This window comes from Ochotona princeps, chromosome 5 (assembly GCF_030435755.1).
Source record: "Ochotona princeps isolate mOchPri1 chromosome 5, mOchPri1.hap1, whole genome shotgun sequence".
Taxonomy (NCBI): domain Eukaryota; kingdom Metazoa; phylum Chordata; class Mammalia; order Lagomorpha; family Ochotonidae; genus Ochotona; species Ochotona princeps.
Window position 1 is genome coordinate 8,545,743 of NC_080836.1, and position 58,755 is coordinate 8,604,497.

The window sequence follows — 58,755 nt, forward strand, 5'->3', positions numbered from 1 at the left end:
CTCAGAAATCACGGAGCATGGGGCCTGAGGGTGCCAGAGTTTGGCCAGCACCCTCTCCTAAGCTCCTTTTCACTTGTGTCATGGTGGCCCAACCCGATTGGGCTCCCTAACCCTAACAATGTACCCTTAACACAACCCACTAACCTGCTAACATCTAAGCACTACCCTCACCCTAACCTTAACTCAACCCTAACCCTGTACCCCACTCTCAGTTCTTACCTGAGCCATCCATCTGCTCTGCCAGGCATGTCTGCCCTGAACCTCTCACTGCCTTGCTGACCACCGCTGTATCCCATCCTCCTTCTTGCATGAAAGTGAGGATCTGTCCCACCCATCTCCGTTAACACGAGGACACACAGACAAACCGTAACCAATCTTTTTTATGGGGGCATTCACACGTCCACCAAATGGAAACATGAGCCGGCAGCTGGGAGCCCCTCACCCTCTTGGACCAGGCTGGGTTCATAGCTCCTTCTCTAGCTCTCCCCGCCTTTGCACCCTCACAGCAAGCAAACCCCAGAGAGCCCAGCCTGACACCTGTACACACTTACAGTGCTAACAGCTATATCCATAGGGAAGCTCTCTCTGTAACTACCTTTATCACAGCCATAAAACACCCACTGGCTGGAACCCCTCCATGCTGTTGAATACACAGTGTTGAAGTCTCCCCAGTTCTCTGTTTATCTTTCCACATATTGGAAGAATCCATCTTCTTGCCTTCATTTTTACAGTACTCTTTCCAATGTCTCTTGACAAGTAGTGGATTGGACGCTGCTGAGTCAAAGTGAGCCAAGCATCGCACTTGGCTAACATGTTCCATAAATCCCTCTTACTCTGCAACAGCTCTCCTTTGCTTTTTTTTTTTCTTGCCATTGATTCGTTGAAAAACCCGAGCTATCTACTCCATTGCTTTCGTCATCCAGATCCTGAGCTTGAATAGATTCAAAACAGCAGGAGCGACTCCGCTGACCCTGCTGCAGCACCTGTCTTGCCCCCCGGCAGGATCCCAGCACCCACTGGTGTCCCACACCGGAAGCAGGAGCAGATCCAAGCGCAGTCCCCTGGGGCCGGAGCTGCTCCCTGCATGTCACTGTCACACCATCGCCACATCGGAGCGTTCTGAGCCCGGCCACGGTCAGTCTGCTCCATCTGTATTCTGGATTGTTCTGACCTGTCCCTCTCTGCCCTGAATTCTACTTCAGTCCAGTTCAACGGCACTGCCTCCAGCCAGGCTGCCTCAGGCAGGGTGGGGAGGGTCCGCAGGTCCACCTGTCACTCTCCTGGGACAGCAGCAGGAACGTGGCGTCCCTACCCTGCTCTTGTGATGTTGTTGCTCCCCTGCTGCTGGAGGGTCCACACTGACCCCGAGGGTCGCAGTGAACGCCCCTGGAGTCACAGGTCACTGATGTCACTTTAGTCATCGTTTCCAGTGATTCTTGATTTCAGTCTCAAATGCAATCCAAGCTCATTTACTTTGTACAGTCAGCACATCATCCAACACTTGGGCTGTGACCAGGACATAATTTCTTTTTTTTTTTTTTCTTTTTTTTTTTTTTTAAAGATTTATTCATTTTATTACAGCCAGATATATACAGAGGAGAGACAGAGAGGAAGATCCTCCGTCCGATGACTCACTCCCCAAGTGAGCCCCAACGGGCCGATGCGCGCCGATCCGAAGCCAGGAACCTGGAACCTCCTCAGGGTCTCCCACGCGGGTGCAGTGTCCCAATGCATTGGGCCGTCCTCAACTGCTTTCCCAGGCCACAAGCAGGGAGCTGGATGGGAAGTGGAGCTGCCGGGATTAGAACCGGCGCCCATATGGGATCCCGGGGCCTTCAAGGCGAGGACTTTAGCTGCTAGGCCACGCCGCCGGGCCCGACCAGGACATAATTTCAACTAAAAAAAAAAAGGTTATTTAGGGGCCCAATGTGATAGGCTAGAGGCTAAATCCTCGCCTTGCATGCACTGGGATCTCATATGGGCACTGGTTTGTGTCCCGGCTGCTCCACTTTCCATCCGACTCCCTACCTGTGGCCTGGCAAAGCAGTAGAGGACGGCCCAAAGCCTCGGAACCCTGAACCCATGTGGGAGACCCAGAAGAAGCTCCTGGCTCCTGGCTTCAGATTGGCTTGGCTTTGGCTGTTGCAGCCACACTGAGAATGAAGCAGTGGATGGAAGATCTTTCTCTCTGTATCTCCTTTTCTGTATATCTGCCTTGCCAATAAAAAAATAAGTCTTTTTTTTTAAAGATATTACTATTTTCCATTTGAAAGGCAGGGTTACAGAGAGATTTTCCATTTGCCGGTTCACTCCCCAGGGGACCACAACAGCCATCACTGGCACAGGCCAAGCCAAGAGCCAGGCCTGGGTGACACGGTCTCCCACACGGGTGGCAGGAGCCCAAGCAGTAGGGCCATCCCCTGATGCTTTCCCAGGCGCATTGGCAGCAAGCTGGATTGGAGCAAAGCAGCCAGGACAAGACCCAGCACCCAAAGGCTGTGGTTTCATTTGCCATGTCACAATACCAGCCTCTGTAACTTCATCTTTGATTTTACAGAATCCCCACGAGAGCACTCCAGCATCAGAGCACACCATTGTGCTACAGGTTAACCAAAACGGTGTTTGACATGGATATTATTTCTATTCTACTGAAGGGCTGTTTCGCAGAATGCCTTTCAAAAGGAAGAAGAAAGCTGCGTGGAATAGATGAGTAGCAAAGCAATTTGTGGCTAAGAATTAGACAGTGAAGTGTCGGGGGTGTGACAGCCAGAGAATGTGATAGAATCCCAGTCTCCTTCTTAGTGGCCAATAGGCGACATGGAAAGCAGCAGAACTGACCGTACCTGCACCTGCCTGAGAGCCACTCCTCCCCTCCCTACCTCACAAGTACTAGCAGGTGCAGCTCGCTTCCAATTTGGACGCTGGCAGTAGCAGCAGAAGGCACAAACACTACTCTAGCCATGGCCTGCGTGGTTTGTAATCTACTTTTCCTCGAGAGAAAATTGTCTTGAAGCTACACTGTCTTCCACGGTGCGTGCTTCGGCCCTTTCTGTCCACAAAGCGTTACGGAGGTTTGTACTTCCCGTTCTTGGACCTCTCCTTGCATTGCAATCGCATTCCTGAAGCTGGCGCTGCTTGGTTTCCGCAAGAGTCTGATGTTCCTGTGGTGTTCCGACTCAGCAGCAACACCCCGCTGGCCCTGGGAGCTGCCATCAGAAACACAAGCAATGGTTTGGAGAGAAAAAGGAGGATGGTAGCCCTTCTCGCCTGGGTATGGGATCTCGAATTGCTGCTTCAGATAAAACGCCGTCTCTTGCAGATTGCGGTACCCAGAGGCCTTCTCCCCGTTCGGATCGGAAGCAAGCAGAAGTCGCTTGCCATCATTGTCTCCAACCACCTCTTGCACAGACATGTAGATCCCACCAGCCATCGACTGTTGAGCACAGCACTGCCTCTGACACACGAAAACAGGGCCAGCTGTCCTCCAAGGACAACTTCTGGAGCTTTCAAGGCAAACCAGCCACCTTCCATCCCAGACAGCGTGGCGAGGATGGGGTGGCCCCTCCGTGGGGCTTGTGGGAGCACGTCCTGGGTATGGAGCTGGCTGGCTCTGCTCCCTCAGCCCAGGCAACAGATCCCAGGTCATTTCCTGTTGACAAAACGCACGTGGATGGGCTCCCCTGGTGCCAGCAGCCCGTGCGTCTTGGCGTGAACAGCTGTGGTGCGAGGCGATGTTTTGATCTCGAAGTGCTGAAGCAGCTGAGCAAGAAAGAGGGAGAGAGAGAGAGAGAGAGAGAAAGAGAGAGAAGGATTCAGTGTCAGGATGGCAGGGCGTTCGCAGGGCTCCCTGCAGCAGCAGAGGCCGCAGGAATACACATGGCCAGTGTGGTAGCCCCTGGAGAGCCCGCCCCTGTGACACGGCACTGGGTCCTTGCAGGACAACAGGTTTTATTCACCATTTCCATTGGCTAGCTCAGGGTGCACTGTTATGGCCCAGCAGGTTAAACTGCATGCCACCTGGGGTGCCTTACAGAGTCCTGGGGACGCTGCTTCTGATCCAGCTCCCTACTGGGAGATGGCTGCTCACCCACGTGGGAGCCCCAGAGGGAGCTGCTGGCCTCAGCCTGACCCGGGCCTGACTGCTGTGGCCCTTTGGAGTATTAAGCAGTAGATGGACGGAAGATATGTGTGTGTGTGTGTGTGTGTGTGTGTGTGTCTATCTGTCTCAGTCCCCTTTCTCTGTCATTCTGCCTTCCAAATAAATATATAAATACATTTTTAAAAAGTAGACCTAAGCTAGCATTTAGGTAATCACCACGTGCTTCCCTCTGCTTTGGCCTCTCTCTGGCATTCCCCATGTGAGGGCAGCAGACCCTGGGGTCCCCTCCTACCCCCTTGGAGAGCTCCCACCCCGAGTCTTCAGGCCCCAGCTTCTCCACCCTCTGCCCACAAAATGCCAGGAGGAGAGAAATGGGCCAAGTGACCCTGGCGTTGCCAATGCCAGGGGTGGCATCTTAACAAAACCAAGGAGATTTCATGCAGAGCTGAGCCTTTCATAAAGCTCTTGGTGCTGGGCCCCTAACACCCACCCCACAGCCACATGCCCTACCTGGATCATGAGCAGGTGGATCTCCAGCTCCGCGATCCTCCGCCCGATGCAGCTGCGGACGCCATAACCGAAGGGGATGGATCCGAAGTTGTCCACTCTGCCCAGGCCGCCCTCCCGCAGCCAGCGCTCCGGACGGAACTCCCGGGCCCGGGGGAAGTTTTCCTCCTCATAGGACGTGGCATAGTGGCAGAGGGCCAGCTGTGTCTGAGGGGGCCAGCGGACCACAGGGAAGGGGAGAGACGGGCTGGCAGGGGACCACACACCGAGGTCGCAGCCCCAGCCAGCACCGCTCCTTCCACACATGGCCATTGAAGGCCCAGGACACAGCTCCACATCCCACCCCAAACATCACAGCAGCTACCAAGAAGGGGGCTTGTATCCTTCAGACCCTCCACGCAGGTAAATCACCAGGAACAACCCCTAGGGACCTCCACTCAGGAACAAGGACTTGACCAAGGCTCCTGCAGAGCCCTGACTTGGCCGCTCCGGACCCGCCCAGCCCCACCCCCGGGGCCACCACACTCACGCCTTTGGGAATCAGATACCCGCCAATCACCAGGTCTTCTTGGGTTACCCGGCCATTTCCCGGTAGCACCGGAAACAGTCTGGAGTGGGGGGACAACAGGGACAGGAACACAGCCGTGATTTTAGAGAAAAATGAATCTCAAAGATCACGGCTGGGTTCCTGATGTTAATATTGTGCCGAAAGGGCAGCAGCCAGAGCTTACACAACACGCCAGCTGCGCATGCACTGTCACAAGATGAGCTGTCTTTTGGAATTCCACCCACCCCATTCCCATCCCACCTGCTCCACTTCCGATCCAGCTCCCTGCTAGTGTACCTGGGAAATCAACAGAGGATGGCCCAAGTGCCTGAGTTTCTACCATCCATGTGGGAGACCCGGATGGAGCTCCAGGCTCCTGGCCTCAGTATGACCCAGGCCCAGCCACTGCAGCTATTTGAGGAGAAAACCAGTGGATGGAAGGCTTCTTTCTCCCTGTCTCTCCCCCTCTCTGCAACTCAGCTTTTTAAACAAACAAGATAAACCTTCCTAAAACAAATCAGAGAATTAGAGAGGGAAGGGACAGTGTCCAGCGGCGCGAGCTCTGCTCACCTGAGGGTCTCCTTAAGCAGCGCCCTGACCAGCGGAACCTTGGGGACATCCGCAGCCATCGGCACGTGCCTTTCTCCCAAGTTCCGGACGATCTGCTGGTATATGGTCTGCTGCACCTCCGGGTGCCTCGCCAGCAGGTACACCGCCCAAGACAGGGTGAAGGACGTCTGGCAAGACAAAGCAGCAGGCACGGGGGTGGGCTGAGCGCCATGGGGGGGCAACCCCAGTGTCGGGGGTGAACCCGCACAGGTGCAGAGCCGGACAAGCCCCAGGACTCTCTCTGTCACTCGTGCCAGGAAAAGGCTGTGGAGACCAAAGGGATGTCACACCAACTCTAGCGTCTGCTTGCTTTGGGAACAGACTTTCTGAATCACTTCCAGGGAGCCGGCAAGATACAGAGGACAATGACAGTACCACGTGGCATCTCACGGGACAGCCTTTGCGGGGGTCACCTGAGGCTGCCCTCAGGGCCCTAGACTCCTGTAACCTCCCACCATTCCCCATGCCCTGGCCACACTAACCCAAAAACCTGGGAGTGGCTGCGGATTAGCGGTCTGTCCAGTTTCTGGGTGTTTACCAAGTGAAGTCAGTGGCCCAGAGAGAGACAGACCGCTCCAATCACTGGTTCACTTCCCAGATGCCCGCAATGCTAGAGTTGTGCCAGGTCAAAGCCAGGAGCTGGAAGCTCCACCTAGGTCTTCCACATGGGCAGTGGGGACCTTGAGCGACAGCCTGCTTCCTCCCGGGCTCAGGAGTTAGGGGGTAGGGTGTGGGACATCCAAGTGGCCCCCTGGTTACTATGCCAACTAACATAGTAGCATCACTAGCAGCATCACTGTCCTGCACCACTTCTCACGCTGAGGAATGGCATTTCCGTCACTGAAAGTTAAGCCCACCTTGTCCTTCCAGAACCCCAGATTTCCATAGGGAGCAGTCTCTACTGAAACATATAACATATGAGGAGTCTTTAGACTGTTCATGAGGCACATGTGTTATGAAGAAACTTTGCACTCCAACATGTTGGAGCCACGACAGGGACCAGCACTGTGGCACAACTGATGAAACAGCCACTTGTAACGCTGGCATCCTATGTTGCAGTACTGGTCCAAATCCCACCTACCCTTCCTGGGAAGAGTAGGAGAAGATGGACAAAGCACTCGGACCCCTGCCATCTAAGTGGGAGCCAGGATGGAGTTCTGGGCTCCTGACTTCAGCCTGGCCAAGATCTGACTGTAGGGACCACCCGGGGAGCAAAGCAGCAGGTGGAAGATCTCTCACGGTCATTCTGCTTTGCAAAGTGTTAAATAAATCTTTTGTCTTAAAAAAAAAAAGGCTCTTTGCACCACAAGGAAGTTTAACTTGATTCCACAATGTGCACACTCTTCCTTATACAGAGACGGTGTGGCTGGTTCCTATCGGGGACAGAAGGCTCCTGTTGAGCTCACACTCATGGGGACCACCAACGTGGGTCAGCCACATGCTTGCCTGCTGTTGGATGCCACTTCGTGAATAAGTTTCACTGTCATTTCACTGGCTGAAAGAAGCGGATACAAAGCACACAGTCTACAGTTCCGTTTATCAGTTTTTTTTTCTTAAGATTTATGTATTCTTGGGCCCGGCGGCGTGGCCTAGCGGCTAAAGTTCTCACTTTGAACGCCCCGGGATCCCATATGGGCACCGGTTCTAATCCCGGCTGCTCCACTTCCCATCCAGCTCCCTGCTTGTGGCCTGGGAAAGCAGTCGAGGACGGCCCAATGCATTGGGACCCTGCACCCGTGTGGGAGACCCGGAAGAGGTTCCTGGTTCCCGGCATCGGATCGGCGTGCACCGGCCGTTGGGGCTCACTTGGGGAGTGAATCATTGGATGGAAGATCTTCCTCTCTGTCTCTCCTCCTCTCTGTATATCTGACTTTGTAATAAAATAAATCTTTAAAAAAAAAAATTTATGTATTCTTATTGGAAATGCAGATTTACAGAGAGAAGGATTTTCCATCTCCTGGTTCACTCCTCAAAAAGCCACAACAGCCGGAGCCGAGTCGATCCAAAGCTAGGAGCCAGGAGCTTCTTCTGGGTCTCCATGCTGGTGCAGAGCCCCAAGGCTTTTGGCCATAATCCACTGCTTGCTTCAACAGGCCACAAGCAGGGAGCTGGATGGGAAGTGGAGACACGAACCACTGCCCACAGGGGTCCTGACACTGGAGGCAGAGGGCTAGTCAACTGAGCCACTGTGCCGGACCCATTCACCAATGTTGTAGGAGTTTTAGCAGTGACCACATCCATCAATAGTCTGTATTAAATTGCCTAGCTCAACTGAAACTGGTTTCTTGCATATGTGTTAGACTGCCATAAAGTTAATTTTATTTCATTTTATTTTTCAATGGACTGTGGTGCTGTAACAATTTGTCTCGCTGTTCAGGTCCTTCTCAACTCCACCTCATTGCGATGCTCCTAGTTACCACCAGGGGGCAGGAGGCCCGCGTGACACAGCGGCTGGGAAGACCATTTCAGGCTGGTCCACTGCTTCAAGCAAATTCACACCACCCTGCACACTCACGTGGCTAAGATTTCCATTGACAGCACTATGTAGTTTGTTCTTAATCTATATTTTATGTTTGATTGTTGTAAAGATCCATAAGAAAGAGGAGTTTATCATATTGTTTTTTGCCTTTTCACATTTACGTGACTTAATATATACATATGAAATTTGGATGGAGCTTCTGGCTCCTGGCTTCAGCCTGGCCCAGCCACAGCCATTGCTGTCATTTGGGAAGTGAGCTACTGAATGGAAGATATTCTCTCTCTCCATCTCTCTGTCATTCAAAGAAAATAAATAACCTTTTTCTTGAAGAGGAGGTGTGTGCTCCATTTAAAGCCAGAAAGCCCTGGCGTCAAAAAAAATTTCGGAGTTCTCACACATGGGTACTGAGATCTCCCTACTGCTAAGTGAAGCCGTGAACCTCACCCCGGGGAAAGCCACCCATGCAGAAGGAGAGCAGGAGACCTCTGCCGTCCGTCCATCCATGCCTGGCCATCCATTCACACCCCTGCCGTCCATCCACACCCCTGCCGTCCATCCGCACCTCTGCCATCCATCCATACCCCTGCTGTCCATTCATCCACACTCGGCCATCCATCCACATCCTGCCATCTGTCCGTACCCCTGCCATCCGTTCACACCCTGCTAACCGTTCATTGTCCACACCCCTGCCATCCGTCTGCACTCTTGCCTTCCGGGCCACTCCACCCAGCACTTGCCCAGGTCCCTGTACAAGGTCCACGCAGCTGATGTCCCTTTCAGCATTTGCAGAGAGCACCAGCCTGCTCCAGCCTGCCCCCTCCACTTCCTCCCAGAAAACAGAACCCGCTCTGCACCATACCACACACACGCTCAGGGGTGACAGAATGCATCACCTGGCATAGGTTTTTGGAAGGAACTTGGCTGTGCACCCCTTGGCCCACAGCACCACACCCTCAGCCAAGTACCATCTGACAGCAGGTGAGCATGCGCCTGCCTCCACCCTCTGCGTCCACCAGGCAATCGCAAACACACACACAGGTGTAAAGGGGCCAAGCCACGTGCTTCCCTGAAGGAAACACAAGACAGTCGCTTTTGAGGTCCAGGCCACACAGAACATGCACAATCGATCAATGCACATGCGGTCATCCCGAGTTCCCTTGCAACTCCTAAGATAGTGTAAATACTAGGTCAGCAATAACGAGGAGGAGATCTGTACACAGCCAGGCGTCAGCATGGTAACGTAGCAAGCTAAGCCTCTGCGTGCAGTGCCAGCATCCCACGGAGCACCAGTTTGTGTCCTGGTTGCTCCACTTCCAATCTAGCATCCTGCTTATGAACTGGGAAAGCAGTGAAGGATGGTACAGATGGGAGATGCTTAAGTGCCGGGCTCCTGGCCCAGCCCTGGCTGCTCTGGCCATTTCAGGGAGTGAACCAGTACATGGGAAGAGCTCTTTCTCTCTCTCTCTCCCTTTCTCCCTCTCTCTCTGTGTGACTCTCTTTCAAACAAATAAATAGTAAGCCAAAAGTAGCCAACAGTCCCCATGGGGGTGGGAGGACGGGAGCCCTTTGGCCCCCCGACTCACCGTATCGACGCCGGCCAGCAGCATCTCGGTCACATTGGCGTAGATCTCCTCGAGCGTCAGCGCCTGGCTGAGGACCAGGTAGGTGAGGAGGCCCCCTCGCACCTGCTCGCCCCGCTCCACCTGGCACTGGATGCTCCTCAGCCTCCTGTCGACGTGGATCTGGCCTGGCGGAGAGACACGTGAGTGGAGAACCACGTTCTCATTCTTGAGGTCCCCCCGCGTCCTTCCAGGGAGTGGACTGAGACACAGCCAGTGGAAGAGTCCAAGGAAACCCAGATGGATGGCCTGCTGCACTTGACCTTCACACACAGACATGCTCACGCCATGTGATGAAAAATTAAACTCCTCCGGCTCAATGGCACAACTGGCTAATCCTCCCCGCTTCAAGTGCCAGTATCCTATATAAGCCAGCAGCTCCACTTCCCATCTAACTCCCTGCTTGTGGCCTGGGAAAGCAGCAGAGGACAGCCCAAAGTTGTGGCACCCTGCACTTGTGTGGGAGACACGGAAGCTCCTGGCTCCTGGCTTCAGATCAGCTCAGCTCTGGCCATTGAGACCATTTGGGGAGAGAACCAGTGGATAGAAGATCTCTCTGTCTCTCCTCTCTATAAATCTGCCTTTCCAATAAAAATAAATTGATCTTTTAAAAAGCAATGAATGAATAGATCTCTTTTTTTAAGTTAAAGTCAAGCTAAGCATATCTCCCTTTTTTGAAATCCTTGGCAAGATATTTGCAGATGTTGCCTGTACCAACCCAATAACCAAAACCAATATTTCTATCATGCGGGGAACAAGGGTACACTCTGTATTTTTTTCCCCTACAAAGTTTCCAGAAAAGAAAATTGAATCAAGAAGCAAGGAGGCTGGTGCTGTGGCACACCAAGTTAAGGCACCGCTTTTGATGCCAGCATTCCGAACAGGTCCCAACTCCTCTGTTTCCACTCTAGCTCCCTGCCAACAGTCTGAAAAAAAGTGGCAGAAGATAATCCAAGTGCTTGGGCCCCTTCCACCCACATGGGAGACTTGAAGAAACCCTTGGCCCCTGGGTGCCGGCCTGGCTCAGCCCTGGACACTGCAGCCATTTGAGGAGTGAGCCAGCACTGTGGCTCACATACCTCCTGGGACACTGGTATCCTACACGTGCGTCAGTTTGTGTTCTGGCTGTCCCACTTCCAACCCAGCTCCCTGTTAACGGCTTAGGAAAAACTGGGAAGATGACCCAAGTGCTGGGGCTCCTGCCTGCATGGGGGAGACCTGGATGGAGCGCCTGGCTTTGACATGGCCCAGGCCAACCCAGCTGCAGCCACCTGGGACTGATCCAGTGAATGCAAGATCTCTCTCTCTCTGTAATTCTTTCAAATAGAAAGAAAGAAAGAAAGAAAGAAAGAAAGAAAGGAAGAAAGAAAGAAAGAAAGATCGGAAACATTATTTGTTGTCACAGATCACGTGCTTTTGGCTAGTCTGAGAAACACATCAGAAAACTATGAGCCCACCGGGCAGCGGGGTCCCTGGGAGTACAGGTGGGACGGACGCATGGGAGTTGGAGGCGGTGCACACAGGGGACGGGGCCTGCCTTCGGCCATCTCTTACTGAATTTGAAGAGTCCATCCCAGGACCTGCAGAACTCCTGCCAGGGCTTGGGCACGAGGGGCCGGAGCCAGCGGGGGATGGCACCCGCATACATGGAGGTCTTGAACATGCTGAACATGAGTTCCAGCGCCTGGATGTACTCCACCGTTGTCTGCGGGACCTGGCGCTCCAGGCAGCCCAGCCGGCTCTCGAAGAGGATGGTGGCCACCCCTGCGCAGGAAAGAGGGGTGAGGACCCCAGCTTCACTTACAGTTGCCAGTAGCAACAGGCTGCACCTTGCTGGAACAGCAGTAGGGGCTCTCAGGGCTATCACCACGGCCTTTCTCTGCAGCCTGGCATACAGGGCAGCCAGCACTGGGGACTCGGGAAGCAAAATCCCCAACACGGTCCTGTCCGCCCCTCCCCACACTTGCGACTCCACCTCACCTTCCATGGAGTACCGGAAGAAAAGGTCATTGACATTGGCTACAGTTTCCCCATCGTCCGCCTGGCTCCTGAGCGCATAGATCCTCTGGATTAAGTCAGCAATCACTTGGTTGACTTCTCCAGAGAACACAGCCACGTCTTTAGGCTTCAGGATTCTCTGTCTCAATACTCTCCTCATCTTGAGCCACTGCTCGCCTTCCCTGCAGGAACAAGGGGAGTCCCAAGTGACCTGAGACACCTCAGAAAGATCTCCCAGCCGCAGAGAAGGAACGGGATCCACATTCCAGATGGATCCAAAGAGAGCAAAGACCCTCGCTTGGGCAGACGAATCCATGTATGGAATGCTGGAGCCTGGAGAGCTTAAGCCCTGACCCCGGGTGCATTCTCTATGTGGGGCAGGGTTGTGGGTGGGGTGTACCTCCGGGAATCAGTCAGTAGAGGCAGTAAGATTCCCCCTGGAAGCCCTTGAAACAACATTACAATAAATGCACAAGCCAGCTGGTTGCCAATGGAACCCTAAACTGCAGGGCACCCGGCCAGAGCCCCTGCGGCCACACCAAAATCTCCTCCCCAGCCTGGCAGCTGGCCCACAGCCTCCCCGGACACTCAGAGGTGTCAGGGAGCCTGTTCAAGTCCAGCCTGCGGAGAGTAGAGAGGTCACCATGCAGGCATCTAGCACCTGTGCTCCCAGGCCCTCACCTGCCCCACGCAGGCACCTCCAGCTACAAGCATTGCTCTCAAAGGGCACCTGCTCCTCACTCGGCCAGTGGGACCCTGACAGCCTGATGAGGCTGCTACTTTCAGGCAGCCACACCGAGGGGCCACTTGGCACCACGACACACACATTTCTCCCCAAACCCCGCGTACTCACGCTGAGATGAGCCCGGTGGCTCTGCCCCGCAGGTCTCGGTATTCCTGCCAGGACTCCATGTTGGCTCTCTGGGGCGCGATCCCCTCCGCCCGCAGCACCTGAGCCACCATGTCTCGGTCTGCAACAGATACTACAAACTGAGGACCAAAGTGAGACTTGAAGATTTTTCCATATTCCCATGTGTGCTGCTGCTGCAATATCATGGAGAAAGCGAAAAAAGGAGAAAGACACAGAGGTGACACACCTTGAACTTGACTGGTCCCAGGTCGGGGAGGAGCAGAAATGGGGAGGGTGGGTGGGGTGGGGCAGAGAGGGGGGAGCCTGACTTTGCATGGGGTCCATTTTCATGACGTTGGGATCAGTGTAAGGTCTTAAGACACGACACCAAAAGCATAGGAACAACAGAATAGTTCATCAGACGCCTTCAAAATTTAAAACTTTTGTGCTTCAAGCAACACTCTTGAGAAAGTGAAAAAGGTATTTCTCCGGGAAGAAAGAAAACATTTGCAAAGCATGAATCTGTTAAGAGACTGGGATCCAAGATGTGCAAGACAATCCTTGCAATTCAATAGTAGAAAAGCAAATAAGTCAACTAACAACTGAACATTTCTCTCCAGATGATGCCCAAGATGATGCCCAAGTGCACAAATCAGACACACGAGTCGGCAGCTCACACCTACTAGGAGGGTCATGATCCAAACAGCGTGAAAAAGTGATGACCAGGACACCCTGGCAGGATCTCCACGAGAGCCTGAGCTGCCAGTTCCACTTGCGAATGGAGACACCTGCCTTACACAAAAACCTGCACACAGATGTTCCCAGCAACATAGTGCACATCAGCTGAGGAATAGAGAGGCAAAATGTGGCAGATCCACACACTGTATATCATTCATATCCACAAAGAAATTAGGTACTTGCACAGCTATAGCACAGCCACACTTCAATAACATTATAGCAAGTCCAAGGAAGCAGCCACAATAAGCCACTCTACAGAGACCAAAAAAAAAAAAAGTAAATATTTGCTTGTCAGGGAATAGAGGAGCTGGGGGACAAAGCTTTCCCAGCTGAAAGGTACAACTGAGGGGATTAAGATGCTTTAAAACTGGTTGATTCTACACTTCAAATGAGTAAGCTGTACAGTAAGTGAATGATATCTCAATGACACTGTACAAAGACAGAAACCACAATAAATATAAATGGATTAAAAAAACCAAGGTGATGGGATGAGCAACTCCAACACAGCTTAGACATGACTCAGAAAAACAATGAGGGCTCTTCCTGGCACCTGCCGATCTTTCTTACTCGGATTCTGATTGGCATCTGCCAATCCTTTGCACTCCAACTCAGTCAGCAAACTGGCAGGCCAGAGAAATTGCTGCCTCTCCACTCCTCCACCCTGAGGTGGAAGCTGGACCTGGATCAAATCCACCTGCCCATCAGATAAAAACATTCAGATTCCACTGGGATGAGCCAGTCTCCAGAGGTCACTTCTGTCCAGTGAATGAGTGACCCCAAAGAGGTCAGATCTCTGAAGGAAACCACTAAAACGGTGACCAGAAAATGAGTCACTTCTCAGATAAGTCTTGCTACTGAAGGAGCTGACCAGCATAAGAAGCTGGTGCTGGACATCACACGGAGGGCCCACAGCACCTCCTGGGGGTGGACGCAGTGCAGTGTGGTCACCCACAGCTTTCAAAGCTGACTTAGACACACAATGCACACAGATCATGGAACTGGAGTACCAGCCCATCACTTACTGGCTGGGTGACCTGCAAAATGGAGAGATAACATCTCCCAGACAGGGACTCACAACTGTGCTCTGTTACTGCTTTCCACACCTTCACAGCCCTAATCTCCTGAGATAACCCCCCTCCCCCCCCCCCCCCCGCCAACCATCCAGGAGACGAGGGAGCTGAGGCCCACAGAAGTGACCAGCCCAGTCCCCACATGCAGCTGCAGAGTGTAAGCCACCTGCAGTCACCCGTGGCCCACTTACACAGTGTGCAGGAACCCTGGTCACGTCCACTCTGCCACCGAGACCACAAGCAAGCCACCTGGCTAACATTTTAGGTCTCTACCATAAACTGAAAAAAGTGAGTGCTGTGATTACAGGGCAAGCCAAGCCAGAGAATTACAGACTAAGTGTCCCTTATCCAAAAGGCTTGGGACCAGAGCCTGGATTTTTTTTTTAATATCTGCACATACATAATGAGCTTCTTTAAGGAAGACACTCAGCTCTCTAGGCTGAGATTCACCTTAGCTCCTATCTCGGCCTTACACAACAGCCTGCAAAGAAGTTTATACAACATGTTTACTGAGCTTGCATTTTCACCCTGATCCGTCCTACGAGGCCAGGTGTAGAATTTTTCACTTGTGGCATCATGTCGGTACTCAGTGTCTGGATTTCAGGTTTCTGGATTAGGCCTGGTCAATCTGTCATGCCTTTCCCCTGAATTGTACCTCACCCAGAGAGCAGAGGGAGGGAGTCTCACCACAGACTATATCCACCCCAGGGTACTGGGATAGGCCAGGGCGACCACATGCCCCCTGGGGACCTCACAGTGCTGCCTGGGAGGGCTCCAACAGAGCTGTCCCAAGACTAGAGGAGAGGTGAGCCCACAAAGAGGAAGCAGCTGGGGTCCTGGGTGCCACGTAAAGCACCCCATGAGTAAGCCCCAGGCCGTGGGTGTGGCGGGAACAAGTCTGAGCACCCAGCACCCGGAGCATTAGTTCAGAACACTGACTGAAGGCGAACCAGATGGAAAGAAGACACGGAGTGGAGCTGAGACCGGGCCTTGCCTGCAGTCTACCTGGCCAGGGAACTGTGCCCACAGAGCCCGAGTCTGCAGCGCAAGAAACAGATGCAAAATAAAGTTCAGTTCTGAGGAATGGATAACAGGAGACTCACCAAGAAGCATGCTAATAAAGCAGCTTCACCTTATCTGGGACGTTCGGTTGGCATCCCAGGAGGGCAGGCAGGTCGGGGGTGGGAGGGAAGAGGGGGAGATGGCGAAGTAACGACCCGCGGGGGGGCTCCCAAGGGGATGAAAACTGCTCTTGGTTGACTACTGGGAGCCAGATCGCTGCTTCTCCAAGCTGGGTAGGAGTGGCCAGGCCCACGAAGGGGCTCCCACTGCCCAAGGTCTCAGCGGACCGCTGAGTTCTGCACTTAGAGCAGAGTGAGTGATCGCACGGGAGGGCCCCAAGCTGCTCCGCGGCTCCCGCGACACCCTCCCTGCTTCTCCCATCGCAGACTGCACCCGAACGCCAAGAGAAGACCCCTCCCCGGTGTCACGTCCCGGCTCCCCCAAGGGACTCCCCCCCCCGACCTGGTCCCTCCTCTTCCTCCTCCTGCGCAGCCCACCCCCCACCCCCGCGCCCGGGGCCCCCAGCGCTACCTGGATCTCGTGGATGCGGCTGAAGCCGTCCCGGCAGAAGAACTCCACCAGGTTGGCGAGCGTGCGCGGCCCCGGCATGGCGGCGAGGCTGCGGGGCCCCTCGGGCCGCCCGGCTCCTTTGTCCCGGGCCCGCACCCCCACCGGCGGCGGCCGAGCGCGCAGCAGCCCAGGCCGCCCTGGCGCCGGCCGCACGCGGGCTCCGAGGATGGGCGCCAGCAGAGCCATGGGCGCGGGCGTGGCGGCGGCGCTACCGCCGGGCGCTCATGCCGCCCGGCCCGGGAGAGAGACTCCCTCCACCCCCGAGGCTGAAGGAGAGCCCGCGCGCGCGGCTGGACTGCCAGCGAAGGCGGCGGTTCGCTCTTCGCGCCGCGCGAGCGCCTGCGAGACCGCAAAGTTAGAAGTCCTCCCCACTTGCAACCGGCGCCAAAAACAACAAGACCAGACAAACCACGCGGAGTCGGCTGCGACTGGAAACTCGACTGCTTTCCCCGGGCACGGCCGCGGAAGGTGGGGGGAAGGCGGTGCGCCCCGCGGGCTTCGGCCCTGGGAACAGCCCTTTGGCGGTCGCGAGTCGCACTGCTAGTTTCAGACCCCAAAAGGACAGGGCTCTGAGTGCACCTCGATTTCCCAGAAGGGTGCGCGGAGTGGCCGATGGCAGGCTCCGGGGGTGCTTCGCTGGAAGAGGGCCCGCCCTGCGTCCCCGAGCCGCTGGCCCCGGCGCCCAGAAGTGAGCACCGGTGTGCGCGCAGGTGCGCAGAGAGAGGCGCACGTCCAGCTCCGGGCTGCGCAGAGGAAGCCGAGGGAGACCGGCCGAGCGCCTTCGAAAACCCTAACACTTAAGGATGTTCTGCAGTGGAAAGCAACGAAGAAAACTTAAAGAAAAAAAAATTATTCATTTGAAATACAGAAATCTTCCATCCGCTGGTTCACTCCCCAAGGGGCCACCACAGCCAGAGCTAAGCAGATCTGAAACCAGGAACTTGGAGCCTATCCTGGGTCTTCCACTTGGGTTGCAGGGGCCCAAGCACTTTGGCCATCCTCTGCTGCTTTGCTAGGTGCATTAGCAGGGAACTCTTTGGAAGTGGGTCAGCCAGGCATCAAAACAGAACACCGATGAGATCAATTAAAGAAACACTACAGGAAACAGTGGAAACAAGGAAAGAGTAAAAGAGGTGTGGCCTTGTGGCATAGTGAGCTAAGCATGCCCTGCTGCCTGAGGAGCTGGGAGGTGGGGATGGGGCAAGTTCTCCTCTGCCAGGTGGCCGGGATGGGGCGGCTCTCAGCGGTGCTGGGACAAAGCCCAGCACTTGCAAGGATTCCAGCAAGAGCTGAAGGGCCAGCTCCCAGCAGAGCCCCTGGCACACGAGGCCACCTTCTCCCCGCAGCTGGACCTCCAAGCCATGGCTGTGCCTGCGCTGGCCTGGGGTCAGCCGTGCATTTCCCAGATGCCCTTGCCGCCCGAGGTCCTTAGAGACTGTGAGCTGGAGGTGCAGGACTGCCTGTTCCTAGCTGCCTGGGCACCCCTGAGGGTACGGAGTGCAGAAGTCTCCAGCTCCCCATGGCTGGGCATGCTGGACACTGGGCACCAGCAGAGACCCTAGCGCCAGCACAGGCGGCTTGACCTCCAGCACCCGGGCTCTTGGTGATGCCGCGTTGTTCTCCAGGCCTGGGCTGCAGCTACTTCCTGCAGGTGCTCACCTGGGGGGTAGGGATGAGATGTCACCTCCATGTCCACCTCGCTCGAACACCTGTGTAACGGATGCCGGAGTGGTCCCCCTGGGCGAGAAGCGGGGAATGCGGTTTCCGTTTGCCGGGCCCACCGAGGCTCCCAGCGCCAGGATGAGGCTTCAGCTGCCACACTCGGGATGTTTTTCACACGTTGGACACACTCACTGCTTCCTGCTCACTGGGTCCGCTCAGCGAGAAGCAGCCAGCAGGATGGGCGTGGTGGCTTGCGGCTGTCAGGACTGAGTGCCCCCAGAGAGGACAGCCGTGAGGCCAGACGGGGCAGGAGCTTCACGCTCAGAAACGCCTCCTTCCTCGCTGGGTTCCCACTGACACGACAGCCGCAACACACCGAGTTCAAGCCGGAGCCACCGTTCACTGGTGCCAAGGATCCATATGTGCCCTACCTCCTACCGCAGCTTCCTCCCTTCCTGAGCTTGCAAGGGAAAAAAACAAAGTAGATCTTATAAAAAGATCTTGCATCTGCAGACTCGGAGAAGGAACCAGACTGGTGAGTGACGCTACACAGACCAACTGCGTGCATTCACTCATCGCACGTGCTGAGCAGAGGCCGGAGCTGGGCACAGCAGTGAAGGTGCCACGGGGCTGCCCACGGACCCTGTGAGATGCCTGGGCTGGAGGCCTGGCTCCACTGCTCACTCCAGCTCAGGCTGAGATGCCCCCGGGTGGCCCCTGCCGCCCGTGTGGGAGGCCCAGATGAGTTCTGGGCTTCTGGCTTTGACCTAATCTCTCTTTCCTTTTAATATGAAATGGGAATAAACACACTTTTAAAATATGTTTTGAGAGCAGATGTTGTAATGTAGAGGGCTAAACTGTCCTTTGGGACACTTACACACACACACACACACACACCCCTGCCAAGTGCCTGGTCCCCGTGTCCAGCCTCTAGGTAATGTATCCTGGGAAACAGCAGCTGATGGCTCATGTACGTGGGTCCCTGTTGCCCACATGGAAAACCTGGATGGAGTTCTGGGCTCCTGGCTTCAGCCTGGCCCAGCCTAACACTGAAGCCATCTGGGGAGTGAGCCAGCAGAGAGATCTGTCGTAACTGTGCTTTTCAGACAGATAAATAAATTTTTAAAAAATAAAAGAAATCTTAAAAAAAAAAAAAACAGGATGGGGCTGCATGGTGGTATAACACACTAATCTTCCACTTGCCATGCTGGGATCCCATATGGGCACCAGTTCGAGTCCTGGTTGCTCCATCTCCCATCCAGCTCCCTGCTTGTGGCCTGGGAAAGCAGTCGAGGACGGCCCAAAGCCTTGGGCCCCTGCACTCATGTGGGAGGTATGTAAGAAGCCCCTGGCTCCTGGTCCATCTCTGGCTTGTAGTTGCAATTTGGGGAGTGAACCAGTGAGGTGGAAGATTCATTCTCTCTCTCTCTCTCTCTGTTTCTTTCTAATTCTGCCTTCCAAGTAAAAATAAATATTTTTTTAAAGAATAGGGTAATAGTGTACACTGATTCATTTTGTTCTCCTCCCCTAAGCAAGAAAAACAGAGGGAAGCCTCTGGTGCCAGGAGCCACGGCAGCGCCGTTAATACCCACCGGGACCCAAGCCAGGGCTCCAGATGTTGGCAGTGCCCATGGAAACACTGAGTTGCTTGTGTCCAGCACAGAAGGGAAATGGGTCACTGCTACATGAACTGAGTCAGCACCCTACGTGGTAGCCTACAGCTGTAAGCGTCCCTAAGCCTTCCCAGAACTGCAGCTCCACAGCTCACAGGGCAGTTTCCAGGACACAGAACAAGAATGCACAGCCATGAAGCAAACAGCAAGGCTTCTCAAAGCACACGAGGCTTCCAGTGGCTCACGGGACATGTCTGGGGGGCCAGCACTTAACAGGCTAAGCCTCAGCCTGCTGAGCACTGCACCCCTCGTGCACAGCCAAGGCACTGCTTTGTAGCTGTTTAACTTCTTAAAAAGTTGTATTTACTTCTGTATTTAAAGAGTAGAGAGAGAGACCTACTGTCCACTGGTTCACTCCCTAAGCATCTGCATTGGCCAGGGCTGGGCCAGTCCAAAGCCAGGAGACAGGAGCTTCTGCCAGGTCTCCCGTGGGGGTGCAGGGACCCAAGCATTTGGGCCATCCTCTGCTACTTTAGGGAGCTGGGGCAGACGTGAAGCAATGGGACTTGAACCACTGCAGGCAGCAGGTTAGCCCTGTGTGATCTCTCTGAATAATTTCATGGTTGACATTTTAACAACTTTCTGAGTGCCCTGGGCCCTTCTGCATCCCACTTCTGCCCCCATCCCACAACTCCCCTGTGACCTGGGCAAACCCTATTCCTCCCTCATTTGTGAAAAAACAAGTTAGAGTCTTGCTGGAACAACTCAAGTTAGGAGAGGCAAAGTTAATGGTCATGCCAAGTTGGGCGGGGCACACGCTGCACCTGCTCAGCGTAAGACATGACCAACTTCTGCGGCCATAAGCAGATACGCACTTGCCGGAATCTGACATCTCCAACCACTGAACAATGCGACAAAGAAGGGGAAGTTGCAGTGGATTCTGAATGAAGGTGTGCACAGGGTCCTATGTGCTCACCACGCTCCCCCATTCCCTCACTAGCTGCGTGGCCCCATGCTCAGCAGGGGACTGGCTGCCAGGGACATCCGACCCATACGTAGTCAGCATCCTCCTGGGGACTTGTGCCAGGGTGATCAGTGATCAGTGAGAACTGCAATCCAGAGGACCCTGCCACACCCAGAGCCCTCACCCCGGGCTTATCCTGTGGTGCCTCCAGGAGTTCAGCCACACTTCCATCCAAGTCTCTGGCACGGATCTGGGTAAATGCAGCCCCACAGATTGAGTTCTGAACAATCAACTTTGGCCGTTGAATGCTTGGGGCCTTGCATGATCCACAGGAAGGGTTCTGACCCTATGCAGCTGGACGTGGCCTGTCGCTGTCCCGCAGCGATGGACTTGGTGCACGGAGCTGATAATAACACACGTGGACCCTGACTGATGGTCAAAAGCCGTAGTTTATTAGTGGCATCAAACTTTATACACTGAGGGCCATACAGGATAAGGGAGGAAGTATTGAGCTCATCAACAAAACCATCAATGCTTTTGTTTGGAACTCTTTTGTCTTGTATATTCTACCAGGTGTTCTCATATACATACTGTCCACTCAACTGTTCTTATGCAAATGATATCTCATCAGGTATATTCTCCTCCAAATATCCAAACAGCTGTAATCCTGTGCTCACTGACCTTCTACGGTCACAATGTCCTCCTACAGTGGCCCTGCCGGTTGTCCTCCCAGGGACAATGTGAGGCTGCCTGAGGGCCAGGATCTGTTTAAGTTGACGCAGTAGCTCTTCAGCCTGAGCTTAGAGGAACCAGCCTTGGGAGGGGCTGGGACTGTGTCTGACTCACACGGAGCTGGCATGCAGAGATTCTCAAAAATATTTAAGAGCGATTTTTTGCTTCAGTCAGCAAAGTAAAACAAGCCAGGCTCCCTCCACCTAGAGCAAATAAATCACAGAGCGCCTGCTTGCTAAGTGGAAAATTTTCTACGCCGGCTTGGACTTTGGCCAAATCTCTTCCTGGTGCTTAACACTCACTTGTGACTTTACGGTCCTCCCCAACTTAAGTGTGGGCGTGCTCTCCCTGGCTACCCCACCACAGAAACATCCTCCCAGCTCTGCAGGTTGGAGGCGTGGGCTTGGTTTGGATGCCAGTGTGGCTGGGTTTGGGAGAGGGAACGCTGCCAAGCAGCCACTGCCGCCCGCCCTCTGCCTGTGTCCTCGTGTGGGGGGCTGGCAAGCAAGCTGAGGTTTCACCCCCCATCTAATCACCCCCAAAGGCCCCGCCTGCCAATGTCGAGGCCACCTTGGGGTTTAGGGTTTCCCTGAGTGTGAATTTTCTCAGGACACAGACGCTCCAGCTGTGACAGACATGATGTGGGTTTTGCCAGGTGCAGCCAGGAGCCAAGAGGACTCCTGCCCCAACCCCAGGCCTGGGGAGCCCGGCTGGCCAGCTCCCAGCTGCCCCAGGGGGATCCACACGGCTCCCATGCCGTAGCCAGCAGGACACAGGCTGTATAGAGAGCAACATATTTTGGTGGATCAAATTAATTCCTTTGAGACAGACAGGGAATAAAGTCCTCCATAGGTTAAGTAACTTATACATTTCCCACTTAATGGTTTCTATGTTGCTTAACCATTCATTCAGGGCTTGCTACTTTAAGAACATCATCTCAGGAAGTTATAGCATGGGATGTGATTTCATTTCTTTTTACTTTTTAAAGATTTATTTACTTTTTTAAAAAAGGATTTATTTATTTTTATTGCAAAGGCATATATACAGAGAGGAGGAGAGACAGAGAGGAAGATCTTCCATCTGATGATTCACTCCTCAAGTAACCGCAACAGCTAGAGCTGAGCCGATCTAAAACTGGGAGCTTCTTCCGGGTCTCCCATGTGGGTGCAGGGTCCCAAGGCTTTGAGCCGTCCTCAACTGCTTTCCCAGGCCACAAGCAGAGAGCTGGATGGGAAGTGGAGTAGCTAGGATACAAACTGGTACCTGTATGGGATCTCAGACGTGCAAGGCAGGGACTTTAGCCACTAGGCTACTGTGCCGGGCCCTGAGATTTCATTTCTAAATAAACTATGAAGCATTGTTGAAAGAAGTACACGACCTGGATCCCTGTGGGGAGGGGAGCTCGGGAGGCCTCCAGGACCATCCCATCCTGGAGGTTATTTTTTTTTTAACCCGCCCAGGTGCTGTAGCAGGCTGTGTGCTGCCCTGTGGGTGGGCCTTCAAGATCCCCTGCTTGGAGGCTCTTTGAACCCAGCGCAGATATGTAGAGCTGAGCACACTGGATCCCTGGGGGGAGGGAAGGTCAGCAGGCCTCCTGGACCACCCCATCTTGGAGGTTAGGTTTTTTTGACCTGCAGGGGTGTCTATAGCTGGGTGGCCCAGGTGCCAAAGGTGCTGAATGAAGCCCCTCAGGCTGCCCGGGGGCATACCCTCACGGTTAGAGGGTACAGGGGGATGATGGGATCACACAGGTGGCACTCTGAGATGACCTGCGGTTTTCATGCCCAGGTTAGGAATTACACCTGAGGGACTTCCACGGCTAAGTCCATGGCATGTGTATACACGTAGGGAACCGACACCAAAGTAGTTTGGAGGGCAGAACAAGAGTGAGAGAAGTGGGTCTGAGAGCAGAATCTGTGGGAGCACTGTGGGCTCACCCCTGTGGAACCGCAATCGCTGCTGGCTCGCCCAAGAACTGCAGATGGGGTCAGGCCTTGCTGGGGAGCTAAGGGGGCGCCTCAGCTGGGTTGGGGTTCCCACTGGTGAGGCCAAGAGTAGGATTGAGGGCAGCAGGCATGGCTGTACATGGCTAGACTGCACTGGCACGGGTGTGCACTGGGTCAGTGGACAGATTGGGCTTGACTCCTGTTCCCACTGGTAACTCATGAGAGCCAGTTTGGGTGTAGAACAAGCCAGCCTAGGTCTTGACTCCCGCTGAACTACGTGAAAACTGTGTCTGGGCACAGATCAGGTATCACTGGGCTGCAACACCCAACAGCAAAAACCAGAATGGGTGTGGCCAGGTGAGCAAGGCCACTGTTCTTGTCAGGACAGGTGGACAACGTCAACCTGGGCCAATGAGCCACTGGTATGTGCAACAACTGCCACTGGGAGGAGACTCAATGGAGGAGCTTGGGAAACTCCTTCATTGGGACGCAGTCCCTGCAGGTGAGCGCGAGAAGCAAGGCAAGGAACAGCCCAGACCATGCCAGGTTACAGTACCCACAGGCATACATGTGGGTCAGGTCTGGGGACAGGCCAGTCTGGGCCAGCACATAACACCCACTGGCAGATCTGAGAACCAGGGCAGGGGACAGGAGGAGCCAGATCAGGCCGCAACACCAGCCAGTTCACGTTAGGACCAGGACAGCAATCAGACTGGGCTGGGATAGGCTGTAGCACCCACAGCAGGAACTGGAACAGGGGGCAGACTAGACTGTGCCAGGCTGTGCAGTAAGACTGCGGATGCTGAAGTGAGGCGAGTCATGCCAGCCTGGGCCCAGCGGGGACCGGGTACATGAATCCCATGGATATCTGACAGGGCTCGGGTAGTTTGGCTCAGGTTATGGGACTCCCCTGTGTGGTGGGGGATGGCTTCCTGAGCCCTGGGCACAGGGGAACCAGTGGGGTGTGGGTTGATTGGCCCATATCCTGGGGTCTGCTTTCCAGGTGGGTGTTGGTTTAGTAAACCCCGGGGGGTTGGGGATCTGGCGGGACTTGGGTCTCCTGGCCCAGGTCCCAGGGCCCACCTCCTAGGTGGGTGCCAGGTTCATGAACCCCAGGAGTAGGGTATTCAGCGGGGCTTGGGTCTCCTGTCTTGGGCCCTGTGCCCCATCTACTAGGTGGATGTCGGGTCCATGAGCCCCAGGGGTGGAGGATCTGGTGATGCTTGGGGCACCTGGCCTGGGTCCTTAGACTTGGAAGAACATGTCCTACTTAATGAAAAAGGTGGAGCAGTAGACACAGGCCCTGTTGTAAAAGGAGAATATGGCAGCACATTTGGTGCTGTAGCATAAGAACAGAACTAACTGGACAACTACCCCAAACAAACGATGACAGCAAAAAATCTAGGTAAACCAACGGACATTGGAAGAGTGACATCATCCTCAGATCAGCGAAATTCACAGCATTTCAGAACTATCCAAACCACTTGGACAGAACCCTCGGAATATGTGCACATTGAGACTCTGGGTTGATGAGGTGGCGGTTTCTCATCCCTGGGCACTGGGATGTGTGGGAAGTTGTGAGTGGTTTCCCCCTTTGTCTTTCCCCTTCCCCCAGGAACAAGAAGAAATAGCAAATTTGGAAGCAATGAATTCACCCAATTTTCCCTAAACCTCAATCCTTCCCACCCTGACATCATTATTGGAAAGGCATCGCGTCTACATGCATTGGGAGACGCAGTATGATTCCAATAGCAGTACTCACTACATTGATCTACTGACTCAACATAAATCCGAGCGGATATCCAGCTGCGCTTTCTTCAGAAATTGACAACCTGATTCTAAAACCTACATGGGATCCAGAATAGACAAAACGGCCCTGGAACTAAACAAGGTTGAAGGACTCGTGCGTGTTCATTTCAAACCTCACCTCACAGCTACAATAATCAAGATAACGTGTTGGGCAGTAGGTTAACCACATTGCTATGATGCTGGCATCCCCTGTGAATGCTGGTTTGATTCCTGGCTGCTCCATTTCTGGTCCAGCTCCCTGCTAGTGTAGCAAGGAAAGCACTTGGGAGGATAACCCAAGTGCTTGGGCCTGGGCACCCAGAGGGCCTTCCTGGTTTCTGGCTTTGGCCTAGAAGTGAGTTGGTATATGGGTAATCTCTGTCTACAACTCTACCTTTCAAATAAACAAAATAATTTTTTTTAAAAGGCCCCAGTGCTGCAAGGACTTTGGCACTTTTGTTGAATTTCACCTCCAGGCCTTCCATCAGCATCTTGTTTGGCATTCATAATGTTCACTTACCTTTTCAGCATCTGCTAATCTGCAGTAATGCCACTCCTGTCAATCCTAAAATGGGCCATTTGTATCTTGCCTCTTTTATCTGTTCATAGCTAAATGTTTATCAATTTATTAAGAAGTTCAGTTTTTAGTCTCACTGGATTTCTATCTTGCTTCTTTTTGATCACCTTTTCTCTTCACTTGCTGTTTGTGTTCTCTGTCAAGCTACAGAACTGAAGTCATTGAGATCCGTCATCTAACAGAGCTTAAGACTATACATTTCTCTTTAAATATCACACTGGTTGCATCTCTCAAAAATTTTTTTTAAGATTTATTTATTTTTATGGAAAGTCAGATATACAGAGAGGAGGAGAGACAGAGAGGAAGATCTTCTGTCCGATGATTCACCCCCAAGTGACTGCAACAGCCGGTGCTGAGCCAAACCAAACCCAGGAGCCAGGAACTTTCTCCAGGTCTCCCATGCAGGTGCAGGGTCCCAAGGCTTTGGGCCTTCCTGGACTGCTTTCCCAGGCCACAAGCAGGGAGCTGGATGGGAAGTGGGGCCACCAAGATTAGAGCCAGTGTCCATTTGGGATCCCAGCGCATTCAAGGCGAGGACTTTAGCTGCTAGGCCACTGCACAGGGCCCACATCTCTCAAATGTTGACATACAGGTTGTGTTCTGTGTGATCGCGTCACATGTGGCCACATGGGAGAGGCTCAGGGAAACACATGTGTGATTCTCAGGATTTTAGAAACAGAGGGCATTGCCCACCAGGCAGAGACAGGGGCCCACAAGAGGCCACTTCTGGGAGGTCAGTAGATAGAAGCAGGAACAAGCGAGACAGCCTAGGAGAGCATACAGTTTCCTTGGAAACAGTAAGGCAGGCCAGGAGAAACGTGTCAGGATTGGCTGCTTTGAAAAGTATCACCAGGCTGTCAGCTGTAGATGACCCCAGCTGGCTGACATCTGGCCCTGGCATGGAATTTTTGTGTGTGTGTACAAACATATATCTTATTTATTTATTAATTTGAAAAGCAGAGTTTACAGAGAGGCAGAGAGAGATCTTCCATCCACTGGTTCACTCCCCCTAATGGGCACGATGGCCAGGGATGGGCCAGGCTAAAGCCAGGAGCCAGGAGCTTCTTCCAGGTCTCCCACATGGTGCAGGTACCCAAGCACTTGCTTCATCTTCCACTGCTTTCCCAAGTACATTTGCAGGGAGCTGGATCTAAAGTGGAGAAGCCAGGACTTGAACCAGTGCCCTTACAGGATGCTGGTATTTCCACAGGCAACAGTTTAATGCACTGTGTCACAACAAAGGTGCCTCTGGCATGATTAAGGCAGGGGAATTCTACTTCCCGGGTGCTTTGGGTAAACATACACATTGCTGTGTGGATCAAAAGTTGGGTCCTTGACTAGATTCAGGAGGAGCAGTCTGGTGTCAATCAACAGGAGTTTAAGGGGCCAAAACTTAAAAGATACAGATAATTTTTTAAAAATTAACAATTTAGTTCAATCAATCCAAAATATTCCCTAATTTTTCCTTTCCCTTTGCTAACTTCTGTACCAGTGCTCCCCAGACAAACAGAACCAAGAGGCCAGATATCCAGATGTACGATGGGGTTGGTCACGTGCCTACGGAGGCCTATCAGCCAGCAGGACAATTCCAGTCCAAGGCCAAAGGCCTGGGAATCAAGGAAACCCACGGCCCATGCCCAGGCTTGAGTCAGAAGGCTGGAGTGTGGATGTTGGGTGATGGGGGAGCCATGTGCTCTCCCTGCATCTCACTGCTCTGTGCCTGCCCAGGGGACAGGCTGATGCCCACCCACAAGGTTAGGGTGGAGACCCAGTGCGCAGACTCCTATGCTAAATAGGACAGCATGCATGGCAGCCACTTTGGGTTCTCTTCTCCAATGGATGTGTGAATTACCTTTCAGTGAAACTAAAGTAGAGATGGGAAAGCAAAATTTACTAAAGTCTATGAAAAGTGCATTCCAAGAGAGGAATGGGCCAACGAGACATGGCTTGGGCTTTTATTTAGGGCTGCAGACCACAATGCTAATTGTATTGCAACGATCGTGTAATGAAGCAGGGTCCATTGCAGGTCAATCTCCCACTGCACATGTGCTACAAACTGCAAACTGGGCAGGCTGCAGGCTCCCTGGTCCCTCCCTGGGGTAAATACCCTCTGCTTGACAAAACAGACTGGGTTCCCCTTAACCCAGTCATGCACAAGGATGGCCACTGTGCTTCCCAAGTGTTAGGGGTCTCCTGGAGATGTTTTGAATGACTTCTAGTTTAATTTCACTACGATCATGGGACACAGGTTATGTGGCTTCAATACTTTAAAACTTACAGGTTCTTGTTGTATATGCTGTTCCATTGGTTCAATCTTGGCCAATGAGCTGTATTTGAATTCTTTCTCATTGGGTAAAGCTGGCTGACGGAAGTGTTTAAGTCTTGAGTGATTTGCTTATTCTAGGAATCCACAGAAAAACCTGGAATCAGTGAGTTTAGAATGGCTGCAGAACATAATACATAAAAATCCATTACACTTCGTAATGTATTATCAATAAACACTTGGAAATTTAAGGGATGAGAGGGAATTCATTACATGGCATTAAATAACAGATCCAGACTTGCACAAGGCACCTGGACGGAAAGGCCAGGATGGGGTACAGTACAGCTCTGTGGACTCTGTGTTCTGGGGACCCTTTCCTGCCCCGAGGCTCAGGCACAGGGTTCCTGTCACAGAGAGGCGATGACAGGAAGTGGGATGAACGGGGGTCATGGCTGCATGGGTGAGTCACATCATGATTTACTCTGTGTGCAATCTATTCTCAGAAAAGGCTGCAGACAGACAGTAGGCCTGGGGCCTTTTTTAAGGTTTAGTTTTATTTGAAAGGCAGATTTACTGAGAGCAGACAGAGAGATCTTCCATCTGCTGGTTCACTCCTCCAATGTCTGCAATGGCTGGAGCTGGACCGATCTCAAGCCAGGAGCCAGAAACTTCTTCTGGGTATCGCACGTGGGTGCAGAGGCCCAAGGACTTGGTGCATCCTCCGCTTCTTTCCCAGGCTATAAGCAGGGAGCTGGATCAGAAGTGGAGCAGCCAGCATAAGAACCGACACCCATAGAGGATGACAGCACTTAGAGGTGCCACCATGCTGACCAAATCCTTTATTTTTTTTTTTTAATGTTTACTTATCTTTCAGTTGGAAATGCAGACATACAAAGTGAAGGAGATACAGAAAGATCAGAGTTGCTTATCTTTTAAGATGGATTTATGGGAAATGTAGAGTGATTTAGATAGAGACCTTCACCTGCTGGTTCACTCCCTAAATGACCGCCAATGTCTTGGCCAAAAGCCAGGAACTCTACCTGGGTGGCAGGGACACAGGCCCTTGAGCTGGCATCTGCTGCTTTCCAGGCACATCAGCAGGAAGCTGGATTGTAAGCAAGTAGCCAGAACTCAAACTGGTACTTGGAAGCAGGGATGTGGGTGTCCCAGGTAGCAGGCTAACCTGCTACGCGATGAGACCAACCCAGGAAGAGAGTCTCAGCCAGTGCTGGGCTCATAAGCACTTGCTTCCATGGATAAGCAACGGAACCACAGTGTCGGAAACACAGAACGGGCCTGGGCAGACCTGTTGGGCTTGTGGGGTGACGGCATGAGGGCAAGTCTTGCACAGGGAGGGAGGAATTTGCAGTAAGGGGGATGGGTTCCTTTAAATGGCCCTGTTTTGTAGACAAGGGGCCAGAAGTGTGTGGCACTGAACACTGGGGTGGCTGCCCTCCAGGTGGAACAGCCAGGGCCCACGGGGAGCTCAGGGAAGGGGGCTCCTGCAGGTGTTGGCGCAGCCTTGGGCATGGCTCTCAAGACCGGGTCCTCCTAGCAGAGACTCACTGCCACTTCCTGGGTGTGCTGTGCCATCAATCGCCAACCAGACTGGCAGCTTGTCCCCAGCAGCCAGCTCAGAGGAGGAGGACATGGCCAGGGTGGCTCTTGCTGTCTCCTGCAGAGAAGCTCTGGCCTCTCCGGGCAGGGTGTATGGCTGCCTCTCAGGCCAGGAGTCAGTGTGGCAACAGAGGACCCAGGCAGTGGGACACTGCAGCCAAGTGGTGGCCAGGGCCATCTGGAGCCCACGGAAGTGACAATATGCCATTGCAACAAGCCACTCCTCAGAGTACACATTTCCTCAGGTCTGGGCCTCGGGCATACTCCGCTTTTAAGGAGCAATCTCCCTTCGTCCATCTTGTCCTCAACAGAAAAACCCCTCAAACCAAATCTGAAAGTCAAGAGTAACAGAAAGAGAGAATGAGATCTTCCACCTGCTGGTTCACTTCTCAAATGGCTGTAACTGCCAGCGATGACCTGGCCAGGTCTCCCATGTGGGTGCAGGGACCCACTTTGGTCCTCTTCCACTGCTTTCCCAGACACATTACCAGTGGAGCAGCTGGGATTCGAACTCATACTCAAGTGCAATGCTGGAATCACAAGTGGTGGCTGAACTCACTGTGCCACAACACTGGCCCCAGTCCCAAAGCATCTTGAAGTGTGGAGGAGGGATGGGCATTGAGTCTAGTGGTGAGGACCCCGCAGTCTGTATCAGGTGCCTGGGCAGTTCTCAGCCTTGGCTCCTGACACCAACAGCCTGCCAGTGCAGACCTGGGGGGCAGCAGTGATGGCTCAAGTGACTGGGTTCCTGCCACCCACACGGGAGCCCTGCCTGTTGTCCCAGGTCATGCAGCCAGACAGCCCAGGTTGTGTCCAGCTCCAGCTCCCTGCTGATGTCTCCTCTGGGGATAGAGTGACAACAAAAAAACCCTGGGTTCCTGCCACCTATAGGAGAGATACATCAGCCCAGTCCCAGGACACTGTGTACCTCTGGGAACTCTTAGCAAAAGAGAAAGGAAAAAGGAGGGGTGGGACAGAGTGACCAGCCAGGAACACTGTTGCTGGACACAGGGTCAGCCACCTGTCAGTGTCTACACCGTGTTGGGAGCAGGAATTGGGGGAGGACCCTCCAGCGCCCGGAGCAAAGCAGCTTCTGAAGGAAGGATGCTCTTGGGGCTGCTGGATACCGCGCAAGGCATGGTGTCTTCCACAGAGCAGGCTGTGAAGGCTAGACGCTTGGCCTGAACTGGGCAGCACTGAGTGGGCACAGGGCACTGCAGCACGCCTGGGCTGAACCGCTGGGCGGCCCCTCAGGATCTCAGGCCTGTCCCATCTAAGCTCTTCCACCTTGGGGCATGTCTGCCCAGAAGCTCCGGGTGAGTGTTACCAGGACACAAGCCAGGCCAGAGACGTGAGTGGAAAAAAACTGTTTATGCTTCCGCAGGACACGGAGATAAATATCCCTCACATACCACATATCTGTACATACGCCAGAGTCCCTGCCACTGCTTTAACCCCAAAGGCTCGGGCCGCGCTGCATCACTTCCGGAAACGCTTGAAGAGTGGGTGCACGTGCTTGGTGGTGGCTTTGCTGCGCGAGGAGTGGTACTCCATGTAAACGGTGTCATCAGCCCCGGACATAGAGCTCATGCTGCCGACACGGCGAGACGCCTGTGGGAAGGGCAGTGATCAGCAGTGTCTGGGAAACCCCTGGGGACTCAACAGGTTCCGTGACCCACAGCCACGCTGCCTGCCCACGAGTGCCAAGCACCAGTATGACCTCCTCTAGCCTCATCTGCCAGAGGGGCTGTGGCTCATGGGGAAGAGGAGGTTGTCTCAGATCCCTGCTCTGTGGGACACAGGACAAAGATAAAAGATAGCCTTGGTGTGACCATATGCGACTCTGCCTCTCTGACACTCAGCAATTTCCAGAAAGTCCTGGGCAGCACCCGGCGCCTGCACCTCAGGCAGCTCAGCCATCCCAGGGAGTTCCTGTCCCTCCGTGGTCATTGTGCAGGCACCTCAGTAAAGTCCTGGGGAGCACTCGGGCCCTCCCCAGGAGATCAGGGTGGACAGTTAGGTGCTCCTCAAGGTCACACTGCTGAGCCCAGAGCATGGCCAGGGCCCCTTACACAGGGACAGCTGAAATGAAGCCTTCCTCAGCCTCTGAGCAGGGGCCTACCCGTCACCCCAGGACTTGTCAGAGCAGGAGGCCACCCTGGGTGTCACTGGGGACCAGGCCTCCAGGCTGAAGGGACAACAGCCCCTCGCTGGGCGCCCGTGTCTTATTTCCTGCTCTGCCAGGCTCCCCAGCCTCCATTTGGGTGCACATGTGAGTGGGAAAAGCCTGCCCCCAGGAGCTTGCCACTGGGGCCTCCTCACTCACCTGGCTGGACTTGGTTCCGAACTCTCCCGCCACCACCTCCTCCTCGGCGTCCAGGTCACTGGCAGCCAGGACCTTCTGTAAGAGCTGCTGCTGCTCCTCCTTGGTGGAAAATGCCAACTCCTCTTCTTCCATGCCCGCCAGCTTCGTGATCACCTGTGAAGCCCAAGCCAACAGGTGTCCCCTTCCTGTGTCCCTCAGCCCCCGCAGGCGGGCGGGCGGGAGGGTGGCCAACAGTGCCAGGGCAGCTGCGCAAGGCACCCTGCTCCAGTATGCAGACCCTGATGGTCATGCACAGCCAAGCAGGAGTCCTGGGGCTCTCAAGGCCCCCACCTTGCACCAGGCAAAGGCAGCAGGTACTGGAGGGCACCTAGGGCTGGCAGCATCTGCATGCCAGAATGCATCGACCAGGTATTCTCCAAAAGGGCATGGGGGCAGCATGCTGGGGACTGGGCTTTCATTGCGGCGGGATAACTCACTGTCAGACCTGCCTCCCTGCAGAAAGTTGGGCTGATGGCGCTCGGCACCCTGCCCCTGCCGCTCAGCTGCCTTCCTTTGAATGTTAGGGAAGGGACAACTCCCAGAGGAAGGTCTGATGGGAGACCAGCCCAGCTTTACATGGTGCGTATCCTTCAAGGCAAGCTCAGAGCCCAGGTGTCCTGGCCTCCACCCGCATGAGAGGCTTTAACTGTGTCTCAGTGTAGGGCTAGCCACAGAGATACAAAGGCAGCACCGGGCAAGGCAGCAGCCTACAGAGGGTCACAAACTCCAGGGCCTGGGAGCCCGTGTGTCCCATGAGGCTTCCAGTGAACCAGGTCAGTGTTGATGGTTCCCACTCCTGGGCACCAAAAGAGACCCGGTCCTAGCTTGACCAACCTTGAAGCTATATCCTTGGTCCACCAGGAACCTCTGCCGCTTGGTCGAATACGCCATTTCCTGTGTGTCCTGAGACACCAGCGAGTAGAAGAAAGCATTGTACTCCTCTGCGACCATACCTGTGGGGGGAGGAGAGAGGAATCAGGGCAGCAGCGGCAGCCACAAGGGCCAAGAGCCCCAAGCTACAGGGCCCAGCACTGCCGGGGGGGGGGCAGTCACGAGTGCCAGGAGCCTCGAGATGCAGGGGTGAGCGCTGAAATGGGCTGTTCTATGGGCAATGGCTCATCATCACCCTGCATGCTAAGCACACAGTAAAGGCAGAAAAGGGACAATCTCAGAATGAGAATGTATTTGCCAAGTCGCCGTTCAAGGCAGAGCCTGAATCGAGTACCATGATTCAGCAACGAGACCAATAACTAAAACAGGCAGAGCGCATGAGCAGACATTTCTCCAGATGACAGCCAGTGGCCAGGGAGCTCCCAGGACACTCAGCACCATGTCATCAGGCAGACACACAGACCCACACGGAAGTCAATGTGGACCAACATGCACCGGGAGCCCTCAAGTACTTAGCCAGCCCAGGCGGGCAGGGGGTCTCCAGGCAAACTCACTCAAGCAAAACCATGAGAACCACAAACAAATCCATACAGGGGTTTGCATTATTCTAAGAGCAAGAAGTACAAACAATCTAACTGTTCACCAACAAATGAAGGGGTAAAATGTGGTAGGTCCATGCAGTGGTCTGTTACAGGTGTTGAGCCTGCCAGCTCTGATGCTGTGTCCCGCGGCAGGGTGCCCGGCTCCGTGCCCGAGGCTGACCTCTCCTGTTAGGCCTTCTGATGCATGCCCTGAGGGGTGTGGCACCTATCCTTCCTGCCATCCACACTCCCAGCATCCGGGTTCAGCCCTGGCCCGGCTCCAGCCTTCACAGGCACTGGGGAGTGAACCAGCAGACAGGCGCTCTTTCTCTTTGTCCTTCCCTCAAATAAATAAGAAAAGCATGCCAGTGAGATACTGACACAAAACGGAGAGTCCTTCTGAAGACATGATGCTGGACAGAGCAGTCGGTCACAGATGGCCTCCCCTCAGGACAGGTCCAGAGCAGGCAGGCAGCCACAAAAGCGGGTGGCAGGCCCCTTGGCCTGCGGGCGGGAGCAAGGGAAGCTGGGCACGACTGCTGATGGGCAGGATTCCTCTCTGGGGCTGACGGGAAGATCCTGATGCTTGGGATAATGGCTCCACTTCGTGAACATTCTAAAAGCCACTGAGTTGCACACCTGAAGCAAAGCAGGTGTATACTGTATACTACTCAATTTTATCTCAACAAAACTGCTGGGGGAAAAAACCTCCGTAATAGGGAGAGTTATTACAGAAACCAGGGCAGAGCATACGAGTCCTTCAGGAAAACCTGAACCCTTTGCGTCCCAGCTCAGATGTCAGGACACGAGGCAGGTGCACACTGCGGTTAGATCCAGCTGCTTCCCAGAGCCAACAGCAGCAAAGGAAGGGACTAGGCAACTGATCTCAAAGACATCTGAGTAAGAAAATGTAATTGTCACCACATTCAAGAGTTTCCCAGATTTGTTTCTTTCATAAAGGCTAAGGAATAAGCAGAGAATCACTCTGCGAGTGGTTTCTAACAGCAGCAGGATGCTGTGGTCCACACAGCTCACCTTTCCAACAGCCCTGTGAGGCTGATAACACGGTCATCCCCACTTCAACGTGAAAATTGAGGTTTAGAGGAACAAACAACTTGTCTGAGGCCACGCAGCTGATCGGTACCCAAGCCCTGCTCCACTTCACAGACAGCCTTGCCACTGCCTCCTGGACATGCCCGAGTAAGGTGGGGTCCACTAACCTCGCCATTTCCAACCACCCACAATCCAGATGTCTCAGATAAGCCTGCATCCGTGGCCTATCACCCCCGGCATCGACATCAGTCGCTGTCCTTGGAGTACCCCACAATGGCACTTGAGACCCTGTTACCACAGTTACCGGGTGCAGGAAGCCTGACTCTCCTCAGCCCAACCCTTATGGGCCCTGCTGCCCTCCTCAGCCCAAGCCTTGGGGGCCCTGCTGCCCGCCTGCCAGTTCTACCAAGGGAGCCACAGCAGAGAGATGCTGTTACTTGTCTTGTTGCCCAGGCTACTCCTGTCAAACTTCCCTTCCTCCTGACCCCACCTCTGCGGGTGGCTCCTAGCCACCTGCTTCCACAGGTAGCCCTCCCATGTCTATACCATCAAGCTCCGCCCCTTCCTCCCAGCACCACCTTCCAGCTGAGAGCACAGTCAAGGGAGACACTCACGTGTGAACTCCCCACGCGTGAGACACACAGAGGGCTGGGGGCTCCCATCTTCTCTCCTGAGTCTCCTCAGTCAGGCCCACCCAGGCTCAGCCCTCTTCCTCACCCAGAGGATTGGCCGGCTCGGCTCACCCGCAGCCAGCTGCCTTTTACCTTTTTTAGCTCGGAGCACCCTCCCAAGCCTCTGGGCCTCCTGCCGCCTGGAGCCCCCATGGGAGGAAATCTGGATGAGGACGTTGGCTTCTGGCAGGTCAAACGATGTGTCACCCACCTACAGAAAGCACAAAGCAGTGAGTGTGGACAGGCGTTCACACAGGACACAGCTGGCCCAGGCCTGAAGGTGGCCTGGCCTGCAGGTGCAGTTACAGCCCCGCCTCCTGTCCTGGCCCGGGGCCTTTTGCTGCAGGCCAGGTGCAGTTACAGCCCCGCCTCCTGTCCTGGCCCGGGGCCTTTTGCTGCAGGCCAAGGGTAGGCACGGGGCCTCAGGAGGACCTGGAGTTCTCTGGGCCACCCGGAAGCAGACCTGGTACCACTGACCCAGCACTTCTTGTCTCAGCGAAGTCCACCATGCTGGTGGGTAGGGCTGCACATAGAAACAGGTGTGCACAGAGTACTCCACTGTCCGACGTGATGGCAGAGAGCAGCAGTGGCCCCTGTGGGACAAGTGGACTCTGGCAGTGGCCAGTGCTCAGCGACCCTGCCAGGGAGGGAGTGTCTGGCTCTAGCTGCCTGGCTGTCTCAGTTCAGGGCTATCTCAATCTGGAGACTGATCTCAAGCTCCAGGCCCACCACCACTGCAGGCAGGGCAGTGCCACCCTAAGCCAGGTCTGCAACAGTGTGTGCTGATGCTGCCACCCACTCCTGGGCACCTCTGGGGCTGGGGTGGACACGGCCAGTGCCACGTAGACAATCTCAGACCAATGTCTACTCTTGTTAACTTCTGATCTTTTAAGAAAGAAAATACAATTTAAAATTCTTCAATCTCTAAAATAAGTGGGGAAAACCCAAGCCAGCAAAGAGCCTTAACAGACACACAAATCCTAAATCAGCTGCTTCTACTACACAGCGGCAGATCCTCACCCCCACCCCCAAAGACAGGTAGGTGGCAATACCAATACAGCCGGGCAGAGGAATCTACAAATCTGAACACACTGTCCGGCCCCCAGGCCTCCCCTAACCTGTGTGCCACACAGACCTTGGATATGAAGATGGTGTTGATTTTGGGATTGTGCTTGAAGTTCTGCAGAATCTGCATCCTTTCCCCCTGGGAGGTGGGTCCATAAATATAAGGCCTGAGAAAGAGTGAGACCAGGTTAGGACAGTCACAGTCCTGCGGCAGAGGGGAGCAGTGCTCGGCAAGGCTCTCTCAAAATGCCCTCGGCCACCCCGCACACCAGACGCCACGAAGTCACAGGCCAGGGACCATGGCCGCAGCTCCTCCCCTTTGCAGGATCCCCTCCTGTACTACGTCTTCTCTTTCAACTGCACTGTTCCCTGTGACATGCTTGTATCCATACAAGGAGAACTGCCAGCCTTCAGGAAGACCAACGGGAGCAGTGCAGAACACACTGCCCCCTCCCTTGTCCAAGCTGAAGGCTAACATGCAGTGGTCTCCAGGTAGTAGTGGGCAGGAAGTGGACAGGAACCCTCAGCCTATCACCTATCTGCACGGCTCCCGCCAACACAGCACAGACTCCCTGTCTGGCGCACAACAACCACACCATGGCCCTTGGGAAGGCCATAGCCCTATCTCCTGCCCTGGCACGTGCTAGGCTTGGTGTCCCCGGCTAGCCAGCGTAACGGCAATGATGCACACAGGACAGGTGCCAGGCTTGGCATGATGCTAAGTAAGTAAATTCCTTCCGTACCCTCAGTATGCCTCAGGAGTGTAAGACGGGGCTGGCGTCAGGGCTGAGCATGCTCAGCTGCTGCCTCTGATCCAGAACCTGCATCAGAGCAGTGGTCCCAGTCCCGGCTGCTCATGGAGCTGAGTAAGCAGTGGAGCGCAGCCCAGGGACTTGGGAGACCTGGAGGAATTCCTGGCTCTCAGCTTCGGCCTGACAGATCCTGGCTTACCCTGGCTGCTGTGCTTATCTGGGGGAATGAAATAGCAGGTACAAGATCTTTCTCTCTACTCCACCCCCTTCACTGTACCTTTCAAATAAATAGACAAACCGTAAAAAAAGAAAAGAAACAAAATCTGTGAAATAGCAGGTTTCATGTTTCCCAGTTTGCTCCTAGGGAACTAAGGCCCAGATCTCCAGGGCACAGACTCTGTGTGGGATGAGCCCACCACCTAGAGTTCTGGGGCAGAGAGCACACATTCCCCCCATTACCACCGCCTCGCGCTCCATCCAGGGCGTAGAACTCAAGGGCACAGAGCTTGCCTGGGGCTGCCCACCACCTATACCCACTGAGGCCTTAGGCAGTGTCAGTGAGGGGCCCAGGACTGCTGTTTTTCTTGCTCCTCAAAGTTACCCAGGCTGACTGGCTCTGGGCAGCCCAGCTGTGGGCTGCCCTTTTTGGTACTAGGCATCCAGAACACCACACAACTCACCATTTTCTACAAGCAGCATGCTATCACTCAGTAGAACAGCCTTTGATACTAGGTTTCTAGATGGTTCTTTCTTACTATTTCCATTATTAGAAAATGCCCCCAGACAGCACACAATACAGGGTAACCATCCTCTAGGAACCAAACACTCGGCAGTCCTCTATAATGGGTAGGCACAAGATGCTGCGGCAGGTAGTGGCAGCTCTGTGAGCGAGCTCAGTGACACCCCCAGGGCCACAGAATCCCCAAGGCGAGGAAGAGGGGCCCCTGCCCAGTACCTCCACTCTGCCAGGGACCTTGGCAGCCTCTCTTGCCTCAGTGAGGCCAGCAGGAGCCAGCTGCTGAGACTGGCCCCCTACACACATAGCAGCACTTGTCACAGGCTAAGAAAGCAGCAGGTTCACGACCCACAGAACCACTTTAAGGTAAGAAGCAAGATAAATAAGGGCTCTGTTACACCTGAATGGCCTCCATAGCAGTCAGGCATGGAGGCTGGTGCTGTGGCACAGCAGGGGAAGCCATGTGCTCACATGCCATATGGGAGTGCCGGGACCCTGCCTGGTGGTCCCTGCCACCTACCCTGGAGACTCAGATGGAGTTCCTGATTCCTGGCTTCAGCCTGGTCCAGCACTGGCTGCTAGGGCCATATGGGAAGTACCAATAGATGGAAGATCTCTCCCTGCATCTCTCCCTCTGTCACTCCGCCTTTCAAATAAACATTATTGTTTATTTTTTTAAGCAAGCCAGAGGTATAGAAAAAGGTGCTAAGTAAAATGCTGTAATTCTCCTGCTGGCCCATGAGAGCGCCATGGTCTGGGGCCCTTTATGTGGCCAGGCTGATTCAGAGTCCACACCGCCAGGGACATTAGCATCTCCGCAGCCAAGCACCTGGCCCCTGCTATTTCAAACGTGGCTAGAGATGATGGCCTGAAGAGGCTCCAAGAAGGTTCTGGCAGGAGTCTGCAGTAGAAGAGGGGGTGAAGAAGAAAACAGTGGTCATCTGGGACACCGCCCTGCCAGAACTGGCACTAATGTGATCACACAAGACTGAAGAGGACCCAAATCCACAAAGACAAAAGCAGAAATCCCAGGTGAGAGTGGTGGGAAACATTCTGGAAGCTATAACACAGACACATGCATGCAGGCACATAAGTGAGCTAGGGAAACCCAGGACAAAACAAGGCAACTGGCCATGCAGAACGCAGCCAGGTGGAGACTGTACCCAGTGGCCTCAGAGTGCCCGAGGGGCAGGGTCCTGGCTCCAGCAGCAGGCATGCCTCCCAGCCCCTGGCGGGACACTACAGCCTCACTCTCTGGCTGCTGAGCAAGGAGGGCAGTGGGCAGAGCTGGGGACAAAGGTGAGACTGAAAGGGAAGCATACCCTCCCTACTCAAATTTCCCAGTCCTCTCTCCCTCAGCATATACTGACATCCAGGAGACAAGAGAAACCAGCCAGCCCAGAGTTAGCAGCAGCCACTACGCTCTTGCTCCAACAGCCTGGTCGGCCTGGTCATTCTGTGGCAAGGTCTGGAGAAAATATGGACACAAAAACTTGAAGGGACTGTGTGGTGGTGGTGTAGTGTGCTGAGCCTACGATGCTGTCTATAACGCTGGCATCCCACATTGGAACATTGCTGGGAGTCCTGGCTAACGCACCCAACAAAGCAACAGCAATGATCCAAGTGAGGGCCCATATCACCCATGTGGAAGACCTGGAAGGATTTCCTGGCTCCTGGCCCAGCCCTGCTCAATGTGGATATCTGGGGAGTGACACGGTAGATGGAAGATCCCTCAATATGTCACTCTTTCAAATAAACGAAATAAAGCTCAAACAAAGAAAACTTGAAGGAGTCAGTGTAGGGCACCACAGGGAGCTTCAAACTCATTCAGAGCCTGAGAGAAGACCCTGCTGACACTGCAAGAAACAACTCAAGGAAAGACAAGTTTCAAGAGAAGGCTGATAAGCTAACCAGGTAAGCGCCAGTGTTGCTATGCAGTGCGCAATGCCCACATCCTGCACAGAAGCACTGATCCAAGGCCCACCTGATCCGTCTCCCAACCAGCTTCCTGCTAATGTGCCTGGGAAGGCAGCGGAAGGGGACCCAAGGGCTTGGGCCCTGTACCCACAGGGGAGGGCACTGCAGCCATCTGCAGAGCATGAAAGATCCCCTTCTTTCTCTGCAACTCTGCCTTTCAAATAATTAAATCTTTTTTTAAAGTCACACATCCTTTTTTTTTAAGATTTATTATTATTTTAAAATTTTTTATTGGAAAGGGAAATGTACTGAGAGAAGGAGAGACAGAGAGGAAGATCCTCCATCCGCTGATTCATTCCCCAAGAGGCCGCAACAGCCGGAGCTGCACCGAACTGAAGCCAGCAGCCAGGAGCTTCTTCCAGGTCTCCCACAATGGTACAGGGTCCCAGGGCTTTGTTTTGGGTGTCCTCAACTGCCTTCCTAGGCCACAAGCAGGGAGTGGATGGGAAGCGGGGACTATCGGATTAGAACCTGTGCCCACATGGGATCCCAGCGTGTACAAGGCGAGGACTCCAGCCACCAGACTACCGCACGGGCCCTCAAATAAATAAATCTTGAAAGAAAAGAAAGGCAACAAGATGTAAAAAAAAAAAAATAACAATATTTTTAAAAAGGAAAAAATATATATACATAAAAAAACATGTTGATCAGAAGATCTAACATTTGACCAGAAGAGATTCCAGAAAGGCAGATTAGAGAAAAGATACACAAGATGACAAAGAAAAGAAAAACAGCAATTTTCAGGGGGAGAGACACGAGTTTCCAGAAGGAAGGGGCCTGAGCGGGGCGGCATCTGGTTACTGGATGCCTGAAGCCCAGGTTCACCTGCCAGGCCTGAGGGCTTCGCTTCCAAGTCAGCAGCCTTGCTAATGTGCACCCTTAGAGGCAACTGTGACGGCTCGAGGACGTGGCTTCCTGCCACCCATGAGGGAGATCTGGGTGGGTTTCCTGGCTCCTGGTTTCAGCCTGGCCCAGCCCTGGGCGTTGTAGGCACTTGAGGAGTGAAGACTGGAAATTATGTCTCTCTCTTTTACTCCAATCTGCCTTTCAGATAAAAACATTTTTAAAAAGGAAAATAGAAGGGCCTGAATCTTACCACAACCAAAGAAAAAAGGCCATCCTAGACTTACTCCAAATTAAAAAAAAAAAAGAGGAGATCCTAGGGACTTCTGTAAGAAGGACTGCACACAAGCATCACCAGCAGAGCATCAGACTTGAGCCCAGCTGCTGCTCGAGTACACAGCCGAGCAGCCATCTTTCCCTCCATCCCTTCTCTCAGGGATCTACCGGGGCCTGTGCGCCATCAAACAAGTGAGCCACAGTCAGGAAATGGGGGCTGCCACACAAGAGGCCCACAGAACTCACAGGGTGACGTCCATGGGAAGCCCAGATGACAGCCAGCTGGAGCAGAGCAGGCTGATATGGCCTGGTGGGGGATCCCATTGGACAAACAGAAAATTAGAACAGAGAGGTTCATGGATCCTACCTGGAGGGCTCATCATTGTAAATGCAAACCCAGCAAAAGGAGTTGGTGACAGGCATCTGGCCTCATCGCTACGGTGTTGCATCCCTTGTCAGAGTGCCTGAGCTCAAGGCCCAGCTCCACTTTCATTTCCAGCGTCCTGCTACTGTGCACCCTGGGAGGCAGCGGGTGATGAGCTGCTTTAGTTCCTGCAACTCACATCAAGGAGGACCTGGACTCTGTTGGCTGCTATCTGGGGCACTGGGGTAGTGACCTAGCAGACGGGGGCTCTCTGTCCAATACGGGACACAATCGTCCCAAGCAGGATCTTATCCACCAGGCCTACTCCAGAAAGTCAATCTTTCTCCTTCATATAAAATGGGAGTCAAGTCTCACATGGTTGAGATGAGAATTAAACAAAACAGACATACAGTATTTCTAGCACCTAGCGTCTGGCTTGCTACAGAGAAGCTGGTCGATCTCTCCTCACCATCCTCACAAAAAGGATTACGACCTGTGTTCACCAAGCACCCTACCTTGTGGGACATAGCACCTGAGGTCTAGGGAAGCACAGGCTGCTTCCTCTCCCCCTGGCAGGTATGGGGACGCATCTGCAAGAGGTTCTCTCCAGGTGTGTGCCCACACCTTCCATGCTGGCCCTGACATAGCGGCTCATCACTACCCACCTGGAACTCCCGATGCTGACCCCTGTGCAGCACTTCCATGAAGAAGTGCTCCTCCCCAGCTCTCTGGGCTAAAGGAGGCTGCTCCTCCTTTCTCTGCTCTAACTCCATCTCCCATCACCTACTTGTCTGGCCTGGGTTCTGACAGCGGCGGCACAGCCTGAGGTCCCAGGAGGCCGCAGCCAGGTACCCTGTGCCCCCTCGACGCGGAAAGCCAAGCTTTCAGTGCTCACTTGTTCAGCCGGATGGCGTACTCCTTGAGGGCAAACACGTTGTCCGCAAACACAATAATCTTGTCATTCCTCCTTTCGTGAAACTTGATCAGAAATTGGCAAGCCCGGAACTTGTTAGGGTTCATGGTGTACAGCAAGATCCGCTTCTTGGTCTTAATCGCCACATACTCACGGTAAAATTCAGGAGACATCGGACACCAAACCTGCAAGGCAGATAGAACCAGGGATCATTGGGCAGGCCGAAATATCTTGACCGGGAGCCCTTCACATTCCAAACACAAAATCAATGCTATGAGGATCATGCTTTTAATACAACCATGAGAACACACACACACACACAAAGTGAATCCAAACCTAGAAGCCAACACTGAACCCAGAACACTCCTGCAAGCCCATCATTTAACAGTTTTTTTCTTTTTTTAAAGATTTATTTATTTTTATTGAAAAGGTAGAGATTTACAGAGATGGTGAAACAGAGAGAAAGATCTTCCATCTGCTGGTTCACTCCCCAAGTGGTTGCAATGGCCAGAGCTGAGCGGATCCAAAGCCAGGAGCCTGCAGCTTCTTCGGGATCTCCAACGTGGGTGCAGGGGCTCGGCTTTGGGCTATCCTTGACTGCTTTCTCAGGCCACAAGCAGGCAGCTGGATGGGAAGTGGAACAGCCAGGACATGAACTGGTGCCCATATGGGATGCTGGGGCATGCAAGGTGAAGACTTTATCCACTATGATATCGCACTGGGGCCCCATTTCATAGTTTCACACAGTCATGCCTGCGGAATCACTTTCACACCAACTGCAAGCCAGGGCAGCCACATTCACATCAGGGGCGCCAGCAATCCCCTACTCAGCCCCTACACCAGCACACGCTTCCTGCAGGGCCAGGTTCCCATGAAGCGTTGCGGGGCCTTCTCTTCCTGTGTTGCAGATCCCAACCCTCACCCACAAAACCCTCATCTAGCCAGCCTTTTGGCTGGCACAAACAATGGTTTCAAAGTCAGAGGCAGGTAGGGTAAGGCAATGGAGGACAATACAGCATGGTCTGAACTGAATCAACCTAACCACTAAGGACAGCCACGGGACAAGGGTGCAGGGATAGCCAAAGGGAAGAAGACACACACAGATGAAGCGGACCACACACGTTCTCTTCTAAAGCCCACAGGGGGAGAAAACAGGAGACCAAAGAACTAAACAGCTGACGTGTATGGGGTACTTGAAAAAGTTCATGGGAAATGAAATTAAAAGTTAACTTTGGTGCAATTTTTTTTTTTTTCACAAACGAACTATACTCCATGAACTTTTTGAGGATTCTTCATGGTATTTGGACTCCATGCCCTCAGGCCACAGACAGAATGAATCATAACCAGATGCTGAGCTTCAGCTTTGCTTTTATTAGTGGTATTGGTTAGCAAGTCTAAAATTCCTGTGTGTATACCCTAGGGCTGAACGAATACAGCATGGCCAAGTTTCTCACAATGTCTGAGAAAGGAACTGCAAACATGGAAAGAGGGGAAATCAGGCTTCAACCTGTGGAGTTTGGGGTTTCCAATGTGTCCTCTCCGTACTAAAAAATCACAAATTCACTCAGAAGTGAATTTCATGGTGTGTAAATAATATTCCAACACATCTGTTTAAAAACAACTTGAGGGGAGGCATGCGGCCCAGTGGCCCCACATCAGAACACCTGTGGTGTCTCGATGACGCAGACCCAGGCAGGGGGCAGCAGCAAGGCTTCAGTGACCAAGCCCCTGACGTTCTCAGAGAAAACGCGGAGGGAACCAGCAGATGGGGGTAATCATTAGAGCCAATAAAGAGGGGAGGGTGGAAGAGACTGGGAGAGATTCATTTCTCTTGCTGGACAGTATTCCAATATAGACCACATTGTGTTAATCCCAGACTCAAGGGATGAGTCATAACTAACATGGGTCAGAGGAATGATGCAAAGAAAACGAGGAAAGGCACACCACAGAAAAACACCTACCTCAGTGGGATCCGTCCCTTGACAGAAAACAATGAATCAAGGCAAATACAAGCTCCACAACATGGTCACCTGGCAGGCAGAGGAGACAACGGAGAGGAATGCTGGCCTCCTGTCTCCAGCAACGGTTTCTCAATGTGGCAGGATGAGAGCATGACGGAGGGGTGAGGAAGCCCCTCTCCACTCCCTCAGGACAGAGACCACCATCCCGCAGCCATTTTAATTGCTAGACAGGGCACTGCACTGGTCCCACAGGAAAATAATACCAACTTTGGCATTATACGGGTCAAAATAGGTCTGTGTGGCACCCAGACCTAATGGCCAACAAGTTCCGGCAAGATTATCACCACCAACAACCTAGCTATATAGGACACCTGGTGTCTCCCTAATCCTGGGACCTGCTTCAACCGGAAGTGGGAGAAAGGCTGTAGAAAAAATAGTGCAGCCTCAGCACGGGATCACAGGAGGTGGAGAGTGGTGAGCCAGGAGCTGGGGTTATGGAGACCACGGTGGAAATCTGACATAAGAACCCAGACCTGGAACTCGCTGGAGTTTGTGGCACAAGTGGCTGCAAGTAAAAAGTTGTGTACCAACTGCAATAGTAAAATTGCATTGTAGACCTGTGGGTGACACAGCTTAGAAACCTGCCCCAAGGAGAAGACTCTGCTAACCAGAAGTACAATGACCAAGAGCAAAAGAAGAGACAAAGGCACAATGAATATTACTGAAGACGCCCCTGCAAAGGAGCAAAACTCTATGCCAATCTCAGAGTTAACTGAGGAAGAAATTGAGAAAATGGGGGATACAGAGTACAAAACACTTCTTACAAAGCTTCTTATCAACAAAGAGAAGCACGTAAAACTGGCATTCAGGAATTTAAGGAATATGTCACACTGGAAATGAATCAAAAGAAAGCCAATACATTAGAAATTAAGAATACAGTGGAGCAAACTAAAAGTACAGTAAAGAGTCTCCAAAACAGAATGAAGGAAGCAGAAGAATCTCAGAATTGGAAGATATTTCCTGTCATCGGGGGAAACAAACCAAAAGCTGGAAGCAGAGCTGGATCAGGCCAAAAAAAGTATTCAAGAATTGAAAGACACTATTAAAAGGCATAATATAAGAGTTATGGGAGTTCCAGAAGGTGCAGAAAGAGAAACTGGGTTTACAACTGTGTTTAATGAAATAATGAGGGAAAATTCCCCTCATCTAGAGAAAGATTTGGGAAACAACATCCAGGAGGGCCACAGATCTCCCAACAGCCTTTACCAAAAGCAATCTTCACCAAGACACATGATTATCAAGCTCTCTTCAATTGAACATAAGGAAAAGATCCTTAAATGTGCACGTGAAAAAAAATCAATTGACATATAAAGGAATACTAACTAAATTCGTAGGAGATCTCTCACAGGAAACTCTACAGGCAAGAAGAGGATGGAGTGACATATTCCAGATTCTAAAAGCAAAAAATTGTCAGCCTAGGATAACATATCCAGCAAAGCTTTCTTTTGTCTTTGAAAATGAAACAAAATTCTTCCACAGTCAAGAAAGGTCAAAAGAATGTACCTGCCCTACAAAGGATACCTAAAGATATTCTCTTGACAAAGAAGAGGAATAGCACCCACCAAACCCAAAGGCAAACGGGAAGAACATCCCAGTAAAATGACAACAGAAGACTAAATCAATGAACAACCCATTGCTAAAACGACAGGACAAAAGTACCACCCATACATATTAACCCTGAATGTAAATGACTTAAGCTCAAACATCATAGATTAATAGACTGGATTAAAAAACAAAACCCTTCTATTTGTTGCCTAAAGGAGACATATTTCACCAATAAAGATCAGCAGAAACTACATCTCATACATTTTGATTTTTTTGTTGTTGTTAGTTTCCTCTCTTCAAAACACTTTTTTCTCATTGTTCAATGACTCATCATACGGTAGCATCATTTTCTTCAAGAAGGTTTTTGATTTTATTTTTCATTTCTTCAGCGACACATTAGTTGCATTCAGTAGCATGTTATTTAACTTCATAGTGTTGTTACTTTCTTTTTTCTTCCTGTTGATTTTGTTTTGTGGCTTTTCATTTAAGGGATGTACAGTAACTATGGAGACTATCATATCCAGATGTGAGGATACAATGCAGTATGCATCTCTACTTTCAGACTAAAGATGGACTCCCAATGAAACTGTTTACTACTATATGACAATAGGATGATGGACTCTCTGCCATTGTCCATGCCCGCAATTATGGACATATGACTGTGTATGAAGAACTATGCTTTAGGAACGATATAGGGGAACTTGGGGGTGGGAGGAATTGGAAAGGGGATAAGGGAAATCTCAGGGATCTATGAAACTGTATCATAAAATGATGATGATGATAATAATGCTAATAAAAGATAAAAAAGGATTCAAAAACATTAAAAAAAGATGCTAGACAGAGTTCTTATTGTTCCTTCTTGAGGTCTTACCTCTGGACACAATTTTAATATACACCTGGACTGGTACGTATCATAGATTCTATCAGGAAAATGAGTTCTTGGGCCCGGCGGAGTGGCCTAGCGGCTAAAGTCCTCGCCTTGAACGCCCGGGATCCCATATGGGCGCCGGTTCTAATTCCGGCTGCTCCACTTCCCATCCAGCTCCCTGCTTGTGGCCTGGGAAAGCAGTCGAAGACGGCCCAATGCATTGGGACCCTGCACCCGCGTGGGAGACCTGGAAGAGGTTCCAGGTTCCCGGCATCGGATTCGGATCGGCGCGCACCGGCCCGTTGCGGCTCACTTGGGGAATGAATCATCGAACGGAAGATCTTCCTCTCTGTCTCTCTTCCTCTCTCTGTATATCTGACTTTGTAATAAAAATAAATCTTTAAAAAAAGAAAATGAGTTCTTATGAAAAAAACAGTTGAGGCCACAGACTGCTAAGGTTGTTGATGCTGGGCGGTTACATACACAGATTTCCCAGGGTTCCCGGGGGGGGGGGGGAGGAGCCTGGGAGGGGAACGCCCAGGAGCTTGTTCATACAGAGAAGGAGCATGAGCCCAGGGACTAGGTGCCTGGGGTCTGCATTCTTTTTTTCTTCCTCCCTTCCTCTCTTTCTCTCTTTCTTTTTTAAGATTGATTGTTTCATTGTAAAGACAGATATACAGAGAGAAGGAGATACAGATCTTCCAATCCTCTGGTTCACTCCCCAAGCAGCCACAATCGCCAGAGCTGAGCTGATCTGGAGCCAGGAGCCAGGAGCCAGAAGCCTCCTGGGGTCTGCCACAGAGGCACACAGACAGAGGCCTTGGAACATCCTCCACTGTTCTCCCAGGCCACAAGCAGGAAGCTGGATGGGAAGTGAAGCAGACGGAACATGAACTGAAGCCCACATGGGATTCCGGGGCATGCAAGGCGAGTATCCTAGCTACGAGGCTATTATGCCGGGTCCAGGGTCTGCACTGTTACTTCTCGTGCTGTGTGATTCAGACAGGAATCCTGTTCCATCCTCTGTGAAGTGGCAACAACCCAGGTCAGCCCACAGGAGACTTGGGGGAGCCCACCCTGAATGCCCGACCACCCCCCCGGCCCAGCTACCTCGGCACACTGGACTTTGGCGATGTAACCATTGTTCTCCAGCTCCATCCAGTTAGCCTCATAAAGCTTAGGCCCGATCAGAAAATTCAAGTCGACGATCTTGTCATCCTCCCGGACGAGGGTTGCAGTCAAGCCCAGCTTGCAGTGTGCCTGCACGATGGTGAGCACTCGTCGGAACATCTTGGCTGGGGAGCAGGGAAGCACACGCACGGTCACACTCAAAGCACACCTGGCCTTGTGACTTAGCTCTGGCCTCTACCTCCGGCCACAGGCACCTGACTCCAGGTAAGAATCACAAAGCTAGATCCCTTCCCCTCCCTTTTACCATCTGCCCAAGACAGGAGAAATGCACAATCAGAGGCTGAGTTATGCGCAGACATGTGGTGGCATCTGAGAATGTGGCCTGCAAAGCTTACCTATCACTAACTACAAATTACTCAAGGAGCTGGCTGCCCTGAAACTTGTCTCCAGCTCCTGGGGCAGTCAGCTGGGGACATGAGTGCAGAGAGGAATCCAAGAAGCCAGCTCCACCCAGCTCCCTACATCTTCCCAGAAACCAGGAAGAGAACAGGGCCCAGATGACCACTAAACCTAGGCTTCAACTGCTTTACCACTCCCAACACTGTATCAATCAGATTTTCTTTGGCCAACGAACTTTCTCTCTTCTGAATGTTGTGACTCTGATTTGGCATATCAGGTAAATATGCAAGTGTGTGAGACACTCATTTAAAAGACCTATCTTGTGGTTTCCCTGGGTTCCAATACTTGGAAGTAAGTGCAAATGTCTGAGTCGGGATTACCTTTACAACGTGATTAGAGTAGGGCTAAAGACACTTCCCAAATACACAGACACAACAAACTGCAGGGGAAAAAAGTCTAACACACAAACCAGACATCCGAGAGCAGTAATGTGACAGAATGGACAACCCAGGTCTCTGTCCACTTTCACAGCTGTGAAATGACAAACAGTGGCACGGTCTGTACACACACACCACACGCAAACGTCAGCGACACACAGAAGACGAACAACCAGCATCAGGGCTGACCCCAGGTAAAGAAAGGCTGTACCAGCTCCAACAATCAGCAGCTGAGGATGGCAGACCGCGCTCCGTCACAAGGACACAGCAGCCAAGACAATGATAACACAGGCCCTGGGGAGGCCATCCCCAGGCACAGCCTAGCAATTCTATCAACCCACAGACATGGCGAGGCGGGACCCTGCCTGCACATGGTGTCATCTAGGCTGCAAAGCAGACAGAACGATGATTCCATCTTCCTACAGTCACCACAGCCATCCCAGGGAAGGGTGTGTCACACACACTCACCCTGTGCAGCGGACAGCTCGACACACACCTGTGGAAGATGGAGCTTGTCGGCACCCACAGGTGTGACTCCATCATCAGAGAGAAGTCCATCTCCTCTGAACTGACAGTCAACAAGTCAGGATACATTCTTTTGTATTGGTTTGTGTCACTTAAGTCATGGTTGTGATTTGATATTCATTAGCATAATCACTGCCCTGTCCTTCCCACCTTGTCTCCAATGCCCATCCACCACGGGTTCTCAGTAAATACCTGCTGAAATAATGACAGTCGTGGAGAGAGCCCAGCAAGAGAAAACACTTAGCAGAGGCAAACACTTTCATCCGCATTTCCTCCCAGTATGGTGGCCAACAAGGCTTCTCTGAAGAGGTCTCTCAAGTGACACAGGTACCCGCACCTGGCTCTCAGAGGGGCATCATTCTAACCCCACACGGACATGCTGAGCGGTCACTGACTCCCCAGCACGCAGCCCCTGAGCAGATGCTGCTCCCTGGGCTGGGGAGTTGCTTGGCCTTGAGTTTACAAGACCCTGAATGTTCTGGAGTCAACCAAAGCAACAGAGTGAACAGGACCAGAAAAAGACACACAGATACACACACAAGGGCAGAAGGCCTTGGGTCCTTCCAGCTTCCGGCTCTGCCGCCAATGAACCGGATCCAAACTCTGGTGCAGGACGCGATTCTCTAGGTCACTCATGTTCACACCGAGCAAACCCAATGCCAACCTTCCCCCTAACCATTTCTCCTTTTCCTTTAACTATCACATTGTCGGTATGCCAAAGCCAACACAGGGAGGGGGCGGGGGCAGGGTATGAGAGCTGTGACGGTGGCACAGGTGCAGCTGTCCGAGCCCCGTCACCAGCAGGACTCAGCGGGAGCCACCTCTGAGTGCCTGATGTGCTCCCTGCACGGTCCTCCCTCCCCATCCGCTGCTAAGCAACCACTGCGGTGTTCATCTGTTCATCTTCGCTCCACCTATCACTGCCTTTTCAAAGCAGCCACAAGCCAGGATGCGTCAAGGCGTGAGAAAACTGAGTTTCACTTTTTGTGCAAGATAACTTTGAAATTCACTCATGCTTTCCTTACAATATGCATCTTCCGTGAACTTTCTGGAGTCTCTTCACGCAATTTCAAGAAACGTTTGCACCAAAATAAACTTCTCTTCTCCTACTTCCCACAAACGTTCCGACGTGTCCTCCTCAACAGCCCCCCCCCCCCCCACTTAGGACCTTGCGGCAGCAGCAGCCCGGCCTCCCGTGGGGCCCTCAGCATTTATGTGCCACCTAACTACTTGGTTCCCCATATGCTCCTGCATCCCACAGGGGCCCTCGGCATGGTTTTCCACATGCCCGCTGATGGCCACTGGACCTTGCAGTCATGGACGGGGCTGCTGCAGACACACATGGTCAGCTCTGTGTGTATCACTGCAGACAGAGCTCCAGGAGAGGATGCTAGGAGTGGCACTGGGGGCTTCTGGCAATGTCAACACAAGCTGGTTTCCAGAGTACCTGCCACACGGGACTTCCAGTGACCACCCTATATCTGCGGCACGGCAGGTGAGTCACCATTTGGAGGTGTGCATGCCTACAGGAGTGCCGGGGTGTGAGCCCTGGCACTGCTTCCAGCTCAGGAGGACCTTACAGGGCAGCGGTGATGGTTCGGGTACTTGGGTCCCTGCCGCTCACGCGGGCATATGTTCCTGGTTCCTGGAAGCTGCAGCCTGGCCCAGTCTAGGGTTGTTGCAGGCAACTGAGGGGATGAATAGCAGATGGAAAACATGTCTTTGTCTCTCTGTTTTTAAAATAAATAATAAAAAAAGAGCAAAAGGTTTGCTTGCAATCTTGGAGAAGGGTTTCTACCTCATATTCCCTAAGGACCAGTACTTCAGCCTTCAAATGACACAGCTACCCAACTGCAACAGCTTTCTAGGGCTCCTACGTCGTATCACCACACAACAGCCAAGGGTACAGTGAACTGCAACAAGAACTATGGAAGAAAGAAAGTACTGCTTGCTAAACGGCTGCTGTGGGCCAACGACCAAAGAAACCTTTACCCTACCAAGATTCAGAATGTTCTAAAAGCTTTTTACCCAGCTAGCCACCATACCAGCCCACCCCCACTGGCGCACCTGGGATGGTGTGCACCTCATCCAGGATCATGAGGCCCCACTCCTGGGTCCGCAGCCACTCCATGACACGCTCGGCCTCCCAAGACCTTTTGGAGGTGTGACCCAGCATGGAGTACGTGCTGATGGCAACAGAGCAGCCTATGGGCTTATCCTTGGCGTCGGAGGTGAAGCGGCAAATCTGGCTGTCATCAATGGTGGACCACATCTTGAACTGGGCTTTCCATTGTTCCACAGACACGGCCGAGTTTCCCAGCACCAGGCAGCGCTTTCTGACAGTGCATGCAGCCGTCACGCCCACCAGCGACTTCCCAGCACCTAGGACAAACCAAAGGGTGATCCTTACCCTGGGGCCAGCCTCAAGGGACCATTGGCTGACTCTGCCAAGCCTACTGTGAGGCACTCAGGACCCCAGCCTCGGCCCCTTCCAGAAACGGGAGAGATGCTCACCTCATACATGTGAGAATCTTGGGGAACCAGGGCCTCCGGTGGCCTTCACCTGCTTCTTGTTTAAATGTTGGAATCTCAAAACAAACCAGGGAGGGGACTGACTCCTGGTATCCTCATTTTAATGCCTTGCCTGTCACCCCAAGACAGTGGTGCTGCTGGGCAAAGGTGCCTAGCACACAGTCTGCCAAAGAAGGAGCCAGTAAAAAACACCTGGTATTGTCAGAGTAGGTGGGGGCTGAGAACTCAGGGGTACTAAGTGTGCATGTTACTGCCGAAGACTAAGAAGAGTACCAAGCGTGCACAGGATTACTGCAGACAGAGGAGAAATCCCAGGAGCTTCTGAGCACAAGACCACAAATCATCTGAAGACCGAGACAGAAAGTAGGGCACATCCTTCCCTTACTGTCAAAGTAATACAAGGAGGGGCCAGTGCAGTTGCTCAACTGGCTAAGCCCCCATCCTAGGGTGCTGGCATCCCATACGGGTATGTCTATTCTTGTCCTGGCTGCTCCACTTCCCAACCCAGCTCCTTGCATGTGGACAGGGTCCCAAGGCTTTGGGCCATCCTACAGCCGCATGGAAAACTTAGAATAGGTTTCTGGCTCCTGGCTTCAGAACAGCCCAGCCCTGGCAGTTGCGGCCATTTGGGAAGTGAATCAGCAAATGCAAGACCTTCTTTCTCTTGTTCTCCTTCTCTCTGTAAATCTGCCTTTCCAATAAAAATAATTAAATTTATAAATGAGTTCTCGGGCTTGGCAGCGTGGCCTAGTGGCTAAGGTCCTCGCCTTGATCCCATATGGCCGCTGGTTCTAATCCCGGCAGCTCCACTTCCTGTCTATCTCTCCTCCTCTCAGTATATCTGACTTTGTAATAAAAATAAAATAAATCTTAAAAAAAAAAAATGAGTTCTCTTTTAAAACAACAACAACAACAAAATCCAAAGTACTAAAAAACCATCCTGGAAGTGAACCTCCGGTGCAGCATGTTAAGCTGCCGTTTGCAATGTCTGCATCCCACATCGGAGTACTTGGGATCACGCCTCACCTCTGCTTCCAATCCAGCTTCCTGCTAAGCAGCACCCTGGGAAGCAGATGACAGCCCAAATACTTGGACCCCTGTCATACATGGGGAAGACCTAGACGGAGTCCCTGACGTGTGGCTTCAGCCTGCCCAGCTCCAGCTGGCAAGGGCACTTGAGTAACCAGCTGATAGAGGATCTTTCTACTTATTTCTCTGTGTGTTCTGCTCTGCCTTTAAAATAAACAAACTTAAGAAAAATAATGGGGACCTGGTACAGCAGCCTAGTGGCTAAAGTCCCTGCCTTACATGCGCCAGGATGCCATATGGATGTGGTTTATATCCTGGCTGGTCCATTTCCCTTCCAGCTCCCTGACCGTGGCCTGGGAAAGCAGTAGAGGACAGCCCAAAGCCTTGGGACCCTGCACCTGCGTGGGACACCCAGAGGAGCCTCCTGGCTCCTGGCTTCGGATCGGCTCAGCTCTGGCTGTTGCGGCCACTTGGGGAGTGAGCCAGCAGATGGAGGATCTTTCCGTCTCTCCTCTCTGTGTATCTTCCAATAAACATAAATAAGTCTTTAAAAAATATATATGGGAGGCAGAGAGACCCCTTCCCTGGAAACTATGTCTCCACTAAGTCCAAAGGAGAACCCCTAGGGAGTGTCTGTGCGGCCTCTGGCCAAAATCCTAGGCCAAGATATGACAGGACTGGTTGAGAAACCCCAATATAAAAATCTAAAATCCACAGCGCTCCAAAACAAGATCCTTCCATGCACTGACAACAAACCCTACACACCTGACCTCCTGCGAGGGTCCCACTGCAAGCACAGGGGCAGTACATTCTGTATGGATTACCGTCAGGCTGTGCGTCAACGCCATTATGAGACACACAGGAATTTCACGTTTAGACTTGGGTCCCAGGCCCAAGATACCTCGCTATGTACGTGCAGAATGATCTGGGAGCCAAAGCACTCCTGAAGAATGGACACTCAACCCCAGTGACAAGACCTCAGACGGGTGCCAAGCGAGCTGCCACTGCCTTTCCTTGGCACTGAACGCTGCCAGAAGCTGTCCAGGAAGAAGCCTCCCAGTGCGTACCTCGTAAGACTCATTGCCCTAGCAGGCACAATGAGGTCAGGACCACCCATCCAGCAGACCCTGTGGTCAGGGAGGCGGCCAGCGGACCCAGACAGGACACCCTTGGCCAGCCCAGCCCCTTACCGCACGGAAGAACGATGACCCCGGATCGTGCCCGCCCATTCCCAAACATCTTCCGCAAGCTCTTCTCCTGATAGGGCCTGAGCACGGCCGTGGGTTTCAGGTCGATGTTGATATCGGGGTTGACAGAGTCATTCCGGAAGTCGTACTCCGCCAGCAGCGGGTACTCGAGGTGGATGCAGCGCTTCTGGAGCTCCTCGATCATCTCCTGGAAGGTGGTTTTATCACAAGCTCGTCAGCTGACGGGATGGGCTCGAAACACCACACATGCTAAGGGGCCCAGTGCTGAAACTCCGCATCTTGTTTAGCCTCGTACAATTTCAGACTGTAAAGCGCAGAAAAGCAACCCCAACTAAACTTGCAAAATTAAATCCAATTGGCCAGCCAACCTGAGTGTCAGGCGCTATCCCTCCCATCTCTTTGGGGAGGGAGCAGTCCCAGCCCCCAGCCCAACAAGGGGCTGCCTGGGCTCTCCCACCATCAGGACGGTAGACGCTGGGGCCTCCAGACACCGGACAACAGCTCACACAGCCAAGTGCTGGAGCCCACACAGGGCTGGGCCACAGGGCCAGTGAGACACTCACCTGCTTGACTTCAAAGGATACTGTCTGTGTCTCCTCCTCTTCCTCCTCATCCTTGTCCATTTGCTCATAGAAGTCAAACAGGTCTGTGGGGATGTCCGATTTACCCTGTGCGTCGGCCACCCGGGAAGTGGACGGCCCGCCGCCACCCTCAACAGCCTTCGAGATCTGGAAGAGAGAGGCACATCATCTTTAACCCTGCGGCAAGGGCTGAAGCTGTGGGCAGGGGGCAAATGGCAGGGCTGCAGGGCAACAGGGGCCAGACTGCAGCCAATCAAGAGCTGTGATGACAAGTGCCCAGCCCCTCGGGGCACCCAGGAGCCCACATACGGCGGACTTGCTGGTGAATGTCTCCGTGATGAGCTCGGCAGCCTCCCCCTCGGCATTCCGCAGGCGGCACTCCCGGATCACTGGGTCCTGGAGAAGATGCTGGATGACATCGGGGTGGGAGCTCTCAACAAAGTACCTGCAGGCAGGGGAGCAAGGAAGTGTCCACGGACCACCCCCATCTCCAGAAGATTCCACCACTGCCCTCCCCAGATGGTCTAGAACTAGTAGCTTCCTCATTCTTAACTTGCCCCATTTTCTGCCTCCCCACGACCCTCTGCCCTATCTGAGCTCAGAGCAGCTGCCCTGTGGGACATGATGTATGGAGCTAAAGGCAGGGACAGCCTGGGGAGTCCAACAGGAAGGGGACTGGCCCAGCACTGCTGCTGCTGCTGCTGCTGCTGTGGGGAACATGGTGACCACTAAATAAATTCCCACTTCTCCTTGCCTCCAGCGAGTGGGACACTGGCAGAGAGGAGATGGGCTCCTTCCCACAGTCCCTCCCCGGTACTGCAGTGAGCGGCCCCGGGAGGGCAGCTCCCACTGTCTCACCTGTTGTGCTTCAGGACCAGCTTGACCTTCCCGTAGCTAACAGTGCACAGCTGCACGAAGATACAACAGCAGTCACATTAGCAACAAGCAGCTCGCTCAGAACATGCTCACCCCTAGCTGACCTCCAAAACCGGGGTGCAATCCCCACACAGCCAGGGCTGTCTGCACCGAGCTTTTCCCACGAGCCACTGCTCTTCTCACCACCCTCTGACACACTCTCTCTTTCCCTATCCCCTCCACGCTCACAGTGGTCATGACCCTAGCCCCCTGATCAGAGCCTGCACATAGTAGATGCACAGAATCAGTTTGCCACAAACATAAAATTCAAAGTAAGGATCTTGGTGGCAGAGAACACAGGCCAGCTCCAGGAAGGAAGCTGCAGAGGTGGCATGGTGGCCATGAAAATCTCAACACCACCCAAACCCTTGGCTGCTGTCCTACCCCCACCCCATCCCACCGTGCACCAACACCTGTGCCCCAATAGCAACTACCAATCAAGAGTGAAGCCCGGGCCCGGTACAGTAGCCTAGCGGCTAAAGTCCTCGCCTTGAACACGCCGGGATCCCATATGGGTGCCAGTTCTAATCCCGGCGGCTCTGCTTCCCATCCAGCTCCCTGCTTGTGGCCTGGGAAAGCAGTCGAGGACGGCCCAAAGCCTTGGGACCCTGCACCCCACTTGGGAGACCCAGAGGAGGTTTCTGGCTCCTGGCTTCAGATCGGCTCAGCTCGGTCATTGCGGCCACTTGGGGAGTGAATCAGCAGATGGAAGAGCTTTTTCTCTGTCTCTCCTTCTCTCCATATATCTGACTTTCCAAGAAAAATAAAATGTTAAAAAGGAACATTAAAAATAAAATTTAAATTAAAAAAAAAAAAAAAGAGTGGAGGCCCACCAAGACACTAAAGCAGGCTCAATCCAGTGAAGCAAGAGTCCCTCTTCCTGGGCACCCCTGTGGTCCACAAGACACTACTCTCCTCAGGGTCCCCACTTGTGTGGCCGCTCTGGGCTTGGAGGCAGTGGCAGACTGCGACTCAAACCCCCTTCAGATCAGCCCAGAGCAACACAACCCACCAGCCACATCCTGAGGACGGCACACGCCTCGACAACCACCGCCTGCCATTCCCACTTCAACATCCGAAGGTCCTCCTGACTTTCCCTGGTGGAGCACATTCAGCCTTGGTCTCAAGGCAAGCCATCTAGCCTTGAAGAGAGTTCAGCACCTGCCTTGGGCAACTATGGCTGACAAAACCAGAAGCCACAGCCGGGGTGGCTGCAGCCACTACTCTGACGTTCTCAGAATTCTGGCGGATGGACGCCTATGACCGAGGTAACCAGGTGAAGCGGTTTCTGGTAGGCTTGCTTCCTGTTGGCAGCTGCCTCCTCACTGACAGTACCTGTGACACGGCCTGAGCGGGACAGCTCTCTCAGCGTCTCTGCTAGTACAGCCAGAAGGGGCCTGAACCACGCCCCACCCTGCTAGGCCCCAGGGCTAGGAGCAGACAGTGGGAGAAGCGCGCTGAGCACAGCTGCTGATCTGACACGCTGCCAGGGGCGCCTACCCCCACCTACGGCCACCATCAGCGAGGCAGGGCTGGCCTCAGCCCCCTACTTGCCTTGATAAACTGAATAATCCCATCAGGGACTCCGGTCTTGCTGAGCTTGCGCAGGTACTCGGTGATGTCGCTGGTCTGCAGCCCGACGCTGACAGCGGCATACAGGGAGTAGGCCGTGAGCTTGTACTCATGCACGTGGGTGGGCCGGCACACAGGCTCTGCGATGGCCACTAGGAAGTCCTGCGCGTATTTGTACACTGGTGAGAAGGCTTCCAGGAAGATGTGGCCATCGGGAGCCTGAGAAACATCGGCAGACAGGACACAAGTGAGCTGTGGGAGCCGCTGGACTCTCGCCCATAGAGTTAAAGGCTGACAACTGTGGGGCCGGGGGCTCTGGGCAGATACGCAGCAATGGAGCGAAGCAGATTTCCAGTCAAAAGCTGCATCCCACAACGAGGATTCTGCACAAGGAATGGCCCTGCTGCTGTTGAGCTACCAGGATCCTCTATGAGATTTCAACTAAAGGCAGAACACTGACTATTGCTGGGATAGCACCATTGGCCAATCCTCCTCCTGCACGTGCCCTGGGATCCCATATGGGTGCCAGTTTACATCCCAGCTGCTCCACTTCCCTTCCAGCTCCCTGTTTCTGGCCTGGGAAAGCAGTCGAGGATGGCCCAAAGCCTTGGGAACCTGTACCCACAGGGGAGACCTGGAAGAAGCTCCTGGCTCCTGGCTCCTGGCTTCGGATTCGCTCAGCTGCAGCCGTTGTGGCCATTTGGGGAGGATTTTTGTGTCTCCTTCTCCCTGTCAATCTGCCTTTTAGGTAAAAATATGTAAACCTTAAAAAAAAAAATGCAAGCTACAAGAAACACTTGCTCTAGGTTAAAAAAAATAATCTATTTTCACTTGGCACACAAGCTGACTGCCAAACAAGTGTTTTCCCTTCTGAAACAAGGTGCACAGACTGCTAAATAGCAAACGCTGTCTGTCCTGCGCTGCCTGCACATCTTAGCACGGGGTGTCCGGGCACGGGGCACGCCCGGGCGCGGGGCTGCATGCTGTCCTTCCACTCCGGACCGCTGTCCCAGGCCCGCTTACCACCCACAGGGGCCGGGAAGCGTGGTCGTCCTTGAGCGGCATCTGGAGCCGGTAGTCCTTGGCCCCATACTCGTCCACCTTGGTGCCCGACTCGTCCACCTGCTTGCCGGCCGCGGAGGGCACCGCCTCCTGAGGGTCGTTTCCAGGGCCGTCATCTTCCTCCTCCTCTTCCTCCTCATAGTGCCGCTTCTTGGATTTCTTCCTGTCTGCGGACGCACACGGGGGTGAGCACCGCACGGCCCCCGGCCCGCGTCCCCCCGCCCCGAGGGCCAGCCCAGCGCGCCCAGCCCTGCCCAGCGGGCTCGCGGAGACGTCCCCGTAAGCTGGCACACGGGCGGGCGGCGCGGCCCCGCGCCTCACCGCGGTCTCCGCGGTCCTTCTTGCCCATGGCAACGCGGGACACGAACCAGGGGACCAGCCGAGTCCTCCGCCGACCACGGAGGACCGTGCTTCCGGCTCTCGCCGGAAGTTCCTCCCCAGTGCGCACGGGAAGTCCCGCCCCCGGGCGCCGTGCAGGCGAGGCGGGCGCAGCGCCTTCCGCCCTTGCTTGGGAAATGGCGCCCGTTGCGAGCGCGTGGCGGCGGTTGCGGGGCTGCGCTGGATGGACGCTGGGTGCAGCACCCAAAGCAGCCAGCGTCGCCCCAGCCCAGCCCTCATTGAGATGAAAACAGCGGAGGTGGGGCTCGGCCACGGTCGGAACAGCCCTTAGGCGGGGCTGGGCAGGTGACGGCAACAACTCCGGAGTCTGAGATGGGAAACCGCTGGAAAGTTCTGAGCAGAAGCACGAGCCCCGGGCATTGTGGAGGGGCGTCTTGTGGCCGGGCCACCGTGCCGACTGCAGCCTTCACGGCCCTGGGAGGAGATGCCGCCGCTCCCCAGGGAGGGAGAGGAGCAGGAGCCTCCCAGTGCCTCCATTCTGCATGTAGTTCGAAGAAGGCGTGACGGGGATTTGCTTGCTAACTTCTAAAACATATTGTATTTGGTTGAAAAGCAGAGTTAGATCGTGCCTCCGCTGTTTTACTCTTGCAGATGGCTGCAAGTCCAGTCTGAACCCAGGAACTCGGTCTGCCACGTACGTTGCAGGAGCCGAAGTTGCTGGGCCATGTGTTGCTGCGTTCTCAGATCCTTGAACAGGGAGCCGGGTGGGAATTGAAGCAGCGCTCGCAATGCAG

The 58,755-nt window shown here is 53.4% G+C and overlaps 2 protein-coding genes across 2 annotated transcripts; both read right to left on the reverse strand.

Moving 5' to 3' along the window:
• Window positions 1-3,221: 3,221 nt before the first annotated feature.
• Window positions 3,222-16,624, reverse strand: LOC101519867 (cytochrome P450 27C1). Its single transcript, XM_058664182.1, has 9 exons — window positions 16,110-16,624; window positions 12,712-12,902; window positions 11,841-12,040; window positions 11,415-11,624; window positions 9,825-9,988; window positions 5,724-5,890; window positions 5,136-5,214; window positions 4,610-4,813; window positions 3,222-3,759 (listed from the first exon to the last, which is right to left on the reverse strand). The coding sequence occupies exons 1-9, from the start codon at window positions 16,332-16,334 to the stop codon at window positions 3,643-3,645; spliced, it is 1,557 nt and encodes a 518-aa protein (XP_058520165.1). The 5' UTR covers window positions 16,335-16,624; the 3' UTR covers window positions 3,222-3,642.
• Window positions 16,625-30,665: 14,041 nt separating this feature from the next.
• On the reverse strand, window positions 30,666-58,093 carry ERCC3 (ERCC excision repair 3, TFIIH core complex helicase subunit). Its single transcript, XM_004589317.3, has 15 exons — window positions 57,944-58,093; window positions 57,584-57,789; window positions 56,543-56,779; window positions 54,932-54,981; window positions 54,383-54,518; window positions 54,056-54,220; window positions 53,475-53,679; window positions 50,791-51,105; window positions 47,342-47,526; window positions 41,780-41,982; window positions 36,007-36,103; window positions 34,965-35,082; window positions 32,510-32,628; window positions 31,637-31,789; window positions 30,666-30,921 (listed from the first exon to the last, which is right to left on the reverse strand). Exons 1-15 carry the CDS (start codon window positions 57,969-57,971, stop codon window positions 30,790-30,792), a joined length of 2,349 nt encoding a protein of 782 aa, XP_004589374.2. The 5' UTR covers window positions 57,972-58,093; the 3' UTR covers window positions 30,666-30,789.
• Window positions 58,094-58,755: the final 662 nt, after the last annotated feature.

What these genes read in the sequence shown, in the direction of transcription:
- LOC101519867 (XM_058664182.1), bottom strand. Translation starts at nt 16,334, where the DNA reads ATGGCTCTGCTGGCGCCCATCCTCGGAGCCCGCGTGCGGCCGGCGCCA. An exon ending in GCCACCGGGCTCATCTCAGC is followed by an intron (nt 12,041 to 12,711) that starts GTGAGTACGCGG and finishes TTGTTCCTGCAG; the next exon opens with GGAAGGCGAGCAGTGGCTCA. An exon ending in CTGCTTAAGGAGACCCTCAG is followed by an intron (nt 5,215 to 5,723) that starts GTGAGCAGAGCT and finishes CCCCCACTCCAG; the next exon opens with ACTGTTTCCGGTGCTACCGG.
- ERCC3 (XM_004589317.3), bottom strand. Translation starts at nt 57,971, where the DNA reads ATGGGCAAGAAGGACCGCGGAGACCGCG. An exon ending in TATCCTTTGAAGTCAAGCAG is followed by an intron (nt 53,680 to 54,055) that starts GTGAGTGTCTCA and finishes ACCACCTTCCAG; the next exon opens with GAGATGATCGAGGAGCTCCA. An exon ending in TGAGGTGCACACCATCCCAG is followed by an intron (nt 47,527 to 50,790) that starts GTGCGCCAGTGG and finishes CCTGCTCCCCAG; the next exon opens with CCAAGATGTTCCGACGAGTG.